This window comes from Melanerpes formicivorus, unplaced genomic scaffold (genome assembly GCF_026170545.1).
Source record: "Melanerpes formicivorus ecotype bairdi unplaced genomic scaffold, bMelFor1.0.p_v2 SCAF_45, whole genome shotgun sequence".
NCBI lineage: Eukaryota > Metazoa > Chordata > Aves > Piciformes > Picidae > Melanerpes > Melanerpes formicivorus.
In genome coordinates this window covers 1,426,728-1,495,690 of record NW_027142397.1, presented here as the reverse complement: position 1 = coordinate 1,495,690, position 68,963 = coordinate 1,426,728, and the positions used below count along the sequence as shown (strand labels likewise).

The following is a 68,963-nucleotide window of genomic DNA, read 5'->3' as shown; positions in this document are numbered from 1 at the left end:
TGCTCCAGGAGAGGTTTAGGTTGGTTGATTCCTTCAGGTGATGCCTTTGGCCCCTGGCTGCTGCCCATGGTGTGAGGGGAAGAGATCTTTGCCAGGAGGGTGCTGGAACGCTGCAACAGGCTGCCCAGGGGGTGGTGGAGGCTCCATCCCGGCAGATATTCGAGGTCAGGCTGGGTGTGAGGCTCTGAGCAGCCTGCTCCAGCTGGGGATGTCCCTGCTGACTGCAGGGGGGTTGGGCTGGATGATCTCAGGAGGTCCCTTCCAGCCCAAACCTTTCCACGGTTCTCTGATCCTCTTCTCTCCCACAGCAGAGAGGAGGCAGCAGAGCCTGGTGGCTCCTCCTGCCTACGTGAGCTCTGGCAGGCAGAGCCTCCACACCTCAGCCCGGCTCTCCCCCACCTCCTGCAGCCTTGGCAGCCAGAGCAGGGCACTGGGGTGGGCAGGGGCCGTCAGCCCCCCCTGCAGGGGCTGGGGGTGCCTGGGGACACCGTGGGGGAGGTGAAGGTGAAGCCTTGGCCCCGTGGTGCCTCCCAGCCCTCTGTCACACTGCAGCCCTGCAGGCAGAGCAGGCAGAAGTCCCACAGCCAGGCAAGGAGCCCACAGTGTCAGCCTCCCCTGGGGCACTGCTGCTCAGCTGGAGGCCAGCAGTGTGCAGGGAGCACGACTCAGGCAGCAGCTGCCAGGCCAGCTGGGCTTGGGTCAGCCTGGCAGGGCTGCAGCAGTGGCATCCTCAGCACTTGGCATCCATCACCTCCCTGCCACCTGCCCTTGCATGGCTCCCTTGGGTTTATTCCAAGCCCTGGCTCCCTCTGATCCCTCTGGGAGCTTTTGCTGCTGACTGTGAGCTGGGAGTGCTGCAGCTGATGCCTCAGCTCGGGGCAGCAGGGCTGGGCACCCACAGTGGCACCCTGCCACTGCAGGCTGGGTGGCCCTTGCTGGGGCGGTGACTGAGGGCCTCTTGTAATTGAGATGAGGCTTTAACACCCAGCAGCAGGTGAGCTGACACCAGGTGGAGGGGGGAGAGGCAGAGGTGGAGGTGAGCACAGCGTGTCTGGGTGCAGTGGGTGCTGCTCTGCCAGCCCAACCTGTCCAACCAGCCCGTGCCCAGGTGCCCAGGGCTGGGCTTGCACCACCCCCACGCGTGCCCTAGGGTGGCACCGAGGTGCCAAGGCGCATGAAAGGTTTGGGCTGCTTTTGTGCTGCAAGAGAAAGTGTGGAGCTCAGGTGGGGAGGGCTGGAGGAGGGCTGGAGGCTGCCCCCGGGGCTGTGGCACGGCCCTGGGGAGCTGGCTGGCACGGCCCTGGCAGAGTGCTCTCTGCAGAGAGCAGTGTGGGTGCCCTGGGGGCACCTGGCACGGTGGGGCCATGCTGGCTGGGGAGGAGCTCTGGCTCTGCAGGGGGCTCGTGGCCAGCCCAGCACAAGCCCTGGCTCCAGAGGGGACCTGCAGCCACCCAGCCCCTCATGACCACTGCCTCCAGAGGCAACCTGTGGCCACCCCAGGCAAAGACCAGAAGCCTCCTTTGCAGTCCCTAAGGCCCCAAACCGAGCTGAACTCACAGGCTGCCCCCGGCAGAGGGCCACTTAGAGAAGCCAGCAGCTGGTGCAGCCCGGGGCAGGGATGGAGCACAGGAAGAAAAGGATCCTTCAGTCAAAGACTCTGCAGCAGGCTGCCCAGGGAGGCTGTGGCTGCCTCCTGCCTGGGGGTGTCCAAGGCCAGGCTGGATGAGGCCCTGAGCAGCTGAGCCTGCCTGAGAGGTGTCCCTGGGCATGGAGGGGAGGTTGGAGGAGCTGAGCTCCGAGGTCCCTTCCAGCCTGAGCCCTGCTGTGACCCTGGGATGGTTTAGGGGGCTGGGGATGCCTCTCTTCTCCCTGCCCACCCTGCCCAGGGAGGTGCTGGGGGGGGAGGGCTGTGAGTGCCAAGGGCTTTCCCCTAGCAAAACCCAAAGAATCAAAATCCCCTTCCAGAGGATCCCTGCAGCACTTCCCACACTTCCTCCCCCCTCTGCCCCAGCGTGGATTCTCCCCTCTGCCTCCAGCACCACAAGAGAGCAGCAGGGGATGCTGACAATGAAACCTGAAGGGCAGATGGAGCCCGGGGGGGGCTGCCTCTGCAGTCAGTGCTCCCCAGTTCTGGGGGGTGTGGGGGGGAAGCCTCCAGCACAGTTCGTGGCTGATGTTGAGATAGAAAAGGTGGAGAACATTTCTGCAGCCTTCTGAAAACATTCCAGCAGCTCCAGCAATCAAAGCCCCATTGAGAGCTGGAGACCCCCCCTCCCCTCCCCTCCCCTGCCCTCCCCCCTCCCATCCAGGGGCTTTAATGAAAACCAAATCATTCTCTCTCTTGTGTTTTGTTGTTGGTTTGGGGCAGGTTTGGGGGTTGGGGGTTTCTTTTTCATGCCCTGAGTGTTTGCCTTTGTGAGGATTTCCAGGGGGACCCAAGCCAGGCTGGGGGGCTGGGATGCAAGGAATTTGGCTGCAGTTCCTCCTGGCCCCAAAGGGCTTCCACTGGCAGGTCAGGAATTTGGGGTTTTGGTGGTGCAGAGCTCACAGAACTGCAGAATGCTCTGGGCTGGGCAGGAGCTGTGCAGGTCCTGTGCCCGTGGCACCTCAGGACCTGCTCTGAAGGCCATGGCTGGTGTGAGGGCAGTGGTTGGACTCTGTGGTCCTGGAGGGCTTTGCCAGCTGAAACCATTCCATGGATCCATGACCTAGTCCAAGCTGCCTGCAGCAAGACCACAGAGTCCTGGAGTGGCTCAGGGTGGAAGGGAGCTCAGAGCTCCTCTGCTCCAAGCTCCCCTCCATGCCCAGGGACACCTCCCAGCCAGACTCAGCTGCTCAAGGCCTCATCCAGCCTGGCACTGAGCAGCCCCAGGCAGGAGGCAGCCACAGCCTCCCTGGGCAGCCTGGGCCAGAGCCTCCCCAGCCTCCTGCTGCAGAACTTCTTCCTCAGCTGCACTCTGACCCTGCTCTGCCTCAGCTTCAAACCATTCCCTCTTGTCTTGCCTCTAGGCACCCTCCTGAAAAGTCTCTCTGCAGGATCCCTTCAGGCCCTGGCAGCATCTCTGAGGTGCCCCTGGAGCCTTCTCCTCTGCAGGCTGCACAGCCCCAGCTCCCTCAGCCTGTGCAGAGGTGGCCATGGCACCTCAGGACAGGGTTTCATGGCTGTGGTGGTCTTAGCTCAGGGGCTGGACTCCGAGAGGGCTTTGCCAACTGAAACAGCTCCGTGGTTCCATGACCTAGTCCAAGCCCCCTGCAGTAAGGGATGGTCCTTGTGGGTTTGGACTTGGCCAGGTGCTCTCTCTGGCCCAGCATCAGCAGGGGCAGCAGAGGAGGCTCTTGATTGCTTGTTGGGTGAGGAGGGCTCCCAAGGCCAGGCTGAGGGCAGGAAAGCCAAGACCCAGCTTTTGGGCTCAGTACTCAGCAGCATGGAGCTGAGTGAACCCTGCTGTGGTGAGAGGCTGGGCAGAGCCTGCCCTCCACAGCTGGGAGACACATCCCAGGGGCTGCAATTGCCTGGCCCTGAGGGGGGAAAGCTCTGGGCACAGGCTCTGTGCAAAGCCTCTCTGCACCCTCCCTGGACAGCTGAGGGGGTTTGTGTGTCCCCCTCCCAAAATGCTGGGTAGGAAGCCAGCTGCTTTGGGTCAGCTGGGAGGCTCCTGGTAAGAAACATCTGTTTTGGGGTCTTCTCCCCCCCACCTTCTAGGTCTTTAGTGTGGAAGTGAGCTGTTGTGATGATGAGGATGGTGCTGATGAAGAGGAGCTGGCAAAGCTGCCCCCCAGATGGCTTCACCCCACAGCAAGCCCCACGGCTCTGCACCCCAAAAGCCCTCCAGAGCTGCTCTGCACCCAGCTGCAGGTAAGGGGAGAGGGTGAAAGGTGGCTGCCCCCCCCAGCCAGGGGTGGCTGTGGCTTGGCACTGGACCACACAGCTCTGAGGCAGCACAAGGGAGGGATGCAGGGAGCCCTAAAAAACCTCAGCAGCAGGCAGGGGCAGCCTGGGGACCCCCAGGTTTTGCAGGAGCACTTAATCCCCTCGTTAACATCCCCCCCCCCCCCCCCCCCCCCCAGAACAATTCCTGCTTTGACTCTGGCTCGAACACCCAACTTTGCTTTCCAGCTCATTTCATTTATGGCTGGGCAAGGGAATTGCTGCATCCATTTCGTGGCAGGCAGCAGAAAGAAGGAGAAAGAAAGGGGGAAAAGGGAGCCCTGGGTGTTCCTGCCCATAACAACCCCCTCAGCTGCACAGGCAAAGAGCAAAACCTGCCGAGGAAAGGCACCGGGCTGCAGCCCCCCCGGGCGCGGGGCTGGGAAAGGCACCGGGCTGCAGCCCCCCGGGCGCGGGGCTGGGAAGGGCACCGGGCTGCAGCCCCCCCGGGCGCTGGGCTGTGAACGGCACCGGGCTGCAGCCCCCCCGGGCGCGGGGCTGGGAAAGGCACCGGGCTGCAGCCCCCCCGGGCGCGGGGCTGGGAAAGGCACCGGGCTGCAGCCCCCCCGGGCGCGGGGCTGGGAAGGGCACCGGGCTGCAGCCCCCCCGGGCGCGGGGCTGGGAAGGGCACCGGGCTGCAGCCCCCCCGGGCGCGGGGCTGGGAAGGGCACCGGGCTGCAACCCCCCCGGGTGCGGGGCTGGGAGCGGCACCGGGCTGCAGCCCCCCCGGGCGCGGGGCTGGGAAAGGCACCGGGCTGCAGCCCCCCCGGGAGCGGGGCTGGGAAGGGCACCGGGCTGCAGCCCCCCCGGGCGCTGGGCTGGGACGGACACCGGGCTGCAGCCCCCCCGGGCGCGGGGCTGGGAGCGGCACCGGGCTGCAGCCCCCCCGGGCGCGGGGCTGGGAAAGGCACCGGGCTGCAGCCCCCCCGGGCGCGGGGCTGGGAAGGGCACCGCCGGGACCCCTCCCCGCAGCCAGCCCCAGCTCTGCTGTGGGTATTTTGTTCCCCGGCTTAAAAGGCTCAGCCGGGGGGGGCTGGGGGCAGGGGGGGCTGTGCTGCTTGCTGGAAGGGAAAGGAAATGCCCTGCCTGGTAGCACTGGTGTGAAATATCCCTGCTGGAGCCCGGCCAGAGCGCAGGCAGGGGCTGGAGAAGGGGCTCCCTGCATCACCGGAGCTTGGCGTGGGGCTGGAGAGCTTGAGCTGGTCCCGGGACGGGATCTGATCGATGGCTATCAATAGTGAGGGGTGGAGGTGCCAGGCTCTGTTGGGTGGTGCCAGCTGATAGCACAAGGAACAAGCTGGAGCCCAGGAGAAACTTCTTTGTGGTGCGAGGCTGCTGGAGGCCTGGAGCAGGCTGCCCAGAGAGGTTCTGAGTCTCCTCTGGGGGAGCCTCCAACCCCCGCTGGATGTGCCCTGGGTGCCCTGCCCTGGGTGCCCCTGCTCTGGATGGTCCCTTCCCACTCCTACCACTCTGTGACTCCATCCTTCCACGACCCTTGGCCACCCTCCTGCTCTCCTGGGCGGGATGGAGCCAGGCTTTGGCTGACAGAGCTCCAAAAGGTCACTGCTGGGCGCCTGCCCCACCCCCCCTGCCCTGTGCTGAGGCTGTGGGCAGCACTGTGCCATGGGCACAGCTCAGGGCAGCAGCTCTGTGCTCCCCTTGCTCTCTGCTCTCCCTGCTGCCAGCCCAGGGCTGCTTTTGTTGCCCAGCTAAGCTCCCAGCAGAGCTGCCAGCCCTCTGCCCCCTGGAGCTTTGCTGTGCCAGTTCCCTGCCTGCCAGGAGCCCAGGGCACGTACCCACAGTGCCCATGTGAGCACCCAGCAGCAGGGCTGCCCCTCAGGAGCTGCAGAAGCAGGGAGTGATGCTCCTGCCCCAGTGCTGGGGCCAAATCCTGCCCCACAAGAGCAGAGAGCATCCCCCTGGCAGCCACACATCCCTGCGGGCATCCAGCCGGGCAGAGGTGCCCGAGCAGGGCTGGCAGGAGCTGCTGGGTGCTGCTGGGTGCTGTTGGGCACTGCTGGGCGCTGCTGGGTGATGTTGGGCACTGCTAGGTACTGCTGGGCGCTGCTGGGTGCTGCTGGGTGATGCTGGGCACTGGTGGGTGATGTTGAGCACTGCTGGGTGCCACTGAGTGCTGCTGGGTGCTGCTGGGCACTGGTGGGTGATGTTGAGCACTGCTGGGTGCCACTGAGTGCTGCTGGGTGCTGCTGGGTGATGCTGGGTGATGTTGTGCACTGCTGGGTGCCACTGGGTGCTGCTGGGTGCTGCTGTTCACTGCTGGGTGCCACTGAGTGCTGCTGGGTGATGTTGTGCACTGCTGGGTGCCACTGGGTGCTGCTGGGTGCTGCTGGGTGATGTTGTGCACTGCTGGGTGCCACTGGGTGCTGCTGGGTGCTGCTGTTCACTGCTGGGTGCCACTGAGTGCTGCTGGGTGCTGTTGTGCACTGCTGGGTGCCACTGGGTGCTGCTGGGTGCCGCTGGGTGAGTTTGGGTGCCTGTGGGTGCCGCTGGGCATGCGTCCCCTGGCCACAGGGAGCTGCCCCATCACGCCTGTGCCCACGCAGGCAGGTGTCTGCCCGGGGGCACTCCCCTGGGGGGGGAGCACCGTGCCCTGGGATGCAGCCTCGTCTGCCCTGGCCTAATTAAAGCTCTGCTATCGTCCCATCTGCCGTGATTCCGAGGTTAATGAGGCCTCCCTCTCCATCCCCTGCTGCCCCAGCCCTTTGAAGTGGAGCTGCTTGCGCTGCCTGCTGACTGCCGGCCACAGGAGGTGCTGGCTGCAGCGGGCTGGGGTCCCAGGGCCGTGCCCCTCGCAGGGCTTTCAGCCTCTGTGGTGTGCCCAGTTCTGCAGTGCCCAGCACAAGGACATGGAAGTGTCAGAGCAGGTCCAGAGGAGGCCTTGAAGATGGTTAGGGGCTGGACAGCCTCTGCTGTGAAGACAGGCTGAGAGGCTTGGGGGTGTTCAGCCTGGAGAAGGCTCCAGGGAGACCTCAGAGAAGCCTTCCTGTACCTGAAGAGGGCTACAGGGGAGCTGGGGAGGGGCTTGGAGCGGTAGGACAAGAGGCAATGGTCTGAAACTGGAGCAGGGGAGATTCAGACTGGACATTAGGAGGAAGCTCTTTCCTGTGAGGGTGGTGAGACTCTGGAGAGGGTTGCCCAGAGAGGCTGTGGACCCTTCATCCCTGGAAGTGTTTCAGACCAGGCTGGATAAGGCTTTGAGCAGCCTGGGCTGGTGGGAGAGGTCCCTGCCCACGGCAGGGGGTTGGAGCTGGCTGAGCTTTCAGGTCCCTTCCAACCCAACCCCTTCTGGGATTATTCCCTGCATGCTGCCTGGGCTGCCCGAGGCAGAAGCAAGCAGGCTGCAGGGCAGAGGCAGCCTGGCATGAGCTGAGCAGCCAGGAGCTGCTGTTGGAATCCTGTTTATGGGCAAACACAGCCTGCCTGGCTTGGGGTTTTGAACCAGAGTCTCCTCTGGGGTGGATGGAAGGATCTGGGGCTGGTTTTAGCTGCCCAAGCCAGGGCTCAGGCTGCTGCTGGCACTGGGAGAAAGAGCTGAGCAGAGGAGCTGCAGAGGAGCAAGGAAGGGAGCACCCTGGGTGCAGCTGAGCCAGACAGCTCCTGTGACCCCCAGGAGGATGTTTTTGTGTTGCACCAAACTTGAGACCTTCTGAGGGAGCAGAGTGAAGGATTCTTGGGGGGTTATTTTTGGGGGGGTTATAGTTTGGGCACTGGGCCAGCCCCAGCCCTCCACCCCCTGCCCTGCTCCCAGCTCCCAGCCTTGCCAAGCCTCTGGCCAGCCAGCACTGAGGAAAGAGCCAGGCAGGGCTGGCTGCCAGCAGGCCCTGGTGTGGCTGTGGAGTTGCCCTTTCCAGGCTCCTGCCTCTTCCAGGGGGGTGGGAATGCCACTGCCCACCTGGCAGAGAGGTGGGACACCAGGGCCGGCCCCGGGGAGGGGGTGGGAAGGGAGCAGAGCCCAGGGATGTCAGGAGGAGGGCAGCAGCTCTGCTGCAGGGGTGAGGAGCAGAGGGGCTCAGTTCTTCTGTGCCTGTTTGGGGAACTGAAGGGGGGGGGAGGTGGAGAAAAAGCCCCAAGAGCTCCTGTGTATAAAAGACATCACTGCAAGGCTCTGGCTCCCCCAGGGCAGGAGGCCCTGCTGGGTGATGGCTGTGAATGACGTGGAAGCTCACACTTCCCCAGACACCCTAATGAATTTTCCATGTTTTCCACCATTTAGCTTCTAAACAGGCAGCAGCTGGGGGGGGACACAATAAAATAATCAACATCCTCAACAAACCTCAGCACAGCTCCCAGCCCTCCCTGCAGGGTGGCCAGCAGCAGGGTTCACCCCCCCGGGGATGCCCTTTGGGGGTGGTCCTAGGGACCACGGAAGGGTTTGGGCTGGAAGGGAGCTCCGGAGCTCATCTGCTCCGACCCCCCCCGCAGGCAGCAGGGCCATCCCCCACCGGAGCAGCCTGCTCAGGGCCCTGCCCAGCCTCACCCTGAGCCACGGCAGAGTGGGAGCCAGCAGCTCTCTTTGATGCTGGTCCAGCTGATGAGTGGCTGCAGGGGGTTGAGGTTTGCAGGTCCTGGGGGTGCAGCAAGGGTAGCAGACACCTCACAGGGCAGCCTCAATACTTCAGAGGAGCAAATCTGTGTCTTAATGATGCTGACAGAGCCCTGGAGCAGGCTGGGGAGTCTCCTGCTCTGGAGACTTTCCAAACCCACCTGGATGCATTCCTGTGTGGACTACCCTGGGTGACCCTGCTCTGGCAGGGGGGTTGGACTGGATGGATGATCTGTGGAGCTCACTTCCAACCTCTGCTCCTCTCTGCTGGCTCTTTGGGGCAAGGTTCATTCAGGGCTTGAGGAGGGAAAGGGATGATGGGGAGCAGGTGAGACCCCAGAGCACCAGGTCAGGCTCACCCTTGGTGGCCTTCACAGGAACTTCTTTGCCAGCTCCAAGCTGATTTCCTCAGGCAGGAGGCTGGGGCACGACACAGTCACTAGAAATCAAGGCTGGGGTTTAGAGTTTGGCCTGGAAAGAGATTTTTTGGGGTGTTCTTTTCCTTTGCTGAGACTTTGCTAGCTGTGCTCTCAAAGGAAGAAGCCTTCACTCTCCCTTGGAGAGTTTTGAGCCCAGGCTCCACTCAGTTTAATATCTGAGTGCTCAAGAAGAGAGGAGAACTCAGCCCAGCTCCACAGATTTTTGTTACTGTTATTTTTTCTCCCTTTTAATTTTCACTTCCAAAAGGAACCTCCCAACACCTCTGCTCTGCCTGCCCCACACAGTGGCCTCCAGCCCTGTGCTTCAGCGTCCCCACGGAACAGAGGCAGCTCTGAGATGCTTGGCTCTGCTGGCCAGCCCCAGAACCACCACTCTCAGCTCCTGAAAGACCTCTGGCAGAGGCTTGGTGCCTCCCACATCCCATGCTGGGCTCCAGCCTTCCCATTTCAGACCATTCAATTGCTGTCAAACTTAGCTCACACACAGCCCCAGCACCCACAGCGCTCTGGATCCTGTGCTTGGGAGGTGGCCCACGGGAAATAACACCCAGGGAAGGACACCCAACACCCCTCTGGCCCTCAGGTGTCACTGGGTGCATTTAACCATCAGCTCTCTGAGCCACTTGGGCCTCCCAGCTGTGGTTTAGCTCCTGCCTTGTCCCCTCAGCACTGGTTTGCTCTGGCAGTGCCTGATCCAGCCTCAGCCTCTCCTCAGCAGCACCAAAGCAGCTTTGTGGAGGGGCTGCACCTCTCCCAGTGTCCTTTCCCAGAGATGATTCAGTGCAGGTTGCTTCAACAGAGCCCTTTTTCTTTGGCCTCTTCCTCTCTCCCTTTGCCTCCTCTCTCTTTTCCCTGCAGCTTTGAAGGAGGCTGTGGATCAATCTGGAATGGAAAGTTCTCCTATTTATAGCTGCACCTCGGGGTGTTTCCTCTCCCAGTAGCTGTGAAGCAGAGCCTTGGGTTTGTCTTGAAACACATTTCTGCTGGCCAGGGCTGTGGAGCTGAGTTCTCACCCAGACCATCATTTATTGTGGTTTTCTTCAGGCTTTTCCTCTGGTTTGGTGTTGGGTTTGTTGGGTCCCCCCCCTCCCCCCTGCCCCTTTGCTCCTTTTTCCCCTCTCCTCTTTCCACTGCACTTTATGGAGCTGCTGCAACCAAGAGGCAGAGCTCCAGCTCCAGAGGGGCCACCCCCTGGCATCAAAGGCACAGCCTGGCACTGCCCTGGCACTGCCCTGGCACACTGCTGCTGCTGGGCTCATTGATGGTGTTTGTGTTGAGTGCTTTGGCTCCTTGGGAGCCACCACAGCCTCCAGCGTGTTGGCATCAGAGGCTGCTGCAGGCTGGGGGGGTTGGAGGTTTGCTTTGCAGCTGGCATTAGGGGTCTGGAGGCAAGGGGTGAGTGGTGAGGGCTTGGGGTTTGGGTCCTGGGCAGGGTTTGGGCAGGAGGTTTGGTGTCTTGGGAAACAATGAGGCGATGGCAGGCAGCAGGCAGGGGGTGGGATGCTTGGCTGGGGACCCAGGGATCACCTCCCAGCTCCAAGTGGCTGCAGTGAGAGTGCTCCAGAGCCACCTTGGAGAAGCCCAAAGAGGTTTTTTCAGAGCTCACAGAATCACAGGATGGGAGGGTCCAGAGAAGGGGCTTGAAGGTCTCCAGAGCAGGAGACTCCACAGCCCCTCTGGGCAGCCTGCTCCAGGCCTCCAGCACCTCACACCAAAGAAGTTTCTTCTCCTGTTGAGGTGGAACCTCCTGGGCTCCTGCTTGTACCTGTTGGCCCTTGTCCTTTCACTGGGCACCACCCACCAGAGCCTGGCAGCTTCACCCTGACCCCCACCCCTCAGATGTTTATAGCTGTTGATAGGAACCCCCCAGCCCATCACCTCCCCCAGCCCCAGGATGGCTCCTGCCTGCCCTCCTCCCTGGACACCCTCACAGCTCCTGCTCAGGCCAGCCTGCAGCCAGCAATGCCCTCCCCCAAGACACCTGGGAAGCTCTGAGGGATCCCAGCCCCAAAGCCTGGAGAGGGAGCAGGGTGGCAAACCCCCCTCTGCCCCCGGGCACGGAGCTGCTGCCCCGGGGGGCAGTGAGCAGGCAGCAGGCAGACTTTGCATCCTTTATTGTTCCACATGGAAAGTCAGGAATGAAAAAGGATTACACAGAGGCCTGACCACCCCATCAGGTACACTGGAGAAGGACATCAACACCAGCAGCAGGGAAGCACAGCTGGACCACGCTGCTGGCTCCCTACCCAGGCACCCACCACCCCCTCCCCGAGGCGCCCAGGCTCTGTTCTCCTCGAAGCCAGGGCAGCAGAGACTCCTCCAGCCAGGGCTTCTTCCAACGACTTCAACAGGAGCCAGACCCTCCTCTTCCTCTCCCTCCCTCCCTCCCCCACCCCCACCCCCCCCCAGTGACAAGTGCTACAGGTTAAGAAGATGAGCTACATATTAAATATAGGGCAGAACCTTCAAGTAGGGCTGGTCTGTCACCCCCCCCACCCCCAAAGCAGTCTTTGGGACCAGGAACATTTGGCTCTTCTTTTTTTTCCCCCTTTTTATGTTTTTAATGTCCATCAGAAGACAGCATGGGAAAAAATACCATAAAATACTAATAACCAACCAACCCCTTTGGCCTCCAGAGCTCTTTGCTCTCTTGCTCTTTGGAGTTGGTTTGGTGTTCTGGTTTTACTTCTGCCCCTGCACAGGCAAAGCAGTAGAAGCAATTTGATAAAGGGAGGGGAAGCCTTCGGCTTTAGATTAGTAGAACAAATAAGACCCCCCCAAAAACCCACCCACAAACAAACAACAACAACAAACCCAAACAACCCCCCAAGAAACCCAAACAAAAAACCAAACCAAACCAAAACCAAAGCAAACCAAACTAAACCAACCCAAACCAAACCAAATAAAACCAAACCAAACCGAACCAACCCACCCCAAACCAAATAAAACCCAAACCAAACCAACCCAAACCAACCCAACCCAAACCAAATAAAACCCAACCCAAACCAAATAAAACCCAAACCAACCCAACCCAACCAAACCCAAGCCAAACTAAACCAAAACCAAACCAATACAAATCAAACCAAAACCAAAATGAAACCAATCCAAACCAAACTAAACCAAACCAAAACCAAACCAACCCAAACCAAATAAACCCAAACCCCAACCAACCCAACCAAACCAACCAAACCCAAGCCAAACTAAACCAAAACCAAACCAAAACCAAACCAAAATGAAACCAATCCAAACCAAACCAAAGCCAACACAAATGAAACCAAACTAATCCGATCCAAACCAAACAAAACCCAAACCAATCCAAAGCAAACCAAAACCAAGCCCAAACAAAACCAAACAAAATCCAACCCCAACCCAACCCAAACCCAAATCAAACCAAACCAAATAAAACCAAACCAAAACCAATCCAAACCAACCCAACCAAACCAACCCAAATAAAACCAAACCCAAATCAAACCAAAGCAAATAAAACCAAACCAACCCAACCAACCAACCAAAAGCAAGCCAAACTCAACCAAAACCAAACCAATCCAAATCAAACCAAACCCAAACTAAACCAAACCAATCCAATCCAAACCAAATTAACCAAACCAAAACCAAACCCAACCCAAAACTTAGGTTTATAGTTCAATATTCTGTGAGCCAGGAGAAGTCAAAGAGGAGGAGGAGGAGGAGGAGGGGGGGGGGGTGTTTCTGTACAAGCAATTGTGCATTTGTTTTTCTCTTCTCTCCTTTAAACACAAACAAACAGACAGACAAACAAACAAAGCAAATGATAGTGCAAAGCAAATCGTCTTGGCCTGTCCCGGGACCAGGTGCAGCTATTTACCCCTTCCAGGTGGGCAGCGTGGCAAAGGAGCAGCCCAGCAGCCCTGCCGCTGCTGCCCAGCCTCTTCTTCTTTCCCATCCACGCCAAGCAGTCTTAAATTAACCTGGGACTAATTAGTGCCTTCTTTCCTCTCGTGCTTTCCAGCAACCCAAACAGGAATCCAGCATCACACAGGCTGCTGTGCTCCGGTTTCGACAGCTCGGCCAGCACCGGCGAGGTGCTAAGGCAAGTGGGAGGGGAGGGGAGGGGAGGGGAGGGGAGGGGAGGGGGAGGGTTGCAGTTTTGCTGGGGGGAGGGCTGCTGCTTATTATTATTATTTATTAATTAATTATTATTATTTATTATTATTATTATTACTGTCTCAAAGAGTTGCTCTTCTTGTTGCTCTGTTGAGCTCACGAGTGGCCATCCCAGCTCTCCCAGGAAGCCAGGATGTGGTGCTCCAGCCCGGAGGTGGTAGTGCAATTTCACAAGGCTCTGTACCTTCCCCCCCCGAGTGCTGAGAAGCTGCCAACTGAGATTTGGGGATGGGCTGCGTGGCTGCAATGGCGAAACTCAGACAGAGGAGGGCCAGGAGGGGCAGCTCTGGGCTTCCAGTGTTCTTCTTCTCATCCAAAACTCCTAGGTGAGTGGTGGCATTGGGGGCTGGGGGCTGTCTGCACCCCTCTGCTGAGGCTGTGCTCTGCAGGGCAGTGGCTACCACGGTTGTATGCTCCCCAGGAGCCTGCCCACATAACCTCAGCACTGCCAGCACGAGGGATCCCCCAAATCCAGCCTGAATTCCCATGCCAGCACAGCCAGCCTGTGGGGACAGCCAGGTCACCAGCCCAGCCCTGGAGGAGCCTCCCCAGCCGGCTGTGACCCCCAGCCACAGTCCCTTTTGAATCCTGGGATCACAAAACCACAGAATGGCTTCGAGTTGAAAGGGACCTTGAAGGTCACCAAGTTCCAACCACCCTGCCCTGGGCAGGGACAGCTCCCACTAGGGTTTGCCACCTCCTTACTGTCAGCTATGAGGGTGTGAGGTGCCCAGGAGCCCCTCCAAACGCTGCCTGATGCCAGCAGCACCTCCAGTGCCCCTTCTTCAGCTTATTGCATCTGCAGCAAGGTGTCTGGGGTCACCTGGGGGGAATGGGAAGGAGGCTGAGGGGATGGGGAACAGGTCATGGTGCTTCACAACACTCCCACCACCAAGGGACTGAGCAGGAATTGCTCCTTTCTCCAAATCTCAGTTAGTGCTTTCAGAATGAACCAACCAGGCTGAGCCTTAACCAGAGGAAGTCATCACATGTCTCTGGGTGAGAACCTGGGAGAGGATGGTGCCAGGAAGGTGATGCTTGGCCACCAGCTGCACCACTCAAGAGAGGATGAGAGGAAGGCTCAGAGACCGGTGGCAGGGTCACATCAAAGGCTCCCAAGTCCCTTTGGCAGCTAACATGCTTGGAAATGCATCTCACAACCTCTTGGCTCATCCTGGAGGCCTCCCCCCCTCCAGCCACCATCGCTGAGCCTCACTTAGAGGAGCAAAGAGTTGCAGGGGGAGGTCAGGACAAGAGAGCAGAGAGAACAAAACCAGAGCACGTCTCGTACAGAGCTCATCTCCTGTGTAAACACAGAGGGAAGGAGGCCTGGGGGGGCTGCCAGGCATGGGATCAGCCACGTTACTGCCTTAGGAGTAGGCAGTGAGCAGTGCAGGAGCAATCAAACCTCTGCCAGCAGCAGCAGCAGCAGACCATAACAATAATGACCTCACAGCTCCTGCTCCCGGGGCTGATGCCAGCCAAGGAGTCCCCACCAGGCTCTCAGGTACCACAGGTGGTCAGGAGCTTTGAGGTGGTCAAGAGCCCAGCACTGGTGGGGAGGGATGAAAAGGAGACAGGGAGGTGGGGGGGGGGGGGGGGGGAGGAGGGGGGGAGGGGTCCTCTTGGTTTGTTTTGTTTCCTTTTCTTTTTATTTCCTCTGTTCAGTCCTCCTGTGTTGGCTGAGAGATGGCTTGGAGGACTCCCTGGCCCTTCCTCTTCTCCAAAACACTCTGCAGGAGAAGGCTGAGCTCTCTGTGCCTTCTGAATGCTTCGTGTGGGGAAGAGGTGTGAGTGAGATGAACTGAGAAGTGTCCTGCAAGAAGCAAACAGCTGATCCCAAATGTCCTCTCTGGGGGTTGTTGGTTTTCCTTTCTGTGGGGTTTTTAGGGGTTTTTAACCCACCCTGTATCCAATCCACAGCCTTAAAACATAGGGAAGGAACCACAAATTCGAGCCTGGTGGACACTCATCTTGAAATGTAAGGCAGGTCCTGGTCCACCTTCACTTGGTGTCTGCCCACACTGGCATGCAGAGGCTCCTTGGTTTGCTTGTGGGGGTTGGGAGGCTTCGCTTCCACCTTTCTTCCCCTCGGCATCAGTTTGCTCTGCTCACTGCCGGGAGGGAACAAGTGGCTGAGTTAAGTCAGAGCTCTGGGTTCCCCGTGGTGAGGTCCTCCTAGTAGGGCCTCCAGACCGACTCATCCATCCTGCCAGTGGTGGTCATGGCCGTGGGGGAGTTGCTGTGGCTGCCGTCCGCATCCACTCCGTCGCTCTGGCTGCCCAGGTTGGCATTCATGAGGTTGTTCCCTGCCGAGGCGCTGGTGCAAGAGGAGAGCATCCTGGTGGGCGAGCGCTCGCCCCCTGCCACCATGGAGAACTGGTAGGAGCCCGAGGAGGTGCCGTAGTACAGGTGGTAGGGAGAGGGGTTGGCCTGGAAGGGTCCGCTCTGGTTCTGCGTGGAGCCGGGGTAGGGGGGCGGCAGGTAGGTGTGGTGGAAGCGGGTGGTGGCCGGCATGCTGCTCATGCTGAGGCCGCCGATGCCCGTGGCAGAGGGCGAGGCGGTGTAGGGGAAGGCAGTGGACATGGCCCCGGGGTAGTGCATCCGAGGGTCGGAGAACCTGGTCTCAGTCAGCGCCGGCAGCGTGGGGAAGGAGCGCTCGAACTGCCGGGGGTCGGAGAAGGGGCTCAGGTCTGATGTGCCTGTTGAGCAGGGGCGGGGAGGGGGAGAGGAAGAAAGGGAGCGGTTAGAGCCAAGAGGATCACAGCTGAGAGGATGTCAGGGCTTGGGAGGGACCTCTGGAGGTCTTCGAGCCCAACTCCCCCTGCCAGAGCAGGAGCATAGAGTCCAGCACAGGGGGCACCGGAACGCATCCAGACAGGATGACGAAGGGACTGGAGCAGCTTTGCTGTGGAGAAAGGCTGAGAGCCCTGGGGCTGTTTAGTCTGGAGAGGAGAAGGCTGAGAAGGATCTGATCAATGTCTATCAATATCTGAGGGCTGGGGGGCAGGGTGAAGGTGCCAGGCTCTGTTGGGCAGTGCCCAGTGATAGGACAAGGGCAACAGGCACAAGCTGGAGCACAAGGAGTTGCACCTCAACATGAGGAGGAAATTCTTTATGGTGTGAGGGTGCTGGAGGCCCGGAGCAGGCTGCCCAGAGAGGTTGTGGAGTCTCTTTGGAGAGCTTCCAGCCCCACCTGGATGTGTCCCTGTGTGCCCTGCCCTGAGTGACCCTGCTCTGGCAGGGGGTTGGACTCAGTGATCTGCAGAGGTCCCTTCCAACCCCTCCCATTCTGTGATTCTATCCTTGAGGCTTGGAGAGTTTGCTCTGGAACCTGGGCCACCCCCTGCCTAGAGAATTAAAGTCAGAGGGGAAAGCATCTCTTGGGCCTGCCAGGGAAGGGAGCTGGAGAACTCACACAGAAAAATCCTACCCCCATTTGTTTACCTTGCTCCCATTTCCTGTCCTACAATTTGTTGTTTCCTATCCAAGAAGGGACAGGGCTCTGCTGGCTTCTCTTGGGCTCTATTCATCTCTGGCAGATTAAAAACAACACCCAAACACCCACACCCCATAAACACAGAAACAAACCCCAAACTGTTTAGCCATTACATCAGCTGTGTAGTAAATAAAGGGCTGCAGGCCCCAGGCAAGCAGTCCCTGGGATACTCAGTGGTGTATACACACACACAGGGAGACAGAGAGGAAAAGCTGGAGTCCAGACCAGCCTGCTAAGCCTTCTTGTGGGTGGCCTCTTCGTGCTGATACCATCAGGGGATGGAGCTGATAAACACACAGCTGAAAACTCCCAAGCTAGGAGCCACAATATCCTTCTGCTTGAGCTCTCTCTGTCTTTTTCTCCTTCCAAGAGGACAGAGAGAGAGAAATTCTCCTGCTGGAGGAAAGGAGATTTGGGGCAGCGTGGTGGGGATGTTACCCAGCTTCCTTGCATGCCCCAGTGCCTTTTTCTGGGTGAGGGGGTCCTAAACCCATAGGGAGTTGCAGCCAGCTTGTAACTGGAGTGGGACCTTTGCTTGGTGCTGCTGGGCTCTGGGCTGCAGTGGGAAGCCCTGGTTAGAGATGGGAAGCCACACCAGCAGATCCTTGGAGGACCTCAAGGCTTTTCTGTGGCTCTCTCAGCTGCCCTGAGGCTGGTGCCATTCCCTGACAGAGCCCAGCACACCTCTGGCCTTGCTGCATGTGAGACAGAGAGGAATGAGTTTCGCTATCTAAGCAGGAGGGATGCAAAACCTCTGTCCTTGAGACCCCGAGGCACCAGCCTCTGGCAGTGGTTCTGCAGCAGGGCAAGGCTGGGAACCCTGTGGCTGCTCTTTGCTCAGCTTCTTAACACCCTGCATGAGATGAAAATCTCTGCAAGGAGCATTTCTAGCCTGAAATGCTTGGCTGCTGTGCCAAGCTCAAAGCCTGGACCAGCTGGAGGTAGCTCTTTATCCTTCCTGTTTACTCCTAAGATCTCCATTTCCCCCTTGCTAGCAGCAGAGCCACCAGATCTCTGTCATCTGGTCTCAGAGGCTGTTTTTTGGTCACATTGGCTGAATCTTGAATTGACAGAGAGCAAGGAAATGTGTGAGAGGAGTAGGAGAACCATGCCTGCTGGGCTCAGGTATGCATCCAGACAGACAGACACGTTCAGGTGATTGCAGATTTGCTCTGCATGCAGAGGGGGGTGGGGGTGATGGTATTTTATCTCTATTAATTGTGATGAGGCATTTTGAACTTCTCAGGGCTGATGTTCCAGGCCCTGCAGCATTTCCCCAGGAGGAACAGAAGAAACACAAAAAGATAAATAAAAAATGCTTGAGCTAATCCCTCCCAGCTAACAAACGGCAAAAGGCATGCTCTGGAGGAGCAGAGAGGGAGGGGATTTGATCTGAACCCTCGCTCTCATCCCGGCTGAGTCCTTCAGCCATCGGCCGCTGCAAGGAGAAGGAGGAGGGAAGGTTCCTCCCTCCCCTCCGGCCGCTTTTGCGGGCGATCGGCAGCGCCTTCCTTCCCACGCAGGCTCCACCGAGGAGAAAGGTGGGGGAGGCACCTGGTTTGTGAACGTGGCTGTGGCTTTGGTGCGAGATAAGAGAGAAGCAGCTCAAAGCTGTCACGAACCGCACCGCACCGCTCTGCACACACCCGGGGCTGGCTGCCTCCGAGCCCGGCAGCGGCTGCCCGGCCGTGCCGCACGCAGGGGTAGCGTCCCTGGGCTGCCTTGGACAGCACAACGCCGGGAAGAAAAGGCTCACAGCTGACCAAGCCAACCTGGTTTCGCAGCTCAGCCTGCTGGCAGGACGCTCTGCCCCATCCCAGCGCTCTCTCTACAGCTCCCTGCAGGGAGGTCGGAGCGAGGAGGGGGCAGCCGCTCCTCAGAGTCACAGAATCACAGAAGCTTTCAGGTTGGAAAAGACTCTCAGGATCACCAAGTCCAACCCAGAGCCCTCCTCTGCAAAGCTCATCCCTAAGCCATATCCCCAAGCACCACATCCAAACGACCTTTAAACACATCCAGGCTTGGTGACTCAGCCACCTCCCTGGGCAGCCCATTCCAGTCCCTGACCACTCCTGCTGGGAAAATGTTTTTCCTAATGTCCAGACTAAACCTACCCAGTGGTAGCTTGGTGGCCAGGACCAGAGGAAATGGTTTCAGGCTGCACCAGAGAAGGTTCAGGCTGGATGCTAGGAAATAGTTCTTCACAGAGAGGGTTCTCAAGCGTTGGAATGCTCTGCCCAGGGCAGGGGTGCAGCCTGGAGGTGTTTCAGCAGTGTGTGGACCTGGTGCTTAGAGACATGGCTTAGTGGTGACCTTTCAGTGCTGGGTCAAAGGATGGACTGCATGAGCTTGGAGGTCTCTTTCTCTGTGATACTGTGAAGGCCATGCAGCTGCAACACTGAAACCGCTGTCAGGAGCTGAGAGCTGAGGTTTGGGGACCAGCTCTGCAAAGCAGCAGCTTGGTATCAATTGCACCCAGTGTGAGGTAGGACCACAGGACAAAAATCCTGGCTGAACTTGGAGAGTGGAAGTGCTGCTCTCTGACTGCCTCCTCCTTGAGCCCTTCACTCCAAGCAGCTGGGCTCTTTTGCCATGCATTGAGAGAAATCCATCTCAGCATTCCTGCCCAGCCCTCAGAAACCCAACCCCCAGCCTGCTGCTCGCTACCTTCCCCAGAGCAGATGACAATCTGCAGCCACCAGACCTCACTCCTTCCTCAGCTTTCACATGCCCATAAATAATGTTCCATAAAATGCAAATTGAAATAAAACCTGAAGTGCCCAGGGCACATTTCCCTTTTCCTCTAGAACCTACTCAGAGAGGTTTGGGTTTGGGTTTTTGGGTGTTTTTTCTTTTTTTAAGAGGCTACATTTTATTGGCCTCAGCTTGCAACAGTTGGCAGTGGGTCCTTGCTACTAATTTACACCCAAGTGTGTAAGAGTGCTAATTAAAGGCTCCGTGTGTGTGTGGTGAGCAGAGCACAGAGATGCTCTCAGGGCTGGAGATGCTCCATCTATTGATGGCAAAACAGTGGTGGGCAGTGGATGAGCTCTCCAGGAGCCAGGCTTTGAATCCCTGATCTCTGACAGAAGCATTCTGCAGGGCTGGGCCTCTGTGAATCTGAGTGGGTGCAGGTGTGAAGCCCTTAGAAAGCAGATATCTTAGAAAGCAAAACCCTTGGAAAGCAAAGCCCTTGGAAAGCAAAGCCCTTGGAAAGCAAAGCCCTTGGCTGTGCCTGCCCCAGGTTGCCCAGAGAGGAGCTGCCCCACCTCTGGAACCATTCCAGGTCAGGTCATTTGGGGCTCTGAGCAACCTGCTCTGGTAGGGGATGTCCCTGCTGGCTGCAAGGGGGTTGGAGATGACCTTTAAAGGTCCTTTCCCACTTTGTCTTTCAGTACCCAAACCTGAGTACCGGCAAAGCCCTGGTATGACTCTGTGGACTCTGTGTCAGTTTCCGTTTTCCCGCAGCCCCCGACAGCCCCTGGCAGCCCCCGGGGACACCAAGCCCGTCTATCCCCGCTCCCTGCTGCAGCACCCACCGGGAGCTGAGAGCACGGAGCAGCTCCTCCCGGGGCCTCCTCCTTAACCGCCGCAATGTCACTCACGGCTCGGCTCCACGGCGCAGGGAAGCCCCGGCCGGACCCGTCCCGGTACCGCCGCCGGCAGAGGGCCACGGCCCCGCCGGGGCCCGCGGAGGGAGGGAGAGAAGTGGCCGCTAGAGGGAGCCACGGCCGCGCTCGGCCCGGGGAGCCGCCAGGCGGGAAGCGGCACCCGGCGCGGCGGTGGCGGCGGCAGCGGCAGCGGGAGCGGGAGCGGGAGCGGGCCGCCAGCGCGGCGGGGAGCCCTGCGCCTCCCAGCGCCTTCACGGAGGGATCCCCGCTCCGCCTCAGCGCCCTCGACTCAGGGCTGCCGCTGCATCCCTTCTCCTTCACCTCTAAGCTGCCCTCTCCGTCGCATCTCCCTCGGGGCTGCCCCTGCATCCCTTCTCCTTCACCTCTAAGCTGCCCTCTCCGTCGCATCTCCCTCGGGGCTGCCGCTGCATCCCTTCTCCTTCACCTCTAAGCTGCCCTCTCCATCGCATCTCCCTCGGGGCTGCCCCTGCCCCTCGCAGATCCACGGCGCTCAGAGCCACACGCCCTGGCTGGGGGCATGTGTGCCCTCCTGCCCTCCATCCCAGGAGATCCTCACTGAAACAGCCCCGGCAAGGTCCAACCCAAACATCGCCTCCACAACCACCTAACCCCGCAGCAAAGCAACCCTCCGCCACGCTCAGCCGGCCGTCAAACAGCGACCCGAAGCAAGCAGCCTGCTGAGCAGATGCCAGGGCAATAGGAGCGGGTGAAGCTGTACCCCCAGGTCCCCCCAGCCCCTTCCAAGTCACAGGCGAGAGCGGGCTTCAAAAGCTCCCATTCCGCCGCCTCCTTCCCCAGCGCGGGCAGAGCCGGGCAGCTCGCACACACACATCTGCGCGGTAGGATTTACTACGCCCTGCCTCGCTCACTCCCCGTCCAGCCCCCGTTTGCTTTTTTGGACCCTGGCAATCCGAGCCTGGAGTATTTCGGTTGTCCGGTTGCCAATCAAAATATTTGAAGGAAATGTTTATTTTCTTCTCGAAATCGCACCAGCTGCTGCGCTAACTGAATAAGCCTATTTAGCTGTAAGAATTTAACCATTGTAAGAGTGGATTGAGTCCCCGGCCCCCGCTCCCGCCCCCGAACTACTCCAAAACCTGACCCAATCTATCAGCGGAAATGTCAATGTTTTGGATGGGAGTTTGGGGAAGTGTGGAATGTGTATTAAATAAAAGCCATGTAAAGGTCAGAGCCCTGATTAGTAATGCCACTGTCTCCTCGTTAGGGCCGGTCCTGCCCGGGGGACCACCTCAGGCAGGACACACCCCGCGAGCTAATTGTGCAGCTGCAATTTGCACCTTCGGGGGGGGACCCCCAGGTCCCCTCGCACAGGGAGCTGGATAGAAATAGGCTTTCAAAGCTGCCCAGCCCCTTTCCAGATGAAACAACTGCGCTCCAGTGACACAGCAGCTTGCTCCCTTGCCTTTTTTATTTTGCCTCAATCTGGCTCTTTTCTTGAGTGGGTGGCAAGGAGATAAATAGGAAGAGCTGCCTCTGATGGGAGGTAAAGCTTGGCTGGTTCGTGGCAGAGCCAGGCAGGGTGGTGAGGGCTGGTAATGGAGAGCAGAGGTGGGGAGGCTGGTTCGTGAGGCTGCCAACCACAGAGGTTTTGCTGGGCGTGTTCAGCCACCTCCCTTAACACCATGCCAGGGCTGGGATCTGCCTTGGATGGACTGAAACTGCTGTCTGCACCCCTCCTGGGTAAAGACTGAGAGACCTGCTCTGAGGTTCTTGGAAGCTCTCATGGGAGCTGAGGCAATGGACCCTGCAAGAGGTCCAAACCATTCCACCATGCCCTGTCTCTATACACCCTCACGAAAAGTATCTCTGCAGCCTTCCTGTAGGATCCCTTCAGGCATTGGAAGGCAGCTCTAAGGTCCCCCCAGTCTCCTCTCTTCTCCAGGGTGAACAGCCCCAGCTCCCTCAGCCATACCTCTGCCTGCTATCCCTATGCATGCAGGTGCCTTGCACAGTCATCATGAAAAGTATGGCCTGGGGGAGAAAAAGAATTCTCCTTTGCTGCCTTATCCCTGATGACTGACAACAGTGTGAACAGCAATGATGCTCCTCTTGGGCATGACATACTCCTGCCTGTGGGAGGTGGAGAGGGCACCGAGATTCTCTCTCTGTACCTTTGGCTGCCTTTTCTCCACTAGTTTCTGTGATGCTTGGACCTCTAAGTTGTCTGTCAGCACCTTTCATGGAATCATGAAGCTTGGAAAAGACCTCTAAGGTCATCAAGTTCACAGAAGCATTTAGGTTGGAAAAGACTCTCAGGACCTCCAAGTCCAACTGACAACCCTGCTCTGCAAAGCTCAGCCCTAAAGCAGATCCCCAAGCACCACATCTAAATGACCTTTAGACTCACCCAGGGTTGGTGACTCAACCACCTCCCTGGGCAGCTTACTCCAATTTGGGGAGTCTCCTTCTCTGGAGACTTTCAAGATCCACCTGGATGTGCTCCTGTGCAACCTGTGCTGGATTCTACGGTCCTGCTCTGGCAGGGGGATTGGACTTGATGACCTCTGGAGGTCCCTTCCAACCCCTAACATCACAGAATCATAGAACTGTTAGGATTGGAAAGGACCTCAAGGCTCATCCAGTTCCAACTTTGGGCAGGGACACCTCACACCACATCAGGTTGCTCAGAGCCACCTCCAGCCTGGCCTTAAAAACCTCCAGGGATGAGGCTTCCACCACCTCCCTGGGCAGCCTGTGCCAGTGTCTCACCACCCTCATGGGGAAGCAGCACATCCTGTGATCCTGTGATCCAATGCCTGACCACTCTTCCTAAAAGTTCTTCCTGATGTCCATTCTAAACCTCCCCTGCTGCACCTCCATGACCACTACACCATGTCCCAAAGTGCCACATCTCCTCCTCCTCTGAACACCTTCCAGGGATGCTGACTCCAGCACCTCCCTGGGCAGCCTGTTCGAGCATCTCCTCAATGCCTTTTCTGACCTCTCTTGCTCCCTGCTCCCTTCTCTTGCTCCCTGCTCCCTTCTCTTGCTCCCTGCTCCATCTGGCATCAGGGAGAGGCAGGTGGCCAGAGGTGGAGAGGAGCTGCTGTGCCCAGGGAGGTGGAGGAGCTGTGTTTGCTCTCTGCAGCCCCAGCTCATCTCTGGAGCAGGCTCTGCTCTCCTCCCCACCCACGCACGCCGCCGCTCTCACGCCTCTGCCGCCTGGGTTAGCAAGTTCATTCGTTTCCAAGAGCCAGCTAAAAAAGAAAGCAGCCCCTTCCTCTCACCCCATGAAAAAAAAATAGAGCAAAAATTTATTCTGGGGGGAGGAGGAGGAGGAGGAGGAGAGGTGTTGCAAAAAAAACCCCAAAGAGGGTGTGCTGAGCATCCGCTGCTCCACGCCCATGGAGCCATTGCTCTGTATCTGATACAAGCTGGGTGCAAGGACTTCCTCTGCAGAGCTTGGCAGGAGAAACAAAGAGTAAAATAGCCCCAAACCAACACACAAGACACAGAGGGTGCTTATGGCAGCCTGGCCAGCAGACACCCCGAGGCTGCCAAGCACCTTTGCTGCTCGCTGGGCTGATTCCCTTCAAACAGCCTGAGCTGCGCTGCAGACACAGATGCAGGCCCCAGACCCACCCTGCTGACCAGGGAAGGGCTCTCCTGGGTCCTCTCCCAGCACTTTCAGTTCCCTCTAAACATGCTGGGCAACAGCCTCCTGGTCTGCACAGGCAGGCCCAGGTGTTCCCAGCTCAGTGGGTCCTGCACCACATCTCATCCTCCTCTGCAAACTCTTCAAGGTCCCTTGGGATGAGCCCAGCCTTTCACGGGAGCCATCCTGCCCTTCCAGGGAGGACACAGTCTCTAGAGGGAATTCAGACTGGAAGAAGATAGATTGAGATTAGATTTTAGAAGAAAATTCCTCCTCATGAGGGTGGTGAGGCACTGGAACAGGTTGCCCAGAGAAGCTGTGGAGGCTCCAAGCCTGGAAGTGTTCAGAGCCGGCTTGGATGCAGCCTTGAGCACCCTGAGCTGGCAGGAGGGGTCCCTGTCCACAGCAGGGTGGGTGGAACTCGATCTTTAAGGTCCCTTCCAATCCCAACCATTCTATGATTCTATGATGCTCCTACTAGCCAGCCTGGATTTCATGTGGGGCCAGTTGAGGCCCATCTCCTGTGCCAGCACTGTCCTTCAGAGCTTACATTAACTCCTCTCCCCCCCTGATGTTTACCTCCTCGATGTATTTATACAGAGAGCAATCAGCTCTGCTCCCAGTCTGCCTTTTCCTAGACTAAACAAGCCAGGCTCTCCCAGCTTCCTCTCCCACCACAGCTTCTCTCTTCCCCACACCATCCCCAAGGCTTTGCCCACATCCCCCTGCCCTGCACCGACTGCAGCAGGCTCAGTCCCCATCCCTCCATGCCGGGAAGGTAACGAACAAGCTAACGGTGCTGACTGGAGCGGGTGGGTGGGCTGAACTGGAAAGGCTCCTGGATGGCAGGCACTCCCTCTGGCCTGCCTCTGCTTTGCTCTTTACCTGCATTCAAAGGGTATTAAAAAAAAATAAATTAACAAGCCCTGACTACATAAAAGGAAGTTGCTGAATTTACAACCCAGCCTGCAGCTAGACCACCTTGCCTGCCGAGCAGGTTCGGACCAGGCCAAGCCTACCATGGGAAACCCACTGCAGAGCAGCAGGCTGATAGGGGAGCTGATGGGGTGATAGGAGACAGAGAGAGCTCCAGCCCTGCTCTGCTGCTCTGGGGCTGCACTGCAGCCAAGCATCTCAGCAATGCAGGCAATGCCCTCCTGCAGCGGGGCCGCAGGCTCCCAATGGGCACTCCGAGTCTGGCAGCCAGGGATGCCAACCTAGCACAAATCCCACGGCAAAGGCAGGATGGCATCCCTGGAGCCTGGGGGGAGCTCAGCTGGGCTCGGTGCAAGCTCACCTGGTAGCTCCCTCCAAGCTCACCTGGTAGCTCCCTCCTCTGCTGCTCGGTAAGGAGCTGCGGTGCTCTGGCACCTGAGCTGCGGCCGGGAGACAGAGGCGGCCGCATGGCAGCGGCAGAAGCAGCGCTGGTGGCTGCTGGGGGGTGGGAGGGATGCTGTGGTTCATCTCTTTGATGGTTAGAGGCCAAATTCATTTGAGGGGCACAGGGTGAGCAGCGGGCAGGGGTAATTGAGGGGAGCAGAAGAGCAGTTTGAAGCAAGGCAGGGCGGGCTGCGGAGCCTGAAAGCAGGCAGGAAACCCACCTCGGGCGCTCGCCTTCCTCTGAGGCTGCAGCCCAATCCCACAATGTGCTCTCTTCCCACTAATGCTTGCCTGGCTTCCTTTGGAAACAATTTAGCCTCTGCTCGTGGTGAAATGTTTTCATCCATTAAGAAACGGATATTTTAAAGAAGCCATAAGTCGATCTGGAGGGGGATTAGGAAGCAGCAATTCAGGGGATTTGCTGGGCCCATAATTCAGGACTCAACCTCAGAGCAGCCACGTTGCACTGCAGAAACAATGGGGCACTGCCTGCCCGTGCCAAGAGGCTTCTTAAAAGTAACCTAATACTTTAAAAATGTAGGTTTAAAAAGAGAAAGAGAGAAGGTTTGGGCCTTGAAATGCAGAGGGTGAAGCACTCTGCTGCTGGCTGCGCCGCAGACCTTGCGCTGGCCTTAAGGAATGGGGTGGAAATGGAGCTGGTTACAGCTGAGCAGCTTCCAGACCAGGAGCTCTGAAGGCTCTCCACCAGCAAAGACAACATCTCCCAAACCATTCAGCAGACACTGAGGGCTGGCAGAGGCAGGATGGAGCTTGCAAAAGGATCCAGAGCCTTCGCTGCCCTCCCCAGGAAGCCGCTGGGGCACTCTGGAGAGGTTAAGTGCAGTCATCAGCTCGCTCTGGTACCGAGTAGATCAGCTTTGAAACCACTTTGCAGCGGTGCTGGTGTGCACAAGGCCCTGACGTGTTGCTGGACAGTGCAGGCAGTTGCCTCTGAGTGGTTGAAGATGTTTCCACCACGGAGCTGGAAGGCAGGAGCGGGCTGCGTGGGCGGTCCCCCCTCTGTTGCAATGGGAGCTAAAGGCTTCAGCGTGGAGCACAGCTGAGACGTGGGCCAGGGCAAGCCTCGAGTGGGTTGGGGGGTGAGGGGGGTGCTGCTGCTAAGACCATCCCAGTTCCCCCCTAGGAGGATCTGTGTGACTGTCACCATCCCACTTTCTCCAAACCTCCCCCCCCCAAAGCAAGGAGGGGGAGGGGGCCGAGAAGCAGGGAAAGGCTGGCAGAAGGGAGCTCCTTGAACATCTTGCTTCACTTTTGAGAGCTACTCCAGTTGATTTTTGCCTCTTTTTTTCTGCCTTTCTTCTGCCTTTTTTGTAAGTCAGCAAGACAAAGCTCCCAAGGCAGCAGGCACGCAAGGCTCTGGCTCCGTGTGCCCCGTAATAAGGAACCATTTCAAGCCATCCTAATGACAGCTTGGTGTCTGGCTGTGGAGAGGAGATGGGAGAGCAGGGATTTCAAAACCTCATATTTTCCAGCCCTCACTGGAGAAGTACCAGGCCAGATCCTCAATGGAGGCAAACAGCTCTGCCCTGCTCTGCTGAAGGCAGCGAAGCAGGGCTCTCGGGTACCAGGTAAGGCTCTGTCTGTCCTACCTGCCCAGCTACGAGGCCAGATCCTCATCACAGCTACACCCAGGTGAGCCCACAGTTAGCCTTTCCTCCTCCCAAAGCCCTGTAAGCAGGAAGGAAGGGTTGCAGAGGGTTGCAAATGTCCATCTAGATGCGTTCCTGTGAGACCTGTGCTGGATTCTCTGGTCCTGCTCTGGCAGGGGGTTGGACTCGGTGATCTTTGGAGGTCCCTTCCAACCCCTGACACCCTGGGATGCTGTTTGCAGCCAGGCATGGGAAGGGTTTGGTTCTCCATCCATCCACACGAGGTAAGGCAAGATGGAAGCTGCTGAAATACACTGAGACTGGGAAACCAGCAGGAGGGCAGGATCTGGCCTGCTCAGCCATGGTGCTGAGCAGGCTCTCCTCCCATGCTTCCTGGCATGCCCTTCATAAACGATCTCTTGTCTTTTACCGGGAGGGCTTTGGTTTGAGACCATCCAACCTCAGGATGATCATTTTACATGGGGGCTATTTATAACCTCCTGGGGCTGCTTTACTGAAAGCCTTCTGCAGATGGCTGAGGGCCAGATTCTTCTCCCAGCTACACCAATGCCCTTGCCATGATCTCCACAGCCCTCGCCCCCAGGAAGGAAAGATTGGGCTGAATTAGGGCAATGGACTCCAGCTCCTGCCCGAGACCACTGCAGTCTCCTACAGGATCCCAGGATCCCAGGGTATTAGGGGCTGGAATGGACCTCTGGAGGTCATCAGGTCCAATCCCCCAGCCAGAGCAGGACCATAGAATCCAGCACAGGATTGGATCCCCAGGAATGCACCCAGATGGGGCTTGAAAGCCCCCAGAGAAGGAGACTCCACGACCTCTCTGGGCAGCCTGCTCCAGTGCTCTGTGCTATGCATCTCCCTGCTTCAAAGCCCAAACCTCTCGTGCTGTGTCAGGGGGTTTGAGGTGTCTGAATCCTACCTCGGTGGCCAAGGCACTTTCCTGAGCATCTCAGCTCCCCAGGCCTGGTTTTGCCAGAAGTGGATTAGGAAAGGTTGCTGCAAACTGCTGGGTCAGCAGAACCAGGAGGCCAACCGCCGCCGGCAGAGCCAGCGGAGGGCTGCCGGCTGTGGGCGACGGCAGAGGGGGGACCCTGCCCCCTCCACCTCCCTCCTTGGCTCCTTTGTAATCCCTGCACAGGGAGGCTGAAAACATTCAGGTTGGGAAGCAAGCAGGTAAAGGGTAGCAGGGGCCGGATGAACTCCAGCCTGCCCCCGGCCCTCCCTCCCTCCCTGCTCGCCCGTATCTCGTTATGCTTTTTGCTAATCACCTTCTCGTGTGTGCTACCCAAGAACCTGCCAAGTCGTGAGAATTACAGCCCTGTTAACTCCTCTGTTGTTCTTGGCACGGGCCAGGCTCCACTTGCCTGGGTTAAAAATGATGATCTTTGTGAATAAGCCATGTGTGTGTGTGTGAGAGAGGGAGAGAGGGAGAGAAAGAGGTTGGGGTTTTATGATTATTATGATTATGATGATTATGATTCGTTATAGCCAGCCTTGGCCTTGAGATCTGCAAACTACTGGAGCTGCTTCTGCTCCCCAGCTCCACTGGGAAGAACCCACAAGGAATTTCCAGCCAGTCCCTGCAGCTTGGGAAGGAAGGAGCCAAGAGCAGAGCGTGTACAGACTGCCCCTTTTTGTCCTGTCGCAGCATTCCGGGTGCTTTGGCAGGGCTGGGGCTGGGGGGTGGCTAATTCTCTGTGTCTCCACTCCTGCTGTCACTTGACATTTGGGGATTTGGCAGAGGCAGCAGCCTGTGGCCAGTTGCTTCTGTTTTTTTTTTTGGGGGGGGGGTTGGGGTTTTCTTGGGGCTTTTTCTTCATGCTGGATTGGTGTCATCACCTGACTGTCTGCTCCAAACGATGCTCCTTGGCTTTCTGACACCACAGGGGACTGAGCTAATTTTAAACACTCAGCTTATTATTATTATTACTTCTTTTTCTCCCTCCCCCCCCCCCCCCCCAGCACCTCTCTCTTTATCATGCAGCCAATGGGATGAGCCTGGGGTTGGGGTTTTTTTACCCTCCCCCCCCTTTCCCCTCTTGCTTCTTTCAAACCAAAATCAAATCAGAATCCATCACCACCCCTCCCTTTTGCAGCCAATGGCATCAGCCTACAAAACTATTTTTTTCCTCTCTCTCTCCCTCCCTTTTGCTCCTTTCAAACCAAAATCAAATTATAATGCTCCCCCCAGGCCTTATGCAGCCAATGGGAGAGCCTACAGAACTCTTCTCCTCTCCCCCCCCTTTCCTTCTTGCTGCTTTCAAACCAAAATCAAATTATAATCCTTTCCCCCCCCCCCCCCCTTATGCAGCCAATGAGAGCAGCCTACAAGGCTCTTCTTTTTTTCCCCCACCCCTTTCCTTCTTGCTGCTTTCAAACCAAAATCAAATGGTAATCCTCTCCCCCTCCTTATGCAGCCAACAGGCTGGGGAGGGGTCTGGAGCACAGCCCTGTGAGGAGAGGCTGGGGGGGTTGCTTAGCCTGCAGAAGAGGAGGCTCAGGGGAGACCTCATTGCTGTCTACAACTACCTGAAGGGAGGTTGTAGCCAGGTGGGGGTTGGTCTCTTCACCCAGGTGGCCAGCACAAGAACAAGAGGACACAGTCTCAAGCTGTGCCAGGGGAGGTTTAGGCTGGAGGTGAGGAGAAAGTTCTACACAGAGAGAGTTGTTGGCCATTGGAATGTGCTGCCCAGGGAGGTGGTGGAGTCACCATCCCTGGAGGTGTTCAAGAGGGGATTGGATGTGGCACTTGGAGCCATGGTTTAGTTAATCAGGAGGTGTTGGGAGACAGGTTGGACTTGATCTTTGAGGTCTCTTGCAACCTTATTGATTCTATGATTCAATAGGATGAGCCTAGAAAACTCTTTCCACCTCCTCCCCCCCTTTCCCTCTTGCTCCTTTCAAACCAAAATCAAATGGTATATCCTCCCCCCCCCTTATGCAGCCAATGGGCTCAGCCTACAAAACTCTTCTTCCCCCTCTCCCCTTTCCCTCTTGCTGCTCTCAAACCAAAATCAAATTATAATCCTTTCCCCCCAACCCTTCTGCAGCCATTGGGATCAGCCCACAAAACTCTTCTCCCCCTCTCCCCCCTTTCCCTCTTGCTTCTTTCAAACCAAAATCAAATGATAAATCCTCCCCCCCCCCCCCCCGCTTATGCAGCCAATAGGATGAGCCTAGAAAACTCTTTCCACCACCACCCCCCTTTGCCTCTTGCTCCTTTCAAACCAGAATCAAATGATAATCCTCCCCCCTCCCCCCCCAAAGCACCTAGATGCCTGGGTTCCTTCTCATGCAGCCTGCTAATATCAATGAAAATTCCAAGCATAAAGATTTGCATTGCAATGAGAAAGAAATTAAATTTTCACTGTAATTTGAGGTTGGGAGGAGCAGGAGCAGCTCCTAACAGCTTGGGTAACGTTTTCCAACATGTTTTTTGGTTGGGTTTTGGGGTTTGTTTTTGGGGGGTGCCTCAGACACCCTCCCTGCCAATGCCACTGAGGGTTTCCCAACCTCACTTCTGTCTGCACAGTGCAAAGGCCTCTGGGGGCTTTTGGGAGGAGGGCAACTTTTCAGCAGAGCTCAAAAGACAAAGAGCCTAAATCCTTGCCCTTAAATCCTCATTAAGGTTCTCTGCTGATTTGCAAAAGGAAGACACCAGCAAGGCTAAGAATGCCTGGGAGAGGAGCAGGTCCGAGGTGCAGGCAGCAGCCTGGTGGCAGCTGGCTGCGCTGAGGAGTGCACAGAGCACCGAGGCTGGGGAGGGACTTTTGGCAAGGACAAGAGGATCACAGGATCATGTTAGGGGGTGGAAGGGACCTCTGGAGATCACCAAGTCCAACTCCAATCATGTCCAACTCCCAGTCAAGTCCATTCCCCAAGAGGGAAAGGATTGAAGCTGGAAGAAGGCAGATTGAGACTGGAGATTAGGAAGAAATTCTTGCCAGTGAGGGTGGGGAGGCACTGGCACAGGCTGCCCAGGGAGGCTGTGGATGTCCCCTCCCTGGAGGTGTTCAAGGCCAGGTTAGATGAGGCCCTGAGCAACCTGGGCTGGTGGGAGGTGTCTCTGCCCATGGCAGGGGGTTGGAACCGGATGATCCTTGAGGTCCCTTCCAACCCAACCCATCCCATAATCTCCCAGCACCTTGCTTAGTTTGGGGCTGAAATTCAGGAGCATGGGAATGAGCAGCCTGACCCTTCTTGGGTAACTCTGGTGGCAATTCCTACCTCTTGCCTGGCAAGAAACAGGGATGCAGATTCCCAGGGCGTGCCTGAGGGCTCAGCTCTGCTGCTGGCAAACATGGGAAGAGCAGAGGCTCGGGGGGTGTGCACGCGTGTGCCCGTGCAGGTGTGTGGGGAATTATGCTGGAACTGGGTGATGGATCACCAGACTTGGCATAAACACAGGGCAACAAGATAAGAAACCCTTCTGGATTAGCATGCAAAGTGCAATACACCCTTTGGAGCTGCTGCTTAACTGTCTACACCTTCGTGTCAAAGAAGCTCCTGCAGTCAAAGAGCTTTGCTCTCATCTCCCTCACGTTCCTGCTGCGACTGCTCAGCTTCTCCTAAGGGCTCCCATCCACGGTTCTGTGATCCTGCCTCGTGGTGCACAGAGCACAGTCACCTGGGTTTATGATTCAGCAGCCATCTGCTGATCTAAAGGGTGCAAAAAAGGCTTCCAGCACCAAGGAACCCGACCAACCCCCTCCCTGGCTTGACCCCAGGCTGGGCTCCTTACCCAGGGCAGAGCTGGACTCCAGCCCAGCTCCACTCCCTGTCTGGCCGTGTCAGGGGCACGAGGGTTTGGGGTGTGATGCCAGGCTGGGGCACCCAGCCAGTTACCTTGTATTGGAGTTTGAGCCTGGGACCCAAAGTGGCTTGGGGTGCTGAGGGATCCGCGGGGGTTGGGCGTTGTCGGGGTGACTCTCATGGACTGGCGCAGCCGTTCCAGCTCCCCGTAGCGGTCGGTGAAGGGCTTGGCTTGGTCCTCTAGCTTTTGTCTGTGCCCTGGAACGTGATAAGAGAGTCTGGTATCTAATCAGTTACCCTTTGGCTACAGCACCCTGCTTACACACAGAGGCAGAGCAGGCTCCATCTCCGTGGGTTGCTATCGCTCGCGCAGGGGATGATGTGTGGCAGCCCTGGTGGGGAGCAGCTCCCCGGGGGGCTTTGCAGGGCACACACATGTGGGAAGAGCTCAGGGCTCAGACCAGCAAAGCCTTCTGAAGAAGGGGACACAGAGTGACCCATGCAGGAGGCCCCAGATGATCTGACTAGTCAGTGTCTGAGCAAGGAGCAGGATGTGGGTGTCAGGGTCAGGGTGCCCTGAGCTGTGCCCAAGTGACCAGCCCTCCCCAGCCCTCCCCAGCCCTCCCCAGCCCTCCCCAGCCCTCACCAGCCCTCCCCAGCCCTCATTCGCTCCAGACAAGGAGGGAGGACCTGTGGAAGGCAGGAGGTCTGCTGGCAGGGTGGTGATTGTGGAACCAGCAAAGGAAATGTTGGCTCCTATGTATTTTCTACAGCATTTGCTGAGTGCATGGAGAACAAACTCTTGTCTCACTCCAGCCCCCTCCCCAGCTCTGCTCAACCAACTGGCTCAGACCCCAGCAGGGTTGGAGAAGGCACAGCAGGAGGGCTGGGAGCAGCCCCCACCCCGGTACCACACCTTGGCCATCTCACCTTGCTGCTCTCTGTTCCTCTTTTCCTAGCAGTGAAATGGGGAGAGAGGCTCTTCACCTCCCTCCCCCAGGCGGGGCAGCAGCTAATGAGCATTTGTAAAGCACTCCCACAGCTCCTTAGGTAGCAGCTGCTGGCACAGGGCAATAATTATTAAATTTATGCTAATTGGCCCCAGGCAAGAGGCTCATGAAGTGCACTTGATACATAACTTTCGCATTTTACTATATTAATCATCACCAAACAGCTTCACTCTCTCTGGGCCGGATTCCAGTCTCAGTTACACCCGCACAAAGCTGGAGGGACTCCAGGGAAGCCAGAGCTGCTTTGCTTTTACATCAGTCCCAGGTTCCAGACCTTGGATTCTCCTTGGCTCTTTACCTGCCCCAGCCAGACAGCCGTGCAGCACCTCCAGCTCTTTGCACCTGCCATGAAAGGACCTTCCCAAAGTGGCCTTATCCCGGCGGGATCGGGAGCGGAGCTCGGGGGCACTGGAGGTGTGCAGGCATGCCAGGGAGGCAGGAGAGGAGCTGGGAAGAAAACCCTTCTGCAGCTCTTCTGAGAGCTGGGCCTTATCAGATCCAGCCCCGTGGCCCAAAGCTGCCAAGTCAAGCTGGGCTCTTGGTGGCTTTTCAGAAGCGAAGTAAAACATTTGGAAGGTGAAAATCACCACCAGGCTCTTGCTTCCCTCACCCCTCACAGCTGCTTGGTGTGAGCTGGGTGTCAGCTTATAGCAAAGTCACAGAAAGTCCCCAGACTTCCCCCTCTTTCAATCTGATGTCTGCTATCTGCTCATCTCCAGCTTGCTTGGCTCCTGGTGCTCAGGCTGCACTTGCCAGGCTGGCTGCGGAGACGCTGGATGGGAGAGGAGAGCAGACCCACACTGCCAGCTGAGCTCCCTGCCATGGCAGCTCTCCAGGGGTATCCCAACAACAAACCACCCCCAGCCATGGTGAGTTTTTGAGGGGCTTTGACCCTCTCCTGGGAGCTCCACATCCAAATGAGCTCCACCAGCACCCCCCAAACTCCCCAGTCCTCAGGCTCCCAGGCCTGCGAAAGCCCAAACCGAGCACAAAGCTGCTGACACCAGCGAGCAAGGCTTGCTCAAGACAAACTCCCAGCAGAAAGCAAAAACCCTGCAGTGCTTTGAAAACACATCCTCCCCTCTGTGTGAAGTAAACCAAAGAAACCTCAAATCAACACCAGAAAATCTCTCTTCTGATCTCTGTGCATCCCTAGACCTGGGGCATCTCTGTGTTATCTGAGTGCCTTTGCATCTGTCACATGGGCTTTGTGCTTTCCCCCAAGGGGCAGAGTGTGCAGTGAGGTGTCCTGTTTTGCTTTGCTCCCCTTTGGAGTAGTTCAGTTTACTTTTGAGCACAGAAGAAGGAAGGGGGGGGGGGGGGGGGGGAATAAGTTTCACCTTTCCCCCCCCACCCCTTTAACCACTTTTGACAGGCAGAGCTTAGCAGAGAAGCCGAAAAGGACTTCAAGCTCCAGCAAGAAATTGACTGGAAATGAAATTCTCTGCCTCTATCTCAGTGGCAACCCCATCCTGTGGTAGCATCTGGCATGTGACAGAGAAAAGCCTGAAAAATAGATCAAGTGAGCTCTGTGCTGATAATGCTTCTAAAGATGATTCAGCTGCGCAGCTCAGCCCAGGGCTGGATGTGGCTCCACCATGCTGCACTGGGGGCGCTCAGCTCCCCACGCTGTCTGAACAGCCCCGAGGGGTTTGTAAGCCTCAAGGGCTGTCCCCACACCTTCTAAGAGGGGCTGCTTTGTGGGGAGACGCAGCAGTCACCAGCAGCCTCCCCCCAAAACCCCCCTGAAACTGTCCTGCTAGGTGGAAAGCAGAGGACGCAAAAGCAAGCCAAGGCAGGGGCTCGCTGAGGAGGGAAAGCCCAGAGGGGAGCTGTGGCAGGACCACAACACTTCCTAGCCTTCCCAGACCCTCTCTGGTTTGTATCCCACCCCCACCTGCATGGGTGGGACCTGGCAGCACGAAACTGCATGGGACGAGGCGGTGAATGAGTTAAAAAGCCGCCACTGCGGGCTGCCAGCCCTCTTTGGTACAGGCTGTCTCCCCAGCACTTCCTGCCACTTGTCACTTGGGGCTGGGGACGTCAGCCTCTGTCACGCAAGAGAGGATCGCTGCTAATGGCTTTCTTTCATCGGAACAACCTCAACTTTTTAATTTCTGCAGCGGTTGGCTTCATTAAAAGCCCTTCCCCAGCTACCCGCAGCTGTCACGGAGAGGAAACCGATGCCATCAGGCGAACAATGGCTCATACCTTGGAGAAGGGGAAGGTGGTTTCTAAGCTTCACCCAAGGACTGACTCAAAGCCTCCCGAAGCCACTGGGTGGATTCTTTTTGTTTCAATCGACTTCAAACAGCTCCAAGACCTCACCCCAAGAAATCTGTCTGCAAAGCCTTAGCCACCCTGACCTGGGCATTTTCACAGGCTCAGAGAGTTGTCAGGGTTGGAAGGGACCTCGAGGATCATCCAGCTCCAACCCCCCTGCCATGGGCAGGGACACCTCACACTAGATCAGGTTGCTCAGAGCCACATCCAGCCTGGCCTTAAACACCTCCAGGGCTGGGGCACGAAACCTGCTCTTGGGCTGGAGTTTGTGCACTGCATTTCCAGCTGTGCCAGCACTGGCTGGCAGGTCAGTGTTTATGGAAACCCTCAGCCCTCAGTGCTAGAAAATGCTGGCAGCCTCTGACCTTGGGCACTTGGTGTCAACAGGACAAGGGCTCCAGAGCTGGCTCAGGTTCCCGAAGGGCTCCAGCCTGATATTGAACATGACATGAAGTAAACATTGACAGATCACCTTCCATCCCGATGTGGTAACAAGATCCCTATCAGCATATCAAACAAACCATCCCATTGAACACTTCCCAGCTGGAAGGCTGGATGTGAACCTGACACTTCAGGCCACTAATAAGAAGCATGCTGGAAGTTTTGGGTGTTTCCTTGGAATGCAGACAGCGGAGCAGTGTGTGCTGCTCTGCAGCTCAGCCCCTCCAAGCTGGGAGCTGCAAACATGCTTTCTGCATTAAAACATTTCAGAGGCCAGACAGACTCTTGCTCCTCCTTCTAGAAGTGTGCAACCTGAGGTGGCTTCTGAAACTGGGATGTGGATGAGGTTTCTCAGCAGTGGAGGGGGTGCCCATGGGGATCCACCAAAAGGAGTTTGCTTCCCCTCCCATCACTGGGATGCAGAACATAAAGCTGGCCAAAGGTAGCCAGGGGCTCCAGGAGCTTCCTGGCTTGAGTGATGCCAACAGCCCAGAGCTGGCAGATCTGATTTGAAACGAGCACTGCCTGGGGGTCCTGCTCCTCTTGACCTGTGTTGAGCTGTAGAGGGGGTCCCAGGCAGGAGGGACAAGGAGCTGCACAGCCTACTCTCCAGCCTCAGTGGCTCCAGGTTTGGGTGTCACGTTTGTCCCCATCCGCTGCCAGAGCCCTGTGCTAGCACAGGACAGGAGAGCAGATGGTGGGAAGTGGCTTGGCCCTCCCCAGGCACCTTGCTGTGAAATGCTGGCAGCAAGCTGGAGCAGAGGAAACATGGAGTGCTTCAGCTGAGGGGGGAGACGCTCAGCTGCACACACATTTGCAGATCATTTCCTTAGCTCCACCGAGGAGGAGACAAGAACCAGGAGATGGTAGTGTGGGCTGGGGCTGCAGCTCCAGCAGAGCCATCAGCAGCCCCCGAGGCCCACGCCTGGCCAGCTTCAAAGCAAGGCTCCAAGCATCCCACCCCGAGCCCCCCACCAGCCTCCACCAAAGGCTCTGCTCTGCTCCTCACAGCCAAACTCCACAGCCTAGCCAAGGAGGAGCTGGTGAAGAGCAGCCTGAGCTGCCATGCTGCACACAACCCAGGGGCTTAGTCTCTACATGTCCACGAGAGTGGACCACAAGAAAGCAATCAGCAGCGGCTAAAGCTCTGTCTCCGTGCGTCAAACACCTCCCAGATCCCTCCTGCAGCCCTCAAAACAGGCACTTCAGAGGCACACCAATGCAAGGCACAGGCTGGAATTTTTTCCCCAGTCTGAGCCTTGGCTAGACTATCAAGTCCCAGCATGTGCTCCAGAAACAAGCCCCATGTGAAACTCCTGTGCCCTGGGAGCAGCAGGGCCTGTCCCTGACAGGAGATGTTGGGGTGGTTTCAGCCTTGCACTCCTGCAGCACAACACTTGAACATCCCTCAGGTTTTCCCCCCTGGAATCCCACCTCCAGCTTCAGACTCACCATGGGAAATTCCCAGCCAAGAAGGACAAAGAGAGAGAGGGGAGGACAGTGTGGAGATGGGAATTGGGCTGCCCTCGGTGCCAGGAGCTGGAAGGGACTGAGGGCACAGCTTGGGTACTGGGGGCAGTTCTGGGTGCTACAGGACATGAAGGACATTGAGGTGCTGGAGGGTGTCCAGAGAAGAGCAATGAGGCTGGTGAGGGGTTTGAGGGCATCATATGAGGAGCAGCTGAGGGAGCTGGGGCTCCAGCTCAAAAGGAAGCTGAGGGGGAGAGCTCATTGCTCTCTACAACTCCCCGAGAGGAGGCTGCAGTGAGGCTGGTGCTGCTGTCTTCTCCCAAGTAGCCAGCAACAGAACAAGAGGAAAGGGGTTGGAGTTGCACCAGGGAAAGTTTAGCTTGGATATTAGGAAGAATTTCTTCCCTGCAAGAGTGGACAGGGATTGGCAGAGGCTGCCCAGGGAGGTGGTGGAGTCCCCATCCCCAGAGGGGTTCAAGATACCTGTGGGCATGGCACCTGGGGGCTGTGGTTGCTGTGTTCTGGTTGGGCTCAGCGACCTTAAAGACCTTTTCCAACCTGAACACTCTCCATGGAGAACGATGGAGGCATCCACCAAGCTCTGGTGAGCAGCAGCAGCAGCCAGCAAGTGCCAGCACTACTTCAGGCCACTTCCAAAAACTGCAGCTGAGCAGCTGAGAGGAGGAAAGCGCTGGGCAGGAGCTGCCCGGCAGAGCCCAGCACAGATAACTCATTCTTCACATGTTTGAAGTGGGGCTGCTTACGCCATTTGGAAGGGGAATCAGTCACGGCCAGGCTTTGCTTTGGTTTCCTCTGGCTTTCATGAGACACTGCTGCTACTGTCCTCCTCCAGCTTGGAGAGGAGGAGGAGGAGGAGAAGGAGGAGGAGGAAGAGGAGTGTGTCGCAATGCACTGGGCTCGCATGTCCTGGCAGAGGCTTTGCTCCAGCAGCCAGAGGAAAATCATATTTGATGGGGTGGGGGAAGAGAATTGTTTGAGGGGTTGGGGGAAGGGAATTGTTTGAGGGGTTGGGGGAAGGGAATTGTTTGAGGGGTTGGGGGGAAGAGAATTGTTTGAGGGGTTGGGGGAAGAGAATTGTTTAAGATGTTTGGGGGGGAAGAGAATTGTTTGAGGGGTTGGGGGAAGAGAATTGTTTAAGGGATTGGGGGAAGAGAATTGTTTGAGGGGTTGGGGGGAAGAGAATTGTTTAAGATGTTTGGGGGGGAAGAGAATTGTTTGAGGGGTTGGAGGGAAGAGAATTGTTTAAGGGGTTGGGGGAAGAGAATTGTTTAAGAGGTTTGGGGGAAGAGAATTGTTTGAGGGGTTGGGGGGAAGAGAATTGTTTAAGGGGTTGGGGGAAGAGAATTGTTTGAGGGGTTGGAGGGAAGAGAATTGTTTGAGGGGTTGGGGGGAAGAGAATTGTTTAAGGGGTTGGGGGAAGAGAATTGTTTAAGATGTTTGGGGGGGAAGAGAATTGTTTGAGGGGTTGGGGGAAGAGAATTGTTTGAGGGGTTGGAGGGAAGAGAATTGTTTAAGAGGTTTGGGGGGGAAGAGAATTGTTTGAGGGGTTGGGGAAAGAGAATTCTTTAAGGGGTTGAGGGAAGAGAATTCTCAACCCACCTCCCCAACCAAAATAAAAGGGGGAGGGAAGAAAAGACAAAAAATGGTAGGGGAAAAAAAAATTGCTGCTAATTTTGCAAGCTTCTTTGGCTGGTGGTGGTCTGAGATGAATTGGCTGCCTCTGAAAGGATGAAAATAAATATCCCTCCTCTCCCTTTTTCTGAAGGAAATAGGCTGGCTCCTGGCCAGCTGGCAGGAAGCTCAGAGATATGTTGCATTTACAGGAGGGTTTTTTTGCTGTCTGAAGCTCCAGCAGCAGCAGTGATGCTGGCTCTGGGCAGCCTGGTATTGATTAGTTGGCTTTGCAAGCCCCTAATCTCCTCTCACTTATGGGTTAGAGTCCCTCCCCTTTGTCTCTCTCCCTGCAATGTGGGGCAAGCCTGGCAAGTGGGGCAGCTGCTGAGAAAGCCTGAAGTGGCCTTTCTCAGCTGCACTTGGAGACCCCAAGATTTTATTTGATGGCCTTTTATTACACTGGGAGCCCTCCAGAGTTTATTTGGTGGCTTTTAATTACACTGGGAGACACCAAGGTTTTATTTGGTGGCCCTTTTATTGCACGAGCAGAGCCCCAGGTTTTATTTTGGAGCCTTTCCTTGCACTGGAGGACCCCCAGATTTTATTTGGTGGCTTTTAATTGCACTGGGACCCCCCACCCCAAATTTTGGTGGCCTCTCTTGGGAGCACTTTAGGGCACAGAGAGAGCTGGGGAGTGGAATTCTCAGCAACAGACTGGGTAAAATCCATCAGGTTTCAGCATTTAGCTCACTTGTGCCTGACTGAAAAACCCCCACGAGGTCTTTCCTGCCTCCTCCCATCCTTAAGGACCTCTGAAAAGGAGACTCTGAGAGTGCAGAGTGGTGGGGGTGGGGGTTCAGAAAGTTTGGATTTGCAGAGCTAGACATTTCTCACACACCTCCCTCCCCACCCCCCCTTTGCATGTCACAAAGCAGCAGCTCAGGGCAGAGCTGTGGGAGCTGCAGCAGCTTTCAGGAGGGTGCAGACCCCTCCAGCACTGCTGACTGCCCTGCAGCTGCTCCCATGTCCAGCAAGGCCAAACCCCTTGGTGGGCTGTGCCCCTCTTCCCGTGGAACCAGGCAAAACCCCTGAGTCACAGAGCTCACTGGGTGCTGGGGAGGAAGCAAGACACATCTCAAGTCCCTCCAGCTGGTGTTGCCTCAGCCAGGCCTGAGATCAGAGGTTCAGCTGCAGATGTTTGCTGTCACCACACAGATCAGTGGAGTGATGCCAATCCAGTGCCTGCTATCTAACAACCTGAGATGGGACCTGTGTGGTACCAGCAGAGCTGGTTCTTCCCCTACTTAATAACCTGTTCCATTAGGGCAAGCACATCACATTCCTCTGGGTGACATTGCCTCAGGATGCTTTGCCCAGGGTGGAAAGGACCAGCTGCTGGGTTCAGACCTGTGCAGGGAATGTGCCATGCTGCAGCTAATGGAGGTGAGATGTTTGATGCTGCAGGGCAGGGTGGCAGCTGGCTGGGTGCAACAGCTTCTGCCAGCTGGTCCTGTGCTCTTGGAGACATGGCCTGGCTTGAGCTGGATGGGACCTTAAAGGTCCTCTAGTTCCAAACCCCTGCCATGGGCAGGGACACCTCCCCCTAGCCCAGGTTGCCCAAAGCCTCACGCAGCCTGCTCTTAAAACACTTCCAGGCATGAGCTGTCCACAAGCTCTCTGAGCAGCCTGTTCCAGCATCTCCCCATCCTCACAGCAAAGAACTTGTCCCTAATGTCCAACCTAAATCTACCCTGCTCCACTTTCAGTCCATTGCCCCTTACCCTGTCACAACAAACCCTCCCCAGCTCCCCTGGAGCTCCCTTCAGGTACTGAGAGGCTGCTCCCAGGTCTCCTTAGAGCCTTCCCTTCTCCAGGCTGAACAGCCCCAACTCCCTCAGCCTATCCTCCCAGGAGAGGCTCTCCAGCCCTGTAGCACAGCACAACCCACCGCAGACCCAAGCTTTCCCAAGGTCTGAGGGTGCTGAGCACTGGGTTTCCCCTTTGCCCTAGGACAGAGCTGGAGCTCAGCCCTGGCATTCTCATGCTAATATCCCCCGGATCCCAGGACTGAGCTCCCAGCTCCATCTCCAGAGTCTGGCTGCTGTGTCAGATAATTACAGCTCCTGCTGAGCTCTGCCAGCACACACAGCCAGCCCCAGAAGCAGGAGCCCCAGAGCAATGCTACCTGCACAGCACCCTCAGCCCTCTCTGCAAGGCTGCTGCTCCAAAGCCAAGCCCAGCAGAGCTGCACCCAGGCTGACCACAGCTGTGGGCACCGAGCTGAGCTCCTGGCTTTGGGCAGCTCAGGGCTGCTGAGCTGCTCTCTGCTCCCAGATGTGGTTTTGGGATGTTCTCAGCTGAGAACCTCCGTGCAAGGAGGCACAGCAGCATGGAGCTGGGCTGCTCAGCACCTTCAGGGGACAGGCTGAGGGAGCTGGGGTTGTTGAGCCTGCAGAAGGGAAGGCTCCAAGGAGACTTTAGAGCAGCCTGCCAGTGCCTGAAGGGAGCTACAAGAAAGCTGGGGAGGGTCTGGTTTAGAGGGGCCTGTAGTGATAGGAGGAGGGGCAATGGTTTGAAACTGCAACTAGGTTTAGGTTGGACATTGGGAAGAAGTTCTTTACTCTGAGGGTGGGGAGATGCTGGAACAGGTTGCTCAGGGAGGTGGTGGAGGGCCCAATCCCTGGACACACTCAAGGTCAAACATGCTGAGGCCCTGGGCAACCTGGTTAAAGAAGTCCCTGCACACTTTTGGGGGTGGGGTGGACAAAACCTTCGAGGCTCCCTTCCAAGCCAATGATTCTCGCTGCCAACCTCCTCAGTGGGAAGGCTCAGAGGCCAGGACAGGCATCAGGGATGCTTTCTGCTGCTGGGTCCCTCTTCTTCCTCCCCTCTCCTGCTGCTGTGCTCAGGTTCACTGGACAGAGTCAGATAGAGCAATGCCAGATCTCGTCTGAGCCCCTTCCGCTGCAGGATGTGATTTATCTGGGGCTGGCTGCAGAGCAGGTGCCTGAGCTCCAGCAGCGGAAGAGAAGGGTCCTCGGAACTAAATTTCATCTCACTCTGAGTCAAATCCTCTTCCTCCCTCTGCCACATCATTAAAGTGATTGGTTGGGCTGATAAGGCCTTTTGAGAGGGAGAAATGAGACGTGTCCTGCCCTGACATCTGATGTGATCTTGTGGTTTGGTTGGGTAGTTCTGGTCCTTGAGCTGTTGTCTTCCCTGAAACGAAACTTGCCTTTCAGCACTGACTCTTCACTCCCCATCCCCACCCCCCTCTCTTTTCCCCCACTCTGGGATCCTTCTCACTGCCCTCCTGAGCTCCCAAATCCCACCTGAGGGAGGCAGGGTGATGCAAAGCCCTGGCCTTGAGCACGGCCAAGCAGCCTTTGTCCCCTCTGTGCTCTCCCCAGGGAAGAGTCACAGCCTGGCTTGAGCTGGAGGGGACCTTAAAGAGCATCCAGTTCCAACCCCCTGCCCTGGGCAGGGACACCTCCTACCAGCCCAAGCTGCTCATTCAGCCTGGTCTTAAATGCTGCTCTGCACCTCCCCAGCACCCAGATGTCCTCATGCTGGGGGTGCTGAGCAGGTCACACATCTGCCTGGGGATCTTGCCCTGCCCAACCCAACTCAACCCACAGAAACCCAGGGCTGGGCTGGGCTGCTCTTCCCCCAGAGGATTTTTACCCACCCAGCTCAGAGCTGAGCCATGACTCCCCCTGCCCTTGCCCTGGCAGGATTGGACCCCGAAGGGGTTAAGTGGATAGCAGTGCCTAGAAGAGATGAGAGGAGGAGGTAGTTGAAGATAATTGCTTTGCATGCATGTATCAACAGCAGCCCAAACTGCCTCTGCAGGAAAACTATGCCCTGGACGGTCTCAGCAGATACCAAAGGGTGCAAATTTCCACCCCCCCGGGATCAAAACACATCAGTGATCAGAATGCAAGCAAAGCAAGCCTCCTGCTCAGCCAGCACTGAGCTGCAAGGGCTCCAGCATCCACTGGGCAGCCCCAAGCCAGCTCCTCCTCAGCCCTTCACGCTCCAGAGCCAGCTGCTGCCCCATCAGCCCCCTGCAAACTCCAGGAGATGTGGGCTCAGCCTCAGCCTCCTGCACAGCCACTCTCTGGGAAGGTCCCAGCTCCTGGGGTGCAGGGAGGTGCTTAAGGGATCTAGGAGCTGGAGGGTGAGAGTGGGTGCTCCACTCAAGCTGCCTGGTGGGACCTGCAGTGATGGCACCAGTGCTGTGCCATCTCCCCAGCCCCTCACCCTGCCAAGCCTTTGCTTTTCATTTGCCTCTATCTAAAGAGCAAACAGGACAGGGAAGGGTGGGATGGAGCTGAAGGAGATCAGTGCAGGAGGCTCTCAGGCACCATCCATGCAAGTGTCTCATCCCAGGCACTGAGAACCTCGCCAGCAGCTGGAGGGGCAGCAGAGCAAACAGCAATAAAAGTCAAATGTTAAAGCACTGAGGAGTTTTTCCATGCCTGCCTTGTTTCAGGACACCCCAAGACCCCTACACCAGATCCAAAGCTCTTTTGCTTCCCCAGGTAAGGCTGCTCCATGCAGGGCTGGATCATTGAGGAGAGAAAGAGACCACCAGCTCCAGGTGGGCTCAGACTGGCAACTCTGGAGGCTGGAGCACGGTCAGGCTTAGCCTGGTGTCCCTCAGCAGTGTCACCCTCCCTCCTGTGCCACCACAAGAAAGCATCACAGTGGGTTTGAACAAAAGGAAATGGCCTCAAGTTGCACCAGGAGAGGTTTAGGTGGGAGAGCAGGAAAAAATTCTGTCCTGCAAGAGTGGTCAGGGCCTGGCAGAGGCTGCCCAGGGAGGTGGTGGAGTCCCCAGCCCTGGAGGTGTCCAAGAAACCTGTGGCACTTGGGGGCATGGCTTGGTGGCCATGGGGGTCTCAGGTTGGACTTGGTCTTGGAGGTGTTTTCCAACCCACACGATTCTGTGACCCTCAGAGCAATGCTGAAGCTCCAAGATGATTGCATGGAGCCCTCAGGGTCTCTTTAAACATCCACCTCCGGAGGTTGCAGCCTGTGCAGGCCTGAGAGCTAATAGGGAAGTGGCAAAGTGGCACTCAGGATTTCCTCCTCTTCCTCCCCAGGGAAGGGGACAGGTCTCAAGAAGTGGGAAAGAGCTTATGTTAAACAGCAGCTTCTAAATGAGAGCAAATTAGAGCAACTCCACAGCAGCAGACAACTGCCCAGGAAGTGGGGAGGTCACTTAGTTCTGTAAGCGCTGTTGGTTTGATTGATTTCATTCTGGGGTTTATTTTGCCTCTGTATTTTCCCTTTCTCCCCTTTGCATTTCCTCCTTTTTGTTTTCTCACTCCTCCCCTTCTGTAATTCCAGAGCAAACTGGGAGCTCTCTGTGTGTTTATTTCTAGCTAAGGACAAGCAAGGGAGTAAACCAAAACACCCTGCTAATACCCAAATCCAGCCCCCCAGGGGAGCACCTCAGCACTCAGCCTGCTTTTAATTACTGCAACTTCTGCAGTCCCAGCTTTACACATCCCCACAAGGAAGCCTCTTGGCCAAGATAAAGATCTGGAGTTGGACAATGCTGGCACCACACAGCCCCTGTCTTAGGTCTCCATTTGAGCTCCTGAGCGGCTCAAGACCCTCTAATAATTGCTGATCTCTTCTCCAAGGGTTTGCCAAAGCTGAAGCAGATCTCCCAAGGGTAAAAGGCTCAGCAGATGTGGGCTGGCACTGCCCTGGGCACACTGCAGGCTGGGGGGTCCCAAAATTGCCCATGGGGATATGGCAGCAGGGCATCATTTTGCTCTTGCTCCTCTCTGGCTCCCATCCCACAAGCCCATCCAACTGCCCCACTCCCTTGTCTGTCTCCTCAGCTATTTCAGGCTGTGCCTCACTGACCCACACTCATCTCCACCACTCAGCAGATCCCAGTTCAGCCCTGTCCCAGCAATGGGAGAGCTGCAGATTTGATTTCACCAACTGGTTTCATGAAGCTGGCAGCCCAGAGGACCACAAACCTCCCTGCAATGCTCCCAAGCCCCACAGAGCCCTTCCAGGTCCTCATCTCCTCTCAAAGCTGCTTTGAATCCTAACAAAACCACGAGGCAAGCTTTCCCCCTCCCCCCTTCCAGTGCAGGATTGGTGGTGTGGATCTGCAGGAGCCCTTCCCAGCACAGGTCCACACAACAAAGCATCCTGGCCAAAATCCACCACCCCAGCCCCCAGGCTGTGGAGCAAGCAGCAGCCTTGCTGTGGGGTTCCTGGCACCAGCCTGGCACCCCAAGAGCAGCTCTGCCTTTCCCAGCAATTTCCCTGCCACAAAAGGAAGCTGGGATGGGGTGGATGAATGAACTCATGGGAATGTCTCTGCTGCATCTTTCCTTCTTTGGTTTCCCCCCCACCCTCCTCCAAAACTCTGCAAATGAGGGAAGCCCCAAATTGCTGCTCTTTGCTGCAAGCAATGCCCAAGGAGTCAGAAGCCTCTCCAGAAACCATTGCTGCTTGCAGAGCCAGCACAACCCAGAGGTTAGCAAGGAAAGAGCCAACTCCCCAAGCTACCAACCACTGCTGTGTGTTTTTGTGATGGCATTTAGGCCAGCAGGGCATGAAAATACCACTGAAGGAGTCATGAGCTGCTGGAGCCCAGGAAAACCAAACAGCACCATGGGGAGCCCCCCAACCCCCCCAGCCTGAGCCCTGCTGGCAGGGAGCACCAAGGAGCTGACTCAGCTCTCTGGACTCCCCCAGCCATGGCACAGCCTCAGCTTTGGGCAAGCCTCAAGCGAAGCTTCAAGCAAACACATCCCCACCAGGCTCAGGGCCTGGGGGGGAGCAGAGCTGGTTTGGGGGTCAAGACTGGTGCCCAGCAGAGACAGTGGGTGGGGAGGGATCAGCTCCACTCCTGCAACCACCTGGATTAAAGCACTGAAGCTTCCCAGTGGAGCCCACAGCAGATAACAGCCAAGTGCTCAGCCTCTCGGTCCCCTGCCCAAGATCTGTGGGTCAAACTGGGCAGGATGAGAGGCTCAAAGAGGGGCAGCACCATCTCAGAGGGGGGTTTGGTGATTTCTGGTTGTTAACTTCATCCTGAGGGCTCTGCAGAGCTTATGCTGCTTACCAGGGTGGAATAATTTGCCTCTTTTCCCCTCCCTAAGCAAAATGGGGTGGAGTTTTGCCACCTCTGCCTGTAAAACTCAGACTGTGCAGCCATGAGGGATGGGGAAAGTGGTGTGGGGGTGCTGCTTGCCTTGCTAGCAGGGTCCTGTGCAGCCTTTTCCTCTCTAGCCTCAAACTGGAGGAGCCACTAAAAGGGATTAGTAAAAGCCAACCCCAGAGCAGAGACTCCTCAGAGCTCAAGGGAAAAAGAAAAGGATTCAAATGCCCCTTACAGACATTAGTTAGAGAATAAACTTTGGGGGAAAGAACACTTGAGGAAGGCTTTTCTCAGGCTGCTCTGCAGACACCCTGGGGTTTGAGGAGCTGGGGCCAGGGAGATGCTGGGCGTGGGATGAGAAGAGAGATGGAGGTGGTGAGATAGGAGGTGTGGGCAGCGCTGCCAAGGTGTGTCTGGGCTGGTGGGTCCAAGGCAGGTTGGGGTGGTTCAGGGAGCTGCTTTCTATCAAGGTGGCTTCAAGATGGAGAAAGAAGCCACAGCCAGGGATGTGTCACCCCCAGCAAGGTGCTGAGCCAACCCCTTCTCCTCCCTGGCTGCCAGCTGGGCCCTGGCACTGCCTGGGCCATGGTTTGATGGCCATGGTGGTGTTAGCTCAATGCTTGGATCTGATGATCCTTAAAGGCTTTTCCAGCTGAAAGTACTCGATGGGCAGCACCAGCTGCCTGCCCCCCACACCCCCCTGCAGTGGGGCTGGGGGCAGCTGGGGCCAGGGACAGCTTTCTTCCACAGCCATGCCAGCATCCTCCTATCAAGAGTGGTGGAGCTGCACTTCCAGACAGGATTTTCCCCTTCACACTCAGTTTTTCTCACAGGTTTTTTGGCCTTTCTGCCCCATACTTGGAGCCAAGAGTGCCCAATGCAAGAGGGCTGCTCAAGGGCAGCCAGGCCACAGCCTTCTGCCCACTGACTGCCAGCACCCCAGGTGCCACCAACACCTTGCCCATAGAACTGGGGGGTGGGAGAAGAGCTTCAGCTCAAGTCCAACCACAACCTAACATCTCCCTGTACACAACTCTGACACCATGGCCCTCAGCTTCTCACCCAAACACCTTTTGAGCATCTCCAGGCATGGTGACTGCACCACCCCCCTGGGCAGCCTGTGCCAGTGCCTGCTGACCCTTTCTGGTGAACACATTTGCCCCCCAATATCCAACCTAGACCTCCCCTGCAGCAACTCAAAGGCATGGGTAAGGAGGGTTCCTCCCTCTGCCCATCCCAGACTCTTCATTTCCTGGCTGGGGGCAGGGGGCAGAGCTGTGGGGCAGGCTGACATCGCGTGCAAGGGGCAGGCAGGGAGGGAGGGAGGGAAGCCCTCAGCCAGCTGAGGCTCTCGAGAAGGTGAGAGCAGAAAGTGACTGTTCCTGGAAACAGCTCAGAGCCGTGGGAGGTGAGAAGTCTTTCCACCCACCAGCTATGTGCTGTGTGAAGGGGGTGCAGGTGCTCAGGCTGTCCCCTCTGGGGTGACAGCACTCCCAGCACGGCCTCATTGCTCCCTTCCCAGGGATGTGGTGGAGAAGAAGCCTTTCAGGGAAGGAAATTGGCCACAGAGGTGATTTCTGCCCGAGCAGGATGGAGCCCAGCCAGAAAAGCCCTGTGGGGCCAGCATGGTAGGATGGAGGATATGAAATGCTTTTTCCTATCACTCTCCTCCTACCAGCTGTGGCCCAGCAGGCACTGCAGGATGGGGACATGCTCCTGGCACTCGCTGTGGCCACACCGAGCAGGGACGCAACCGAAAGCAGATCTCTGACGCAGGCAGCCAGGATGGGCAGGGTGGGTGACACCAACAGGCATCACCAGCACCACCACAAGCATTCACACCACTGCTGTGGCCAAGGGGGTGACAAGGAGGGGGATGTGGGGGAGCCCCTCATTCTTCAGGTCCCCTTTCCTCACCCTCTCCATTGCATCATTCAGCCCAGGACAGAAGATTAACCTGCAGTGAAAGAGCAGGGAGGTGAATGCTGCTGGGCAGGGGCTGCAGCCTCCAGTGCCTCTCTCCAGCATCTTCCCCCCTCCTCTACCCACTTCTTAGCCGGGGGGTGTGAAGAAAACCAGCTCCATTCACCCAAACTTACACAGCATGAGACCTCAGAAAGCAACCTGACACTCAGAGAGGTCCAAGCCCTCACCACAGGAGCACTGTCACCCTGCTGTGGCTGCCTTGCACCCCTTCCCCCACCTGCCCAGCACCTGAGGCTCTCTGCATGCCCACAGCCAGATGGGGTTTACCCCAGGAGAGCACAGCTGGGTACAGATGTGCTTCCCCACAAGGGTTACGGTGGGTGATGAAGTCGTCTTGGTCCCCTCCTCTGCTGCCTTGTCAAGGAGGAAATGGGTCAGAAATCAGCAGCAAGGGGTTAGGGATAAAGGAGATTTAGGCAGTGGGGAGAGAAGGGGCAAAGGGAGGGGCAAGAGGATGGCAGCCAGCAGGTGGGTGTGAGGAGGAGGCCCTGGAGATGCTCCTGTTCAGCCAGGAACAGACTAAACATCCCTGCATAGCTTCCAGCTATTCATTTTTCCATGTTCTGCCTCTTGTGGATTGTTTTGCAAGCAGCTGTGGACGAGAGAGGGCTTTGCACCGAGGGCTGGAGCTCGGCTAGAGTCAGGCTCTTGCTAAATAAAGAACTGCAGAGAAGGAGGGAGAGGGGAGGGAGGAGGGAAAAAAAATAAGAAAAAGAAGGAAATTCCACAGGAAGTTCAAATATTTTATTACTTCCTGTTTGCACAAAGTATGTCAACACTTGGCACCCGGGGAGCAGCTTGTTTAGAGCTAAGGTGTCAAGCTGGAAAAAAATGGGGGGGGAAATGTCCTTTTCCTCTCCAGATCTGACCCAGAAAAAAAGGCTGAGCACAAGGAAAAAAGGAAAAGAAATCTCTTGGAGGGAGCTGGAGGCTGGGAGGGAGCCCAAGGGATGGGTTGCGAGGGATGCTTGGGGACCGCAGCGCAGCAGCCGGGACTTGGCCAAAGCCGCTGCTGCTATCAGCCTCGCACACGCCCCAGCGCCGCTCCTCCCTTGGCTTTGGGTCCTTCAAACAAACATCCTCGGGTGGCTTTAACACCGCGGCGCAGCTCTCCTGCTCCCCCCATCCAGGCTTCATCCCCCAGCCCCACCAGGGGCTCCGGTTGTCAGCCGCTTCCCGGCAATTTCTCGCCCACCTCCGCTCGGTTTCAAGCTCCTCAGAAGTGTCTTTTCTGGGCACGGCTTGAGTTAAAAGACTCCCTCAAGGGCTAAAGATGAAGCGATGGGACAGGGGTAGAAGATGAATGGGATGCTCAGAGGTGGGGCGTGGAGCCCAGCCACGTCTCTGGCCCCAAAACCCCACGAGAACATTCGCCGGAGGAATTTCACCGCATCTGAGAAGACGATGCCCAGGGCTTTCCCAGGATGCCAAGACAAATGGCCAATTCTTTCCCCATTAAGGGTGCTTCTCTGCCCGCTCACACCAGCCCCACAGCCAGCCTCCAGCCCCGGCCAGTGCTGATCCTGCACAACAGGAGCCAACACACACCAGGTCCTACTCATTTCCAGCCAAAAAGGAGGAAAGAAAAACCCTATATAGGGCTTTTTTGTTGCTGTTGTTCTTTTTTTACACACAGATATATATAGAATCAGAGAATCATTTTGCTTGGAAAAGCCCTTTCAGATCCTCCAGTCCAACCATTCCCTGACTCGACCAAGGCTGGGTCAAAACCACATCCCTCAGCGCCACAGCTCTGCCTCTTTGAGAGACCTCCAGGGATGGGCATTCAACCACCTCCCTGGGCAGCCTGGGCCGGGCTTTGAGAGCCCTTTTGAGCGAAGAAGTTTCTTCTGATAGCCGACCTAACCCTGCCCTGGTGCAACTTGAGACCGTTTTCTCTCATCCTATCACTCGATACTTAAGAGAGACCAACCCCCACCTGGCTCCGACCTCCTTTCAGGTAGCGGCAGATTCACACAGACGTATTTTAAAACATAGATAATACATAGACATGCAGCCAAAAAAAGGAGTGATTCCTGCTGGCAGCTCTCACCCGGCAAAGCCAAGCAGGGGCCGGGCAGCACAAACCCCTCAGGTTCGGCCGAGGCTGGTTGTTAGGGGGGCTGCAAGCGGCTCCGCTGGCCGGCCGGCGAGCCCGGCGGGTGCCGGAGCGCTCCGGGGTGCTACAACCAGAGAGCCACCCAGCGGCAGGTGAACCTGGAGAGCCGCTTTGGATTCCCACCGCCGAGCCCAGCTCGGTTCCACACCGAGGGTTTCGGCAGAGCCACCGCAGGGAGGGAGGGCGAAGGGCAAAAGCGAATTTATTCGTTTCGGTTTGCGTGGTCGTTAGAAAACACAACCCAAAATATGGCCAAAAAAAAAACCGAAAAGAAAGAGAAGAAAAAGGGATTTGGACTTGGGGGGAGGGAAGGAAAGAAAAAGGGATTTGATTAAGAAAAAAAAAAGCCATAAGGGTTTGGGTTGGTTTTTTTCCCTTCTGAATCCCCCTGGACTCTCAGCAATCGTCAGTTTAAGCCCCGGGGTTAAACTGGGTATCAAAAATATGACCTTCCCAAGCAGCAAGACTATGTTCATCTGAAGAACTCATCCAGCACAGCACAAGTGGAGGCTGAACTCCTTCAAATCAGCAGTTTCTAGGATGTAGGGGTGCAGGGACAGGGGAGAGCTCAGACTTTGGGGTCCACACAAGGCAAGGGAAGCAGTGAACAAGCAGCACTCAGGCATCCTGAAGGAGCCTACACCTCCAGCACAAACATCTCAAGATCCACAAATCAGGAAGAAAGAAATAAAAGCAGAAAACTGATGACTTTGCAGCCCTGGGAGACATCCCAGGGAGGGCACCCCTGGGGCACAGCAGGGCAGAGCCAGGGCGAGTCGCTCCAGCCTCTGGTTTTGCCTAGCTGTGCCAAGCAAAGGCAGAGCCCCAACCCAAACAGCACCGGGCGAGCGTGCCCACGGCTCAGCCCCCAGCTCCCTGCCCTGGCCACGAAGCCTTCAGCTCTGTATCAGAGAAATTAAAGGTGGGGAGCGGTGGGGCCGAGCTGCTGAAATTCAGGAGGAGCAGGAATGATTCAGCAGGGGTTGGCCAGCGCTGGCTATCGGCAAAATCAGAGCAAACCAAACGCTCGGAGTGGCAACTATCTCACCTTGTATTATTATTTATGTATTCCTGATGATGAGCATGATTATTGTTATTATTACTAGAAAGGTGATCTGATACAGTAGATAAAGGGCTGAGCCAGGAGTCAGGAGACCTGGTTTCTATTCCTGACTTGGAAGTGTTGTGAAATCCCCTGCCCAAGTCCTGTCTGGTTTCCCTCCCAGGCCCGGGCCGAGCCCGGTCCCAGCGGCTCAGCGCCCACCACGACCTACCTTTAATCACCACCGCAGCCCCACAACAGGGCCCTGCCTTGTCCTTTCGGGCTTAAAAGAAAAACCACCAGCCTTGCCCAAGCCCAGGCTTTGCCAATCCAGCCCGGCAGCTCGACAGGCTCCCGGAAAGCCTCCCGTGCTTCAAAATAGAAATCAAAGGGGGAAGGAAAATCCAAACAACCCCGACGCAAACCAAACCCCCTCGCCGAGGCAACAGCCTCCACCTGGCCTGACATCAAGGGGCAGCAGCGGCCCAACAACAGCATCAACAGAAAATGTTTTCTGAGGCATATTTAGAAGGCTCAAGCAGCTTCCCTTCCATTTGGGCACCGGCTGCTTTACACGCAAAGGGAACAAACTCTGCTTTATAGTCCCTGGGGTGCTGCTGAGTGAGCAGGAGGATGGAGATGGAGCAAAAAAGTGTAGATGGAGGCCCGAGAGCAGGGGTCCCACCCCACTGGGGATGCCAGAGAGCAAAAGAAAAATTACTCCTGGCAAAAGGAAACTCCTCCAGGCAACAGAACCAGAGCATTTCCCTGCCCTCCTCGGGTCATGAGAGTTGCCAAGGTGAGCTCAAACCAGCCCGACGCTGAAAACCAACCCAAGCCACCTCCCCGAGGAGCCACCCTCAGCCAAGAGGCACCAGCCTGCACCCAGGAGCCTACTCGGTCAAAACAGAGACATTTCTGTGGTTGAATCATCTCTTTGGTTTTCTCAGGCAACGCAGCCCCCAGCCACGGGCACTGCCAGCCAGAGCCTTTGACAACCCGAAAGCGAAACCACCGCTAACCAAAAGGGGAAGGCTCTCATCGAGCTCTCCTGGGCCCGTGAGGACGGCCAGACAAACACAAGCGCTGTGTGGAGGAAACCTGCAAACAGTTTTAGTTCAACAGCAAGTCAGCCCCCAGAGCCAGGCACAGCATCTCTGGCTCTCTAACCCCCTCTGTGCAGCACCAGATCCAAGTCCTTTCTGGTTTGGTTGTTGAAGTCCAAAGTGTTGCCCCCCCACATGCCCCAACCACCACGAGGAGCAGGGCAATAAAATCGTCCCCCCCAGGATGGGGTATGGAGCACAGAGAGAGTGAGCAGCAAAGCAAGGAGAGAAAATCCAGGCAGCCAAGCCATGCCCACTGCATTGTGTGCTCCTGGGGCTCACTCAGCTCCACCACCATCTCCCTATCTCCACACACTGCCTGTCCTGGCTGCCTTTGCCTGGCCGCAGAGACATCCTGCATCCTTTGGCCATGGAGAGCTTGGCCCCCTGCACACACTCCCCTCCTTCCCCCCCTCCCCAAAGCATTTCTCAGTGCTGCCAAATCAAACACATCACTCACTCCGCGGCTCCCGGGGTCCATCCACGGTCACTTTGATGGCTCGGTGATAGGTGGCGACTTGGGTGGGGTTGGTGAACACTGTGATGGTCAGGGTGAAGCTTTTGCCTGCAGGAGGTGGTGGGAGAAAGGGGGGAAACAATAAAACACACAGGATAAGAGAAATGAGGATATTCACATGGGTTCAGGTCTTGTGGGAGCAGAAGGCTCCTGCTGGAGCAAGCTCAGACACAAGTCTCCACAGCCACCCAGCCCCACCACACACATCATTTAGTTTTATGAGACGTCGCTGCCGAGACACAAAGCTCGGCCAGCTCCCGCTGGGGTTCAGCTGGCTGCAGCAGAGACAGCCTTGGACCTGCTTCAGAGCAGGAGCCAGGACCTTCCTAGAGCAAAAAGTCACTTGTCCCCTGCTTCCCCCTGCCCTGTCCCCATACTGACCCCTCCACCCACAGCAGCTTCCTGGTGCCTTCCCACTCTAGATGCTTCCCCTTTTTTTCTCATGGGAATCCAAGCCTGAAATGCAGTTCTGGATGCAGAACTCCCTCCTTGGGGGATGGATTTGGGTCCTGGCACCCATGGGATGCTCCTGCTAGAGCAAGCTGGTGAGGTGGCATCAGTCTGTAGGTGCTGGTGTTTGTGGGGGGTACTGGTGGGTTTGGCGCCCTGCATGCCCCCAGGCAGGGACATTGGGGGGGATCTGCAGCAGGGTCTTGGCCATTCAGGTACCCATGCATGGGGGGCCAGGACTAGAAACTGGAAACTACAGAACTGGAGCTGAACCTGGCCAGCTTTGGCCACCAGACAGCTGGCTGTGGGGACTGTCCCCTTGTCCCAGCCCTGACAACAAAGCAGGAGCTTGCTGTCGGGGAAAGTGCTCAGACACCACCATGGGGGCTGTCAGAGAAGCTTCTGGAGCACCAAGCTTGTCACCTTTAAAAAGCAGGGGCAAAGCAGTCAAAAGTTCTTGGAAGTCCAGTTCTGCACAAACCCAACCCTTACCGTGGCACCACAGGTTTCCATCTGCAGCCCAACCCCCGGTTTGGCATCACAGAGGGTCTCATCATTCCCCTTTCCTCTCCCAGCACCCATCCGAAATCCAACCCCATTCATCCTGCAGCCTCGGCATCCCCATCCCATATCCTCTGCCCTCTCCATGTCCAGCTAATGGGGAGGCTGCAGGAGATCAGGACAACTTCTCCATGGGAAGGACCGCTGCTTTCCTGCAGCCTCCCTGGTTTGGGGATCCCCTCGGGTAAAGGAGGGAGGTTGCACACGCAAGGGACAAACCACTCTAACCAACCCCCGAGAGCAATCACCGTGGGATTTCAAAGGCATTGAGTATTTCAGAGGTATAAATCCCAGCAGGAATCAGGCTGGGAATGCCTGGGCAATAGCCCTCAGCTCCTCCAGCCTTTATTTCCCAAATAATAAATGCGGTAAGAAACCACCAACTCCTTTCCCTTTTCCCCTAAAGGGATTAGGGGTTTTTCAGCTCCAGACTATCATCTGTCTACAGGGCTGGACCTGAGAGTATCCACAGTAAAACAAACCACGGTTTGTACTGCCAGAAGGAAAGGGGAGGGGGGAGAGGGGGAAGAAATTAAAAAGAAAATAATAATAAAAGAAAATAATAAAAAGGAAAAGGAAATTCTCTCCTCTGGAGGACATCCTGCAGTTACCCCAGGTGGGAGAATTCCTCCGTGGAAGCGTTGAAGAGGGAAATGCCGGCTTTAACGCGGCAAGCAAACACCAACCTCTGCCCTACCTCACGACTAAACGCTGCACAAAGTTTCAGCTCATTTTCTGCCCCAAAACTTTTTGTTGCTGTTTCTTTTTTTTCCCCCCTCCCAAGCGCGATTTGAATCCCCAGCGGAATGATTCCGCCGACAACCTGCGCGGAGGAGCCGCAGCCTGCGCCCCGTGAAGGCTCCCGGCTGCCCGCACGGCCGAGTGAAAACCAACCGGCACCGAGGGTTTGTTGGCAAAATCTCTGCAGAACAGGAGCGCAGGGATGAGGATCATTAGGAGTAATTATTTAGGGAGTTCTGCAGGAGGAGAGGGAAGGGAAAGGAGCCGGCAGCGGGCAGGCAAGTCCGGCTTGGGAGCCGCACGACCCTGAGCCCCGCAGCTCCTCACCCAGCTCCCTGCGAACTGCTGCATCACCTCGGTTTAGATTTTGAATATTTTATTCTCCATGGGCAACAACTTCCCCGCACTTCGGTTTTCCACCCCCTGCTCTCTGCAGAGCCCTCCAGGGAGGGCGGCTGCAGCGCAGAGCCAGCCAGGCCATTTTTAGGGCTCTTAACCAGCTCTCAGAAATCCTCCCATGAATCGAGAATGATAATTATTACTCAGCATCATTTTTACTCACTTCCCGCCTTCTTGGGAAGCCGAGCTGAAGCTAATCACTCCCACCCAGTTTGCCGGCTGAGAGGGGCTGGATTCCAGCTCCTGGGTGGGTTTGGACGCACCTACGGCTCCCTGGGGAATGTCGTGGCTGGGAGAGCAGCATCCTACTGGCTTCGGCTTTCGTTTTACACTGAAATCCGAGCAGAAAAGGGGGTTTTGGGGGGTTGCTTTTACTTTTTAGAACGAAGCATAGAAGGAAATGCATCCTTCTCCCCCCCTGTTTTCTTGCACAGAGGGATGATAATGTTGGAGGCGGTCGGGGAACGACCTGCTCTTCCCAGCTCACCCTGCCGGAGAACGATCCCCAAACCGTTAAATTCTGAAACCGCCCAGTTCTGCACCATTTCAGGTCGTGATTAGAAACGAGAGCCTGACAGCTTCGGGTTCGAAGGGCTGCCGCAGCTCAGCCTGCTGCTGGCTGTGCGTGTTTACAGATGCGCACGTCCGCGCACCGAGCGACACAAACACACACACACAGCTCTGCTCCAACGAAATATTTTGCAGCAAATTCAAATTTCTGCCAGAATAAACGAAAGCAGCACCAGGCTCGCAGGGATGAAGCCAAGAAAGTGAAATTAAGTGCGATATTCAGAATATATAAAAAGGCAGGCCACAGAAACGATTTTCCCCCCGTGTTAAATAGGTCTGAAAGAGCTGGGGAGGGCTCGGCCGTACACGGGGAGCTCAAAACAGGCTTCACCCTAAGAGGAAACCTCACCGTGCCACCTCCACACCAACCCCAGGGGTGGTTAGTGCTCAGCAGATGCTACAAAGCAGCTCAGCACTGGAGTGAGTCTCCTCGCCCCAAAGCCTTTTCGAGGCAGCGGAGGTGTTTCCACTGCTGCAATGAGCCTTGGCCAGGACTCTGCCCAAGGAAAGAGTCTCTTCAACTCAAGTGCTTCCTGAGACAGCGAGCTACTGTTAATTGAGAGCTTGGGACTGCAGAGGAGCAGAGTTAATAATGAATTCAAGGGTCAGGCTGAGCTTGGGTTGCATTCAGCTGGGAGATTTGTATAATGAGAATGAAGAAAAGAAAAACCAAACCAACCAACCAAACAACAACAACAAAAAAGCCCTCCCGAAACCCAGAAAGAAACGAGCCTAAGAGAATAATTGATTACAGAAATGAAAGCTTAATTCATGAAAGAGGAAAACATTTTCCATCCATCAACCTGCAACCAGTTAAGTGCAGAGTTTTAAAGAAACTGCGAGATGGAGAAGGAGCCAACAGGAAAAAGGAAATGTATGAAAGAATGTAAACTATTCCAGCTTCATAAAGAGGAACAAGTAAACAGTTATTACATGCAAATAAATCCTAACATCACTGCTCTTAATTAATGCAGAGAAGTCAAAATATATCCGACATTGTGTGTATACATTCGAAGCCTCGGCGAGAACGCTGCCATATGGCCATTAAAATGTAATATTCATCTTTTGGTTTAAATGAGCAACTAAAGTGCTTCGCTCCACAGCGTTTAGTGGGGATGAAACGCTGCGATTCTCCTTCATCCGCTTTGAAACCCAGGTAGAATTCGGCTGCTGGGGATGCGGTGGGAAGGAGAGGCTCTGCTCCCACCACCCGCTCGCAGTTCCGTGGGTTTGGAGGATTTATTTCCCCTCTCCTGGGACGGCACAGCCCCGCTTCCTCCACTATTTGTTTGGGAAAAGCCGGCAGCGTGATCCGGTTAAGGCTAAACGATGGAGTCAACCCCCATGACCAAAAAGTAGATTTCCCCTCTTGCTTTTCCATGCAACAAAACTTGGAGAAAAGAAACGAATCTTCCCCCAAAAGCACCCAAAAACCTGCCCGGCTCCCGCAGGAGCGGAGCCTGTCCTCACCCCTGCCCGCTGCGGTCCCTCCTTGCCGAGCTCTGGGTTAGGATTTGACTTGAAATCCTGGATTTTGCACCATTCCAAGCCCAGCTGCCAGGTGGGTTTGATCCCTGAGCAGCGTCACCTGCGGAGGGGGCAGCACCACCCAGACACCGCTGCCTCCAATTATCTCCCTGACGAGAGAAATTCGGGAGGATTCGGGCTTCAATTTTTAAACCCTTGAAGATTTGGAACAAAATCGAGAAAAATTTGGCGTAAATTTTTTGAGGCTTCGGGATAAAGTCGGGAATACTTGGGGTTAAATTCTTGATGAGGATTTGGGATAAAATCGGGGGGCGGGAAAGGGGCTGCTTACCAGCCCGTGCACCTGAGAGGAGCAGCCTCACCCTACAGCGCAGGTTTTACAACGAGTTGCTTCTTTTTTTTTTTCCTGTATCGTCTTTTCCTTAACCCTCGGCAAAGGGAAGACCCAGGGCTGAGGAGGGCAGAGCCGGGGCGGGGGGCGTCGTCTGGGGCTGCTCCTGCATGCCTACTGCATCCCGCTCGGGATCTGCTTTGGGGCTGGGGGTTTCCTCCCAACGTGACAAACCCAGCCCGCAGCAACAAAACCACCGGCTGGAGAGAAACACCCCGTGAAAATGGAATGGAATTAAATGAAACTAGAATTAATTAAAATAAAATTAGTTAAAATAGAAAAGCTTGTGCCTTTCGTTGGGTTTTTTTTTTTTTTCTTTCCCCCATTTTTTCCCTTTTTCTCTCCTAAAAAGCCAAATAAAAAAGGAACCATTTCCCGGCCGGTACCTACCCCTGCCGCTTCTCCCAACAAATCTGAGGTCGTTAAATCTCGCTACTTGGTTTTTCATCACGGCGGAGGCGTTGCGGAGCTCGGCCGAGTAGTTTTCGTCGTTCCCTGCCATCACCGTCACCACCGTCCCATCGGGGACATCTCCCAGAGCTACGACCTAGGGCAAGACGAGAGGATTTTAGGCTAAAGCTACCCGCGGTCGGAGCTAACCTAAAACCCTAACCTAAACCCCTAAAACCACCCCCAAACCAAAGCAAAACCAAAAGCAATTCGAATCTCCGAGGAAGGCTAAAGGAAGGGGGAAATGAGCTTTAAAAAGGGTTAAAAGGAACAAGGGGCTTCCAGAGGATGGGGAGGGGTGGTCGCCCGGTTTTCGGCGCCACCGTGGGGGTTTGGTGCTTTTATTTTGTTTGAATTTGGGCGGGGGAAGAAAAATAAGTGCTGCCGAGAGCAGGGCGGCCGCCACCAGGGCCTCGTAACTCCGCGCCCGGCCCGGGGAGGCATAGGGAGCCGGCGGAGAGGCCGAAAAGGAACCTCCTGCAAGGGGAGCAACACCCCGGTCTGTCGGCACCGGTATGGCCAGGGGAAGCCGATTTGCAAACCCTTTCCCGTCCCCTCTGGCTTCCTCGGGAGTCCAGGGCCGTCCTGCCTGTCTCCCCCCGGTTCTCCCCACTCTTATTTTTGGCTTTCCTCGCCTCAACCCCGTTCCCATACGCCCCAGCTCTGGGAGCGCAGCAGCGGGAATGCCCGGGCCGGGGATGCCCCTTTGGGTCATCCCATCCCGATGGAGCGGAGCCGGGCTGCCGCGGGGAGCCCGGGGAGCGCAACACGGTGCCGATGCTTCAGCTTTCTGCTTTCTTTTTGCAGATTAGATCTGCCTCGCCTGCCTCTCTCTCTCTCTCTCTCCCAGGAAAGTAATTAACCTCCACTCTCATTAAACTTCAAAGTTGCCTGAGAGCTCCTAACTGTACAGAATATCTAAGCTGCTGTGACCGCGGGGCAATGCGGAGACTTGATTAAAAATAATAAGCCGGGCTCTCTTGTGAAGGTGATGTCAGGAGCGAGTTAAAGTGAAAGAGGCGGAGGGCAAAAGGCGAGTGGATCTGGGCGAAGGGCAAGCCCGGAGCCGGGCGAGGTCCCTCCGAGCCAGCGGAGCCCCGCGTCCGGTCACAGACTCTCCCCCCCGTCCTAGCTCACCGCTTACCTTGAAGGCGACCGGCAGCGTCTTGTTGCACCTCCAGTGGGACGGCAGTACCGAACACAAGAAGTTAGGGCTGTCGGTTCGCACCAGTTCTCCGGCGTGGTCGGCCAGTACATCCACGACGGAGCGTACTTCGGGTCGAGCCCTGGCTCCCGGTGCGGCGGCCCCCAGCGCCCCGCTGTTCTCGCCCATTTTACCGCAGGGGAAGGCCGTGGAGGGGGGTGTGAAGCGCCTGCTGGTGCTCGGGTCTACGGGAATACGCATCACAACGGCGGGCGTCAGGGAGCCGCCGCGGCCCGGGGGTACGAGGAGGGACCTGGCGGGGCCCGGTGCCCAGCGTTCGGTTGAGACGGGGTTCGGTAGCGGGGCGCGGCGGGGGCAGCGGCGGCCGAGCCCCGCGTTGCCTCGTTCCGTCCCGACAGATCACCGTCCTCGGTGGGGCGGCGCGGGAAGAACAGCGCGGGTTGCTCTCTCCCACCCGGTTCCGGGCTTCGTTCCCGGTGGTTTCGCTGCGGTCCCGTCCGGCCCGCCCGGGGAAAGGCGGTGCGGAACCCCGGCAGAGCCACGTCGCGTTCGGGCACCCTCGGCCGGGCGGCCCCGAAAACCAGCTCCCAAGTGTCAGCCGCGCCGCCCGGTACCGTATTTACTGCCGGCCCCGGGGGGGGCGGGCAGTGCCCTGACGGACGGGGCGCTGCGCCAATGGGAGGGGGCTGCGGGGGGTCCTTCACTCCGCCCACCAACTAACGCCTGCGGGGATAAGGGGCTTGGTCATTAATGAGGAGGCGTGGTCTCTCTTGGTGTAGGCGTGGTCTCGCCCGCTAGAGGCGTGGCCAGGCACCCACGCCCCCGCGGGTCTGGTCGGGGGGGCGGTCGCACGTCGGGGCCCCGGTGGCTTCTCGCCGCCGCCACCGCCGGAGGGTTTTGGGGCGCGATGAAGCCGGTTTGGGGCCGGAGCCGCTGCCGTGCAGAGAGACTGGAAACACAGCGCGAACCCTGCCGCCTCCCCCTCTGCCAGACGCGCCGCTGCCCCCTCCCCGCGGTGGCTCGGCCGGGAAGGGACAGGGGGAAGCGGCGGCCGCGGGGCAGCCACCGGCGACCACTGGCACTCGCGTCCCCGACGCGGGTAGCTCGATGAAAACCGCTGTTCTTCAGTCTCCACTTTTTGCCTCCAAATAAATGAAAACCGCCTCGATCTCTGGCGGTCCCGGAGCGCCCGCAGCCTCCGGTGCCCGCGGTAGGTCCTACGGGACTGCGGCTGCGGGCAGAGCCAGTGGCTCCGGCCGGAATCGTTGGCGAGAAAATTCGTGGCGAAGCCACGGTTCTGCGGGAACACAACGAAGGCAGCAGTTTGCTCCACTACACGGCTGCTCGCCGTGCCGCGGCCGCGGAAACGCCGAACCGCGGGTTGGACGGGAGAGAAGAGGGGGGCAGAACCGGCGATGAGGCTGAGGTTTCTCTGCCCGGTGGTTTCCTGGTGGGTCTGAACTCCACCAAGGGCTGCCGACGGTGTTAAGAGACCGAGACGGCCCGTGGGAGCGGAGCCCGCTCGGTCGCAGCATTCCCTGCTCTAGGCTGCGCGGTGTGAAAAGCGATTTTTCGTTAAACCGAAACAAAATTAACCCGGAGACACCCCCCACAACACAACACCACCCCCCCCCCCCCCCCAACCCCCCCCCTTCTCCTGAACTCCCTCCACAAACTAAGGCAGCACTCTCCTCCGCAAGCCGCGATGCCTGGACGGGTGTACCCGGATCGCGCTCCGCATCCCGCTGCTCGCCAGACCCAGAAACCTCCCGGGTTTGCCTCAACGAAACGAATATCGCGGATTTTTCTGTATTTCGAAGGAGCAAACCGACAGCGAGCCGTTAACAACCGGGGCAGCGCTGGCTGTCGCACCGGCCGCCCCCCGGGGAGAGCCGGATCGGTCGAGCCGGTGGCGTGGGCAGTTCAGAGCTCAAGCTGCCCCGGGGGGATGCCGCCTGCCCCGCATGTTTCCCGCAGTTACCGGCCCTCAGATTCTGCCCTTTTTAGGTGAAAGCTACCGCCGGGTTCCGTTCTATTTTTCACCCCCCTTTCAGCAGCGGCGGGGGGGACCCACACACCCCCCCGGAGCTCCGGGGCGGAAGGACCTGTCAGACCCGGACCGAGTTTGTTGAGGGCTCGGTACGACCCCATCCTGGTACCCGGCTACCCCGGTGCCCCCATCCCGAGGAGCGGGAGGGAAGCAGGGAGAGGGATGAGCGAGGGGAGGGTCACACCGCGCATGCTCGGCAGCTGCGGTGCCGCAGCGCGGCCGCTAGTTGGAGCTAAGGCTTCGCTGTCCGCGACGGGGCGGCCCGAGGCACCCCGGGATCGTCTGCGGACCGCTGACCCCATTCCCAGCCTGCTGACCCCATTCCTGTTCCGCTGAACAACCCCAGCCCGAACAGAGCTGCTTCGCGGCAGCGAGATGCTCGTTTCCAGGTCCCTAGAATCACAGAGTCAGACTGGTTTGGGTGGGAAGGGATCTTTAAAGGTTACCCAGTTCCAACGGCCCTGCAAGTCAGCAGGGACCTCTGAAGCTAGATCAGGTTGCTCAGAGCCCCAAACAACCTGACCTGGAGTAGTTCCAGGGATGGGGCAGCTCTCACCTCGCTGGGCATCCTGGGGCAAGGTCTCACCACTCTCAGCATAAAACGTTTCCTTCTCCTTTCCAGTCTACATCTCCCTCTTTCAGTTCATCCTTCCTTGTCCTGCCACCACAGGCCCTGCTCAAAAGTCTGTCCCCAGCTTTCTGCTCAGCTCCTTGAAACACCAAAAGGCCACCAGAAAGTCTCCCTGGAGCCTTCTCTTCTCCAGGCTGAACAAGCCCAACTCTCTCAGCCTGGCCTCACAGCAGAGGGCTTCCAGTCCTGCCAGCATTGCTGTGGCCTCCTCTGGACCCACTCCAACCCACACCAACCCCTTCAAGTCTCTCCTGTGCTGAGGACTCCAGAGCTGGGCCCAGCAGTGTAGGTGGGATCTCAGCAGAGTGGAGCAGAGGGACAGGATCTCTTCCCTCCACCTGCTGGCCACACACCTCTGGATGCAGCCCGGGGTTATCTTCCCTGCCTTTCCTGTTTTAGCCATCCCATGTCCACTCACAGCCCTGCATCCACCCACTTCTCTAATCCCCTTTTATATTGGCAGCAACCTGCTGGCAAGGGCTCCTAATTACATCACCTTAGTGTCCTCAGGGCGACATGCAACTGTCTCCCCAAAGCACCCTGACTCCACAGCCTCCCTTGGCAGCCTGCTCCAGGCTCTGGCAACTACTGGAGAGAGTCCAGCAGAAGCTATGAAGATGCTGAGGGACTTGGAACATCTCTGTGAAGAGGAAAGAGTGAGAGCCCTGGGGCTGTTTAGCCTAGAGAAGAGCAGCCCCAGAGGGGGGTCTGATAAATGAGTATAAATGTCTGAAGGGTGGAGGGCAAGAGGATGGGGCTGGGCTCTTCCCAGTGGTGGCCACTGATAGACCAAGGCACAACCCAGAACACAGGAGGCTTCACTTGAACTTCAGGAGAAACTTCTTCGATGTGAGGCTGCTGGAGGCCTGGAGCAGGCTGCCCAGAGAGGCTGTGGAGTCTGCTCTGGAGAGCTTCCAACCCCCCCCGGCCATCGTGCCCCTGGGCAAGCTCCTGTGGGTGCCCTGCTGGGGCAGAGGTGCTGGGCTGGGTGATCTGCAGAGGTCCCTTCCAGCCCCCCACCACGCTGGGATCCTGGGATCCTGTGGCTGCTGCTCAGCAGCAGAGCTGCTCCTTCCCACCCCAGGAGGAAGCTTTCTATTAAAAATTCATCACAGACTCTGCCTCCAGCGCTCAGGAGCCCGGCACTCAGTGGGACCATGCCGGGTGTCTGGATCTGTTTTGTAGTTCAGGGAAGGGGCTCTGAGAGCAGCAGGCAGCCTGCTATTCATTCATAAATCACACAGCAGATGCTGGGGCCAATGGGGTGCGCGACAGTGACAGTTTTTAACCCCTAAGTGTCACCGCTCCCAGGGGCTCCCTTGGGGCGACTGCAGGCGCTGCAGGCACAGCTCCCTGCGGGAGGAAGCTGCGTGGCTCAGGGGAAGGAGCGAGGGGGAGCTGAGGAGGGGGAGAAAAGGCAGTGGCTGCCCCAGCCATAAATCAGGGGGAAGCCTGTGCTCGGGCGAGGGACCAGCTCCCAGAGCCTGTTGACGACTCCAGCAGCGCTGCACTGGGCTCTGCTCCGCTGTTGCTGTGCCCCAGGCTTGGGTGATGCCCACAGTGGGGGAAACCCTTCTCAGCACCTGCTTCCAGGGCCAGGGCTGCAGCTGGGCATCGAATTCTGAGCCAGAACATCCATTAACCCCACGGGAGCCACAGCTGCTCAGTTCCATCCAGCTTGCCGTCTGCACATGCAGCACTGGTGTCCAGAGTCCAGGAATCTTTCCTGGGACAGCAAGAGGAGGATGAGGAAGATTTCTAGCAGGAGTTTCTGAAATGCTGCCTCCAGGAAAAATCAGTCTGAGATTCCCTCCTGATTGCCTGGGGCCAAGTTTCAAGGCATGGAGTGATAGGAAGAGTGGCAAGGGCTTCAGATTGGAAGGAGCTGGATTTAAATGAGAACCTAGGAACAAACTCTTCTCCAGGAGGGTGGTGAGGCACTGGAACAGGTTGCCCAGAGAAGCTGTGGAGGCTCCAAGCCTGGAAGTGTTCAAAGTCAGCTTGGATGCAGCCTTGAGCAACTTGGGCTAGTAGGAGGCATCCCTGCCCATGGCAGGGGGTTGGAAGCAGCTGAGCTTTAATGTCCCTTCCAACCCAAAGCAGTCCATGAGTCTATCATTCACTCACCATCAACTCAATGACAAGAAAAGGCCATGGCTGAAGTGGTCACTGACTCTCCTTACAGCTTTGGGGCTTGCCTGTCCTCCCAGTTTCCCCCATTTGATACCAGTGCATTTTATTATCAGTCCTCATTTCCATCAACATCCCCAAGGAGATGCTCCACACACACGTGCACCTCCATATGTGGGCACTCACACACACATGTGCACCTCCACATGTGGGCACCCACACAACATGGACACCTCCACTCATGTGCTCAGACACTTGGGGACCAGAGCAACGAGCCCTGAGTGCTCACCACAGGATGAACCAGGGGTGATGCCACTGCCACCAGGGATTTATCCTCTCTCTAAACAAGAACCAGGACCCACCACTCCCCCAGCACCAGCCCACAGTGAGCACTCTGAGCTCTGTGAGCAGCACCAAGAGGATGGGATGGGATATTCAAAAGCTGTGAAACTCTCTAACTGCCTGGGAGGGGGCTGGAGTGAGGTGGTGTTGGTCTCCTCTCCCAAGTAACTCATGATAGGATGAGAGGAAAAGGGCTTAGGCTGTGCCAGGGGAGGTTTAGATTGGGGCATCAGGAAAGATGTCTTTACTGAGTGGGTGCTGAGACGTTGGCACAGGCTGCCCGGGGAGGTGGTGGAGTGCCCACCCCTGGAGGTGCTGCAGAAGCTGCAGCTGTGGCACTCGAGGGTGGAGTTTAGAGGTGACGGTCGCTGGCTTAGGGCTGAACTTGCCGACCTCAAAGGTCTTTTCCAACCTTCCTGGCGGTGTGTGATCCTCAGTGACTTAAGGAGCACGAGTGCTACTGACGTGGTTCTGAAGTCACCCAAGTGCCATTCTTCATTGCCTTGGGGAGGGGGAAGGGGGGGGGGGCACAGTTCTCCTCTTGCCTCAAGAGCCTGCCAGCGAGGAGCACAGCCAGGGCTCACATCCTCTGCGCTATTGATAGCCCGGCGGAGCTCCTCGGGAGTGTGGCTCCCAGCTGCCACTTCCACTCCTCTCAGCCTGGGCTGGGTTCTCTTTACTTCAATTCTTTAATTATTACTATTTTTTTTTAAAGCTCCTAATGCCTGTCAGAGCCTTTTTAGCCCCTTAATGAATTTCAGAGGGCAACTGCAGCATAGGAAACAAGGCAGCTTTTTGCCCTTACGCATATGAGCGTTGCTGTTCCATTTCATGTGGTCGCTGGAGGAATGCTGTTATTCATTCCTGCCTGCAATAAAAGCCACATGTTTGTCAAACTTTTGCACTTGAAATAAAAAAACACCAACCCAAACCCAACAACACAAAACCCACCTCTTTTTTTCATTAGTTGGGTGTTGGTTTTTTCTTCTCTTCTAGGGGGAGGGGAAGTTTAGGACAGACATCCAAGTATGCTTTGCATGCATGGCATGAGATAAAAACTCCCCATAACTATTCAAAGAACACTCAAGAGCTTTCTGCTTGGGGTTTTGAAAAGCAAAGTGAGCAGAGAAAAGGAAGGAGGAGGAGGAGGTGGGACTGGGTTGGAGGGAGTGGAGAAGGAAAGGCCCCAAAGCTCCTTTAAGAATGTGCTTATGCAGGAGAAAAAATTATATATATAGAGAGAGATATAAAAAACTAGAACTATTCAAGCAAAGGTTATGGAGCACCTAAGGACATCCCAGCTCCCTCCCCCAAAATGCCCAAAGGTGCAGAGAGCACAACTGGAAACATTGGGCTTTGTTCAGAGCTCTTCAAGTTCATGGCAGCTTCTCTCTCCTCGAGGCTGCCAGAGGAGGGTCTGGGGAGGATGTGAGGCCTCCTGCCCAGCCCTATGGGGAATGAGGACTCTTTTGGATGGAGACAGCTCCAGTGGGGCCATTCCCCATGCTGGCAGGTAGATGGTTGGAGTCATGGGGAGTGTTTCATGGGTGCTCTTCAAGTTCATGGCAGCTTCTCTCTCCTCGAGGCTGTCAGAGGAGGGTCTGGGGGGGATGTGAGGCCTCCTGCCCAGCCCTATGGGGAATGAGGACTCTTTTGGATGGAGACAGCTCCAGTGGGGCCATTCCCCAGGCTGGCAGGCAGGTGGCTGTTGTCATGGGGAGTGTTTCATGGAACTCCTTCCATTTTCACAGAGTCACAGAAAACATCAGGTTGGAAGAGCCCTCCCAGCTCATCCAGTCCAACCCTCGACCCAGCACCGCAAGGCCAACACTGAGCCCTGGCCCTAAGCACCAGCTCCACACACTGCTTGAACACAACACCTTGGGGGGATCCCTTCTCTAGACAAACCCTTCCCACATCTCCCCCACCCCCAAAGCCTGGCACAGCCAAAACCATCAGGGAGGGGACTGAGCAGTGGGGCCGTGGGCAGTGGCTGTGCCACTGGAGCCTGGGGTGGTGCCAAAGGCTTCAGAACCCAAACTGCCACTTGGGGAGAAATAAAAAACAACCCAAAAAAAAAAATTCCAAAGGAAAGACGAAAGGGGAAATGTCTGGATGGTGAAAAGAGGAACTGAGAGGCACATGACAACGAGAAAAGTACAGGAGGGTGGACACAGGAAAGCACAACATGACTTCTAGCTCGGGGGAGCTGCTGTCACGGAAGGGCTCCCGGGCAGGGTGCCCAGGAGAAGGGAAATCCTCCTGCCCGTGCCCAGCAGAGCACTTCTGCAACACACACTCACAAAGGGCTTTCTTCTCTTGGGAAATAGCTTTGCTTTGGTGTCACTGCCCCATGGCTTCTCCCCTTCCCTGCTGGAGTGGGGAAATGGAGCTCCTGTCCCCAGCCCGGCGGCTGAGTGCTCAGTGAGGCTTCCTAAAGGGCATCTTCCTCACTGCTGTCCCTCACAGCCTGGCCCAGAACGCTGGGGGGGTGCTGGGGATCAAAGGGGTGCACAGGGCTGAGGTCTGCAGGGTGGAAGGGACTCCTGGGAGGAAGGGTCTTGCACTCACACACCAACAGAGTGGCTGAGGGATGTGCTCAAGCCCTCTGCAGTGGCCTGAGCCAGGCTGGGCTGCAGCTGCTGGGTGATGCCTTTGGGGAAGTCAAATGTGGAGAGAGGGAAAGTGAAGGCTGGGAACCGCTCACGTTCCCGAGACACAAAACCCCCAGGCTAAGGTTTCACCACTTCAGGGCTGGGATGGCTGCAAATACCTCTCAGAAATGAGATATTTGTGTCCCCCACCCCCAGCAGGGCAGGAGGCTGCTGGCAGCTGCCTGCAGCAGGCATCAGACTTTGGGTTCAGGTCTGGCAGAGCATCTTAGGGTCACACCTCAGCAAAAGCAGCTTTCCAAGTGCCAACAGAGCAGCTCTGGGTAACTACCCTGGGGGGCCTCAGTGCTGCAAAAGGAACACAGCTTGGCTCCCATGAGGGCACCCTGCTGAGCTGAGAGCCCCCAACACCCCTTTAATTAACCAAGCAGCCCATGGATGGCAGCAGGACTGGACAGGTCATTGTGCCCCTGTACTCAGCACTGGGGAGGCCACACCTTGAATCCCAGGGTCAGCTTTGGGTTCCTCACTCCAAGAAGGACATCAAGGTGCTGGAGTGGGTCCAGAGAAGGGCAATGAAGCTGGGGAAGGGTCTGGAGAACAGGGCTGGGGAGGAGGCTGAGGGAGCTGGGGGTGTGCAGCCTGGAGAAGAGGAGGCTGAGGGAGACCTCCTTGCTGTCTACAACTACCTGAAGGGAAGTGTAGAGAGGTGGGGGTTGGTCTCTTCTCCTAGGTGACAACTGACAGGACAAGAGGAAATGGCCTCAAGTCACACCAGGGCAGGTTTAGTTTGGACATGAGGAAAAAATTCTGTACTGAAAGGGTTCTCAAGGACTGGAACAGGCTGCCCAAGGCAGGGCTTGAATCCCCATCCCTGGATGTGTTCAAAAAGCCTTCTAGAATATGGTGCTCCAGGGCATGCTGTAGAGTTAGGTAATGGTTGGACTCAAGGACCTTGGAGATCTTTTCCAGCCACAGTGGTGCTGCAATTCTGTGCTTTCCCAGGTGGCCTCACCCAGGGCCTGCATCCTGCTGCCAGGAGGGCGTCAGGGTCCTGCTACCTGCACTGCCTGACCACAGGGGAGCAGAGATGCCTCATGGAACCTTTGCTAAATGTCCAAAGCCCTTCCTGGAACATCCTCTTGCTGGAGGTGGAAAGTTTCCTCCCCCCTTCCCCTCCCCAAACACCTCAGCCTGCATTGCCTCACTGGGAAAGCCACCAGCGTGTCACAGCCACCAGCGGTGACTTTGGCATCTCCTCCCCTCCTGCCTCAGCTCCATCCTCCCCCCCGAGGTGGTTCCCCCATTCTCCCTTGCCTGGGCTGAACCCTGGTGGAGGCAGAGCCGGGGGGGTGGGAGGGAGGGAGGCAGATCACAGGAGGTGCCTCAGAACCCTGCCTAACCCAGCAGCTTTCATCCACAGCAGGGTTTTCCCCACCTGTCTGCAGGCAGGCTGAGCTTTGCAGAGCGGTGCCAGCACGGGGTGGCTGGAGGTTGCTCTCCAGCAAGAGAATGGTTTGGGTTGGAAGGGACCTTTAGAGGTCCAAGAACCCTGCAGTGAGCAAGGACAGCTTCAACCAGGTCAGGCTGCTCCTTGCCCCATTGGGTTTGACCTCAGACACCTCCAGGGATGGGGCCAGGGATGCATGTGCCCATTTCCCCCCCAAAAATGAAGTGCTGGGCAGGGAGCAGCTGCTCCCAAGCAAGGTGTTGGTCACCCCTCTGTGATCAGCCCCTGGTTTCTGCCACCTCCACCAGCCGGTGGCAACCTGCAGGAGAAACACTGAAGACCTTCCAGAACAGCCTCAAACTCTGCCACCGAGGACTTAAGCCACAGCAAAGCAGCTCTGAGGAATGCAGGCTCTGGTTCTAGCTACAAACTCCCCCACAGGCCCACACCATTCCCCCCCCAGCTGCAGGTTCGTTTGCTTGCTGCAGTCCTTCACCACTTTCCCTTTTATGAGTGACCCTGGGCAATGCCACTTCGCAGCAGGGACCTGCTCAGGCCCCTTTGACTTGATGGCCTCCAGGCTGTGCTGCTTCTGCCTCTTCCTGGGGTTAATGGCTTGCTTTGCTTCCACTGCAAACATCTCCTTTCACATTTGCCCTTCCCTGAAGTGTCTCAGGGATGGATGGGCAGATGTGAGTTTGCCCAACATCTGCCCCCCACCCCCAATAGATCTGGTGGGGGTAGAGCGGCTCCAAAACCCAAGCCCCCCTCCCCAACCCCAGGAGGGCTCAGGCTCTGCATTCACCAAGCCTTTACACATCCCTTTAGGCACAGAACCAATCCTCAACTTGGAGGAATTAGTCACAGGCTGCAAATGATGCAGGAGGTACTTTTCTGGTTGCTGGCTATGAACTCAGACACATCAAACGTGATGTTATTTAGGGACTGCTCTTAAGTCACTGGATGCTCCTCATCCCTCTCCAGCAGCTTGGAAAGGGAACTGTGCCTGCATGCCACCACCAGCCCCCCGGCCCTGAGCTCCCCAGCATGAGCTCATGGTTATTTTGCAGAAGTTTCTTATAAGACAGAGCTGATGTGCAAGCAGGAGCTGCCTGTCTGCCGGGGTCAGCTGGCTGACACCACCGGCAGGCTCCGAGCCCCAGCCCAGACAGCAGCCTGGGAAGTTGAAGCAGTTCAGCAG

General features: G+C 56.8%; 1 protein-coding gene across 1 annotated transcript; it reads right to left on the bottom strand.

The window, feature by feature from the left end:
* Nucleotides 1–11,029: 11,029 nt before the first annotated feature.
* Nucleotides 11,030–59,166, bottom strand: RUNX3 (RUNX family transcription factor 3). Its single transcript, XM_068159127.1, has 5 exons — nt 58,527–59,166; nt 57,323–57,479; nt 52,276–52,380; nt 31,679–31,843; nt 11,030–15,777 (listed from the first exon to the last, which is right to left on the bottom strand). Exons 1-5 carry the CDS (start codon nt 58,785–58,787, stop codon nt 15,254–15,256), a joined length of 1,212 nt encoding a protein of 403 aa, XP_068015228.1. The 5' UTR covers nt 58,788–59,166; the 3' UTR covers nt 11,030–15,253.
* Nucleotides 59,167–68,963: the final 9,797 nt, after the last annotated feature.

Bases quoted from the DNA above. Each gene is read 5' to 3' on its own strand.
- RUNX3 (XM_068159127.1), bottom strand. From the start codon at position 58,787: ATGCGTATTCCCGTAGACCCGAGCACCAGCAGGCGCTTCACACCCCCC. The intron at 52,381-57,322 runs GTAGGTACCGGC...CACCTCCTGCAG, and splicing joins TGTTGGGAGAAGCGGCAGGG to GCAAAAGCTTCACCCTGACC. The intron at 31,844-52,275 runs GTGAGTGATGTG...ATCACGTTCCAG, and splicing joins TGGACCCCGGGAGCCGCGGA to GGCACAGACAAAAGCTAGAG.